This window comes from Lissotriton vulgaris, chromosome 2_1, assembly GCF_964263255.1.
Source record: "Lissotriton vulgaris chromosome 2_1, aLisVul1.2, whole genome shotgun sequence".
Lineage (NCBI taxonomy): Eukaryota > Metazoa > Chordata > Amphibia > Caudata > Salamandridae > Lissotriton > Lissotriton vulgaris.
In genome coordinates, this window is record NC_141687.1 from 2,814,482 (window position 1) to 2,886,570 (window position 72,089).

A 72,089-nucleotide genomic window follows, 5' to 3' on the forward strand; every position below is an offset into this window, starting at 1 on the left:
GTAAATCAGTGTCTTTTAAAAATCTAGTTAAAGCTGCAGATCATAATATGGTGTGTACCCAATGTAACTATCCAATGCTATCCACATTATTTATACAAAGTTATGGGCAGTATATCATTTTAGTTTTCCAACGATGTAGACCTGATGGAACTAAATTGACAACTTCTATCAAAAATTTTGTAGCTTCTCAGTTATCAATTTCAGGAAGAACCTTTACAACTGAAGCTATTATTTATCATGACGGTTCTTCGACAACCTCAGGACATTATACATGCTACTTAAAATCAGAAAATTGATGGAGTTACTGCAATGATTCTCATTTAACTTATAAACAACGTTTGCCTTATGACTCTTCAAATTCTTATCTAGTGTTTTTAAAACCAAAGTTTTAGTAAAGGGAATTGGCCTTTGAAGTTGGGAATAGATAATAAAAGTTAGTTAGTTAGTTAGTTAATCTAATATTTTAAATTATTTATCTCATGTAGATACTTTAAGTGGATCTCAAAGTAAAAAATACTGATATATCTGACACAAATTGGCCGCGAGGAAAGTGTAAGGTATGATGTTCTTAGAACTTTTTTCATAGGAAGTCGATGAAATGGAAGTTATAGAGTACAGCAGACTTTTTTTCCACCAAAAGGACCTTCACTATCTTCTATTTGGCCTCACGGAAAAGTAAGTGAATCAAACATTAGTGTACATTCACGAGATGTATGTTTGAATGGGTTTTTTTAAACACAATCTTTTAGATTGTGTTTTTTTTTCCCGCTGTTATATGATGAAGACTTTGAACTCACTAATTTAAGTGAAATTCAATATATTCTGAGAACAGCAAAAATAAATAATGTAACATATTGTAGAAGTTATTGTGTAGTTTGCATTGTGTAATTTATATTGTGTTCACATTGTCTCAAACTCATTTTCCTTTTTCACCCTTATTTACCTCTCTATACTAATTTACACTCTTTTTTCATCGCTGTTTCTTTACTGCACTTCATTCACAACTTCTCAATCTAATAGGAACTGTCTGCATTTCATCTGTTGCTTCCACCACTTTTTATCTTTTTCATATTGTCTCAGTACCACTGCTTTAGTTTCCTAACCCTCTCTTTCTTTTTCTCCATTTTTTTTTCTTTTGCACTCATTGTACTGTAGTTCACTTAGTTCTTCCTTTTGTTTTTCTGTGTACTTACTCTCTCACTCCTGTTTTTTCATCGTTCTATAATAACCTCATTCCTTTTATCCCTTCACTCTGTGACTTCACTTCACTTACTCTCAATCATCTTCTATTCCTCTTTTTTATTTATAGTTTCTCAATCAGACTTCTCTCCTTTTTACTCATTTTTCTTTTACTTTTTTATCTTTACTGATTTTGTTTTGATATCTTACATTCTTTTAGTATCTTACTTACCTTTAGGAATTTGTTCTCTGTATTTCTTTTTCCTTTTTTTTTCTCTTTCTACATTACTTTCTTTCTGTTTTTGTATCCTTCACTTTTGCTTCATTTCTTAGTAAACTTTGGTAGATTTTTAAACCTCATGAACTGTTTCTTCTATTTTATTATATATTTTTAAGTAATTATAACATGTTTTTTCTTTTATTTTTCACAGATACAAGTTTTTATTGATTATATGGTAAGTGTGTTTACAAAATATTTTTAGTTATCACCTTTTGTTTTATTTTCACTATTTTTCTCTCACCCTACCTCACCCCTGTTTCCTTACTTTGCTTCCCTCACTTATTCTTTTCTTGCATGTTTACTTCCTACCACATTCAACTTCTTTCAATACCTCTGCCTATGCACACTCCTTCACTTACCTTTTTTACTGGTTCACTTAGTCCCTTTGTGAAACTCCTTCTTTTACTCTCTCTCTTCTTTCTCTCTATTACTCCCTATGTCTTACCCTTATTCACTTACATGTACCCTCTTTCACCCCTCTTTACTTATACTCACTGCTATTTACTTTCCCTCCGTCACTGCTATTCCTTTCCTCTGATTCGGTCGCTACCTGTCATTCCCATACTTAACTGTCATTCCTTTTACTTTCATCATCCATTCACATTCTCCCAGAACCTCTGCTTTAGTCTTCTTCCTATTTCTTCTCTTCTTTTGCTCCCTTATTCATTTTCCTTTTCTCAGTTATTTCCTCTTATACCTTTTCTCTGTTTTACTATCTATTACACAGTCCCTCTGTGTTCCTCTCTCTAACTCTCTTTCTCTTAACACCACTCTCTCTATCCCCATTCCTCATAGTCACTCCTTCATACTTTTTTTTTCTTTTTTTTTTGAGTGCGCTAACGAAACGCGCACCGGTACGCGCACCGGGAGCGCTTCTGCGTCACATATAAAAAAAAGTAAAATACAATTCAAAAACAAAAAAATTATCTAAATATACATTATAGTGTTCATTTTCATAAAAACATACCTTTTCAGCTATAGACATTTTTGAAAAAATAAGCATATAAATTTACTAAAAAGTACATAGGTATGAAGCCCTATAAAAAGTTAAAAATTAGCATTTAAAAAACCTTTGAAATTCACTGAAAAAACCATAGGTTTCACACCAGTTATAGTTAGGAATTAGCATTTAAAAAACCTTTGAAATTCACTGAAAAAAACAGAGGTTTCACACCAGTTATAGTTAGGAATTAGCATTTAAAAAACCTTTGAAATTCACTGAAAAAAACAGAGGTTTCACACCAGTTATAGTTAGGAATTAGCATTTAAAAAACCTATGAAATGCACTGAAAAAAACATAGGTTTCACACCAGTTATAGTTAGGAATTAGCATTTAAAAAACCTATTAAATTCACTGAAAAAACCATAGGTTTCACACCAGTTATAGTTAGCTGGAAATTTTATTGACATAAAACCAATGAAATTCCCACGTTATAGTTAGTCGGACTCACTATAACTTGCGCGTGCAATGCACTGCTGATGACATCACATATTACATCACTCATGACATGGTCAGTGACATCACTCATGACATCACTGATGACACCATCCTTGTGACACAGTGACAGACCTCCTCTTAGTGTAAAGTAACCCTTGAAACACATATTGAAAAATAGAAACTAACATTTTAAAAAAAGTGGATATACCCATACCAGTTACAACAACCAATTCAGTAATTTCACCATCTATATACAAATTTACACATTCACCAACAGTTTTATATATTCACTCATACATATACTCACTCATCATATGTAGTGATACCTCTATTCATCCTGTTACACACTGACAGTCATCAAAAAGTTACTCACACATATACTCACACATGCAAATAAACTAATAAACATCCATTTATTTGCATATACAGATTTACACACACTACCACCTTAATTCTAAGGAAACTTACACATATGTACTCTTTTAAACAATCACTTATAGAAACGCATACTTATTTAAACAGGAACTCTTACAATCTTTTATTCTCACATAAACTGACTTATATAAATCAATACTCACATATACTAGATAAAAATGTATCTTGTTACTGATAAACACACTAGTGAGATAGGCATTCAATCACTAACACACACATATACACACTCATCCACCCATACAGTCCTGCACATATGCAGTTTTCAAAAAATATACAAACAGTGGGTCAATCATTGAAACATCTATGTGCTAAGTAACATCCCCACCAAACTATACACACACTCATACTGATAATAAAAAACATATAATAACCCATATACACACACATGTAGTTACTCACCAACCCATGCAGCCACTTATACACAAAGTGAAACACTGATACATATATTTAAATATTTAAATATTACTTGCCAATATATGTATTCACTAAGATACACTTAATAAGCCAGTTAACCAATCAATTTAAAAAAAAAAAATTAAGACAATAATTTAAACAAATATTCTTCCATCGACCTTAACATACATATATAAAACATATTTATTTATCTGAAGACACACATTCACTGGATGGTGTCATCAGTGATGTCATGAGTGATGTCACTCACCATGTCATGAGTGATGTAATATGTGATGTCATCAGCAGTGCATTGCACGCGCAAGTTATAGTGAGTCCGACTAACTAACGTGGGAATTTCAATGGTTTTATATCAGTAAAATTTCCAGCTAACTATAACTGGTGTGAAACCTATGGTTTTTTCAGTGAATTTAATAGGTTTTTTAAATGCTAATTCCTAACTATAACCGGTGTGAAACCTATGGTTTTTTCAGTGAATATATATATATATATATATATATATATATATATATATATATATATATATATATATATATATATATATATTACCTACTGGCGGTCGCCAGTAGGTAGTTATAGTTAGGATTTTTTTCAATGTTAAATCTCAAAATTCTATTTGGAATAACTTTTGCGCCGGTTGACGAATCTGCCTGAAAATTCCCTGAAAATGGCCTCGCGGCGTTCCGGTCCTTCCCTGAAAGTTTGGGGGGGATACGTCAAGCGGGGGCCGAGATAAAAGGGGGGTCCCAAAACGCGTTTTCCCCATGTTAATTTCCATAGGGCGGTCGATTTCACTTTTAGCCCGAACGGCTGAATGGATTTCCACCAAATTTGGCAAAATTGTAGGGACTGGTAGCCCGATGTGCCTTTGCTATGTCTCAAGATATGTGCTTCAGTGGATTTTGTGAAATTAACGTTCAAATAAATATATATATCTGTAGCCGCGCTCCGGTACGCGCACCGGGGAGCGCTCCAGGCGCGCCACGCGACTTGCGCGCAGAAAGCTGATTGGCTCTCAGTTGTCTGTAAACATTCTAAACAGTCCGGAGCGGCCGCCATCTTGTCTATCGGTAAAATCTAGTCATAGGAAGTGGCAAAAACAAAGGGTGGAATTGACCATAAGGGGCCAGGGTAGACCCCCCTTGACCCCCTAGGTTTGATATGGGGGCCATTAAAGGGCCCCGCGGGGCCTCAAAAAAAAATTTTTTTTTTGCGTTTTTCGCGGGGGAAGCGCCCGGTACGCGCACCGGAGAGCGCACCGGGGAGCGCTCCAATGAGGGTACTATGGAAAAATAATCACTTTAAAAAATTGTATGTTTATTAATTGTTTTTTTTTATTTTATGTAAGTACCTACATGTAGGTACCAATGCAGAGACTTTAATTTAATGTACACCATCTCCTCTGTAGATATCTTGCATGTTGTTATTGTATTTCTTGTGGTATATGGAAGTTATAACATAGTCTGTCTGGAAAGTAGAAACAGATCTTTTAAGCACTTCCTGAGAATTTCTAGGGGATCATGAGTAGTCTATCCTGCTCCCTTATGAAAAAGAGGTGTAAAATATACATAGGAGATAATATAGTGTGAGAAAGGTAGTAACTATGAGTAAACTTACTATGTAACAGAAAAATAGTTGAACAGTATACTATAAGTCTCACTTTATATTTTAAACATTTTTGGTAATACTTTATGAATTACATATAAAAATGATTATTGTCTCAAACAATTTGAAATTATTAAATATAAATTTATTCCTCTGATTCTTTTTCATAATTTAATAAAATTTCTAACATAATATTGTCCGGAATTTCCTCATAATTATTAGTACATGATTCCATTTCTTCCAAACATTCTATAAACTGTTCATCCAAAGAGTCATCCATGAAATCAACTTCTTTTTTTTGATCTTCTGGTTTTTCCACCTTTACTTTGATTGAAGTATCATTTGCCTGATTTTCTCCATCCATTTTCTTTCTGAAAATTGCATACAAATTAACTATATTAGTAGAGTTAGGGTACTGTATACCAGAGAAGTCTAACTCAATCCATAACTATTACAGAGAAGTCTATCTCTATCTCTAACTATTAAAGAGGGATAGCATATAACTAACAGAATATTTTTTCAGAAATTAACTTAAAGTGTACAATATACTTCCATAATTAGAACTTACCTTAGAGAAATCAGTTGCAGTTGTCAGTGATATTTGTTTTCAAATGTACTTCTGGAAGCAGTAGTCAAAATGGCTGTGTTTCCCTCTCTTCTTTTATATATATTCTTGTACTCAACCAATCAAATGTCAGGAAATAATCGTAGAAAATGAAAGAAACTTTTTAATTGGTTGTAAATTCTAACATTACAAGTGTGTTTTTGTCATGTAATTTACCTCAGGATATTTAGACAGGCCTGTAGCCTAAATGTCTCAATGGAATTTCACCGAATTTGGGCAAATGGTAGGGACTGCTATGTAGTAGGGCGTATTCTATATTTGATGAAAGTGTCTCCATTGGGTTTTCCGTAAATTACTTTCCCACCTTTTTTTATTTTGCGCTTACTGGTGCGCGCTCCGGGACGCGCACCGGCAGCGTAACGAGAGTCATCCATTTTGTGTTTCGGGACAATCGAGACACAAGATGGAGGGCAATCAATGTTCGGTATGGCTAGAAGGGGGCACAGTAGAGACTTCTTGACCCTCTAGGTTTTCTGAGGGGGGCTGAGGAGGCTCATAAACGTAAAAAAAAAAAAAATTCTTTAATTTTTCCACGGGGGGAGCGCTCGGTACGCGCACCGGTAAGCGTACCGGAAAGCGTAATTTGGTGAAAAATAGTGAAAAAAGTTAGAAAAAGATAAACGTTTTGAATGATCAGAGGTAGGGTAGCTCTGAAAAGAGCTTTTGGGTTTTGTGGTTGATTTAGGTACCTACAAGTAGGTTCCAATGCACATTTCTAAATTCAGGAGGAATATTCTATTCCCTTCATCTGAGAAGTGCACACCATCTCCTCTGTAGATGTCTTGCATGTTGTAACGCAAGTTATTATTGTATATTGAACCCATTCCATAGTCTCTCATGTAAGCAGAAACAGATTTATTCACATGTTTCCGTGCTTTCTCAAATTGTGGACAAAATTGGTTGGACCAGTTCCATTTCTGTCTTTGGCATATATTGGAATATACCAAGGCAGTGTGGGGAAAAAGTATCATCAATTGATGAAAGGTGTCCTTTAAAAGCATTTCCAGACCTACCCCAGTCAATGTGCCTAGATCGTTTCCACCACAGTGCACAATTATAAGGTCAGGTTCTGGCAGATGCAAAAAGGTTTTCACCAATGGTATCAATTGGTGACTTTTTAATCCTCTGTGGCCAATCCACTTGATTTCCACATTTGATAAATCAAGGTTATGAAAATTTCTGCTAGCTGCATACCTTTGAGCCCAGTGGATGTAGCTATGTCCAATAATCCAAACAGAGTACATGATGTGAGAAGGTTCTGGTCCAGTCAGATGAAGTGTGGGAATGAAATGGCAGTTGGAACAGTAGGAGTTTACAAAAAAATAATTGTGGAGTTTCTCTGCTCTTGAATCACAAGCAATGATTGGTGGATTCAGATAGTTGAAAACTGAAAGTTAGGGTGCATGGTTATGTTGTGTGAAAGAAGCAATTTGAATGGTTTAAAAAAAGTCACCAAAAGCAAAAATACCCTGTATAGGCTGCTGTATTGAGAGGTCAAACATCCTTGCTGAGTTAATTTGCAACATTGTAAGATAAACTTTTGAACCTTAGAGTTCAGTTAGGAGGGAGTTGCTATGGTAACAGATAGAAAGGTCTGAGAGGGGGATGGGTGTTGGTTTGAAAATAGTGAGGGAAGACTTTTGATTGGTTGAATTAAGGCATATGTGTACAAAGATAGAGATTTTCTATGCCAGTCTTGGTTTCAGTGTATTGAGAGCACACCTTTTGCTCTGCTAAAGAAAAATTGGTGTGTGTGTCTGACACTGTTCTCAATCTCCAAAAGCATTTGTAAAGGTAAGTAATGATTCATTTAATTTAGATAGAGACTTATTTGCTCTATGGAGAATATTTGGAAGCAAATAGTTATGTTTTAGAAGTGAAATTGTATGTTAGTATATAAGTTCTGCGCAGTGTTTCTTACATGTTATTCAAAAATCGATTTTGGGTGCAAATGAATGGTATTTTTATTTGGCCTTTTTTTATGATTGCCATGTGCAGTTGATGCATCACTTTAAATATGGGTAATAAGTGATGGAGTGGTGGCGTAAGGCTTTCATAAATAAGGCTCTGACTTTGTTTTATGATATTGAGTGGTTGTACATAGGTTCTGCGCAGTGTTTCTTACATGTTATTCAAAATTCGATTTTTGGGTGCAATTGATTGGTATTTGCATTTGGCCCTTATTTATGAATGCCATGTGCAGCTGATGCATCACTTTAAACATGGGTAATAAGTGATGCACTGGTGGCGCAAGGCCTTTATAAATCAGACCCTGACTTTGTTTGATGATATGGAGTGGTTGTACTTAGGTTCTGCGCAGTGTTTCTTACATGTTATTCAGAAATCGATTTTTGGGTGCAATTGATTGGTATATGTATTTGGCCCTTATTTATGATTGCCATGTGGAGCTGATGCATGACTTTAAACATGGGTAATAAGTGACGCACTGGTGGCGCAAGGCTTTCATAAATAAGGCCCTGACTTTGTTTCATGATATTGAGTGGTTGTACATAGGTTCTGCGCAGTGTTTCTTACATGTTATTCAAAAATCGATTTTTGGGTGCAATTGATTGGTATTTTCATTTGGCCCTTATTTATGATTGCCATGTGCAGCTGATGCATGACTTTAAACATGGGTAATAAGTGATGCACTGGTGGCGCAAGGCTTTCATAAATGAGGCCCTGACTTTGTTTGATGATATTGAGTGGTTGTACATAGGTTCTGCGCAGTGTTTCTTACATGATATTCAAAAATCGATTTTTGGGTGCAATTGATCGGTATTTGCATTTGGCCCTTATTTATGAATGCCATGTGCAGCTGATGCATCACTTTAAACATGGGTAATAAGTGACGCACTGGTGGCGCAAGGCCTTTATAAATCAGGCCCTGACTTTGTTTGATGATATTGAGTGGTTGTACATAGGTTCTGCGCAGTGTTTCTTACATGTTATTCAAAAATCGATTTTTGGGTGCAATTGATTGGTATTTGCATTTGGCCCTTATTTATGAATGCCATGTGCAGCTGATGCATCACTTTAAACATGGGTAATAAGTGATGCACTGGTGGCGCAAGGCCTTTATAAATCAGACCCTGACTTTGTTTGATGATATGGAGTGGTTGTACTTAGGTTCTGCGCAGTGTTTCTTACATGTTATTCAGAAATCGATTTTTGGGTGCAATTGATTGGTATATGTATTTGGCCCTTATTTATGATTGCCATGTGGAGCTGATGCATGACTTTAAACATGGGTAATAAGTGACGCACTGGTGGCTCAAGGCTTTCATAAATAAGGCCCTGACTTTGTTTCATGATATTGAGTGGTTGTACATAGGTTCTGCGCAGTGTTTCTTACATGTTATTCAAAAATCGATTTTTGGGTGCAATTGATTGGTATTTTCATTTGGCCCTTTTTTATGATTGCCTTGTGCAGCTGATGCATGACTTTAAACATGGGTAATAAGTGATGCACTGGTGGCGCAAGGCTTTCATAAATGAGGCCCTGACTTTGTTTGATGAAATTGAGTGGTTGTACATAGGTTCTGCGCAGTGTTTCTTACATGTTATTCAAAAATCGATTTTTGGGTGCAATTGATCGGTATTTGCATTTGGCCCTTATTTATGAATGCCATGTGCAGCTGATGCATCACTTTAAACATGGGTAATAAGTGACGCACTGGTGGCGCAAGGCCTTTATAAATGAGCCCCTGACTTTGTTTGATGATATTGAGTGGTTGTACATAGGTTCTGCGCAGTGTTTCTTACATGTTATTCAAAAATCTATTTTTGGGTGCAATTGATTGGTATTTTCATTTGGCCCTTTTTTATGATTGCCTTGTGCAGCTGATGCATGACTTTAAACATGGGTAATAAGTGATGCACTGGTGGCGCAAGGCTTTCATAAATGAGGCCCTGACTTTGTTTGATGATATTGAGTGGTTGTACATAGGTTCTGCGCAGTGTTTCTTACATGTTATTCAAAAATCGATTTTTGGGTGCAATTGATCGGTATTTGCATTTGGCCCTTATTTATGAATGCCATGTGCAGCTGATGCATCACTTTAAACATGGGTAATAAGTGACGCACTGGTGGCGCAAGGCCTTTATAAATGAGGCCCTGACTTTGTTTGATGATATTGAGTGGTTGTACATAGGTTCTGCGCAGTGTTTCTTACATGTTATTCAAAAATCTATTTTTGGGTGCAATTGATTGGTATTTGCATTTGGCCCTTATTTATGATTGCCATGTGCAGCTGATGCATGACTTTAAACATGGGTAATAAGTGACGCACTGGTGGCGCAAGGCTTTCACAAATAAGGCCCTGACTTTGTTTGATGATATTGAGTGGTTGTATATAGGTTCTGTGCAGTGTTTCTTACATGTTATTCAAAAATCGATTTTTGGGTGCAATTGATTGGTATTTGCATTTGGCCCTTATTTATGAATGCCATGTGCAGCTGATGCATCACTTTAAACATGGGTAATAAGTGATGCACTGGTGGCGCAAGGCCTTTATAAATCAGACCCTGACTTTGTTTGGTGATATGGAGTGGTTGTACCTAGGTTCTGCGCAGTGTTTCTTACATGTTATTCAGAAATCGATTTTTGGGTGCAATTGATTGGTATATGTATTTGGCCCTTATTTATGATTGCCATGTGCAGCTGATGCATGACTTTAAACATGGGTAATAAGTGACGCACTGGTGGCGCAAGGCTTTCATAAATAAGGCCCTGACTTTGTTTGATGATATTGAGTGGTTGTACATAGGTTATGCGCAGTGTTTCTTACATGTTATTGAAAAATCGATTTTTGGGTGCAATTGATTGGTATATGTATTTGGCCCTTTTTTATGATTGCCATGTGCAGCTGATGCATGACTTTAAACATGGGTAATAAGTGACGCACTGGTGGCGCAAGGCTTTCATAAATAAGGCCCTGACTTTGTTTGATGATATTGAGTGGTTGTACTTAGGTTCTGCGCAGTGTCTCTTACATGTTATTCAAAATTCGATTTTTGGGTGCAATTGATTGGTATATGTATTTGGCCCTTTTTTATGATTGCCATGTGCAGCTGATGCATCACTTTAAACATGGGTAATAAGTGATGCACTGGTGGTGCAAGGCCTTTATAAATCAGACCCTGACTTTGTTTGATGATATTGAGTGGTTGTACTTTCTTACATGTTATTCAAAAATCGATTTTTGGGTGCAATTAATTGGTATTTGCATTTGGCCCTTATTTATGAATGCCATGTGCAGCTGATGCATCACTTTAAACATGGGTAATAAGTGATGCACTGGTGGTGCAAGGCCTTTATAAATCAGACCCTGACTTTGTTTGATGATATTGAGTGGTTGTACTTAGGTTCTGCGCAGTGTTTCTTACATGTTATTCAAAAATCGATTTTTGGGTGCAATTGATTGGTATATGTATTTGGCAATAATTTATGATTGCCATGTGCAGCTGATGCATGACTTTAAACATGGGTAATAAGTGACGCACTGGTGGCGCAAGGCTTTCATAAATAAGGCCCTGACTTTGTTTGATGATATTGAGTGGTTGTACATAGGTTCTCTGCAGTGTTTCTTACATGTTATTCAAAAATCGATTTTTGGGTGCAATTGATTGGTATTTGCATTTGGCCCTTATTTATGAATGCCATGTGCAGCTGATGCATCAGTTTAAACATGGGTAATAAGTGACGCACTGGTGGCGCAAGGCCTTTATAAATGAGACCCTGACTTTGTTTGATGATATGGAGTGGTTGTACTTAGGTTCTGCGCAGTGTTTCTTACATGTTATTCAGAAATCGATTTTTGGGTGCAATTGATTGGTATATGTATTTGGCCCTTATTTATGATTGCCATGTGCAGCTGATGCATGACTTTAAACATGGGTAATAAGTGAAGCACTGGTGGCGCAAGGCTTTCATAAATAAGGCCCTGACTTTGTTTCATGATATTGAGTGGTTGTACATAGGTTCTGCGCAGTGTTTCTTACATGTTATTCAAAAATCGATTTTTGGGTGCAATTGATCGGTATTTCCATTTGGCCCTTAGTTATGAATGCCATGTGCAGCTGATGCATCACTTTAAACATGGGTAATAAGTGATGCACTGGTGGCGCAAGGCTTTCATAAATAAGGCCCTGACTTTGTTTGATGATATTGAGTGGTTGTACATAGGTTCTGTGCAGTGTTTCTTACATGTTATTCAAAAATCGATTTTTGGGTGCAATTGATTGGTATTTGCATTTGGCCCTTATTTATGAATGCCATGTGCAGCTGATGCATCACTTTAAACATGGGTAATAAGTGATGCACTGGTGGCGCAAGGCCTTTATAAATGAGGCCCTGTCTTTGTTTGATGATATTGAGTGGTTGTACTTAGGTTCTGCGCAGTGTTTCTTACATGTTATTCAAAAATTGATTTTTGGGTGCAATTGATTGGTATTTGCATATGGCCCTTATTTATGATTGCCATGTGCAGCTGATGCATGACTTTAAACATGGGTAATAACTGACGCACTGGTGGCGCAAGGCCTTTATAAATCAGACCCTGACTTTGTTTGATGATATTGAGTGATTGTACTTAGGTTCTACGTAGTGTTTCTTACATGTTATTCAAAAAATCGATTTGTGGGTGCAATTGATTGGTATTTGCATTTGGCCCTTATTTATGATTGCCATGTACAGCTGGTGCATCAGTTTAAACATGGGTAATAAGTGACGCACTGGTGGCGCAAGGCCTTTATAAATAAAGCCATGAGTTGCTATTGTATAAACTTAAATATGTTGCAATTTATTGTATATATTGTTTGCTTTTTAACATTACTTTGTTGTTTGCTAATAGTGGTCTTTCATGTGTTTTTTTAACAGAACAACAGATTCAAATCAACTTCTGAAAAGGAAGCAAAAATGCCTTCAAAGCAAAGAAATATCAAAAATAACATACGGAAAAGGAGAACATCAACAACAGAGTTTATGGAATCCTCTTCAACAAGTACTTCAAAAAACACCAGAAAAGCTTCTGGTAAGCCAATTAAGTCTTTTCTTCGCAACATATGTCGTAGAAAAAAAAATGATATTGCTAATGTGAATATACAGAAAAAGTCAACAAATCTAAAAAGGAAAGAGAAGCCCACAAAAAATGTTTCCATTGGAGCAGGAGAGAAGAGAATGGATAGCAATAGAAGGGTAAATGTTTTTAGGGACATTCGTAGGCGAATGTTTCGCAATAGGGTAGTTTTAAATTTGCTAAAAAATGATAAGAAAAGTAAACTAAAAGCTGCTTTTTACAAGAAAAAGAAAAGTGTAGAAAAGATTGTTGATCAGGCTTTTGAAGTTAAGAAAAAATTATTTATTTTAATAATCAATAGAATTAGGATACTTAATAAGGCAATTGATGTTTTCAAATCGAACAGTAGATGGAAAAGAATTATTAATCGGAGTAATTTTTGTGAAGTATTTTCTGGTGAATGGATGCATAGTTCAAGTTCTGAGCCTTTTTTCAATGAGGAGAGTTACTTTCAGGAAAATTATTTGGTGCATGCAGTTGACACCAGTGGTCGTGCATATGAGGTGAAAGATAGTTGTGTGATGGAAAAAGAGAAACTTGTATCTAGAGATGCAGAAGAGGTGTTAGCTGATGAAGTTTTAGGGAGACGTACTAAGGGTCCAGTGTACACATGGAAATGCAGTAGTATTTGTAGTGTGCGACAGGAATCAATCGATTTGCTTCGAAATTTCTTACGTACATATAGTAAAAAAAGTCTCAAACAAAAAATGAAGATCCTGCAAGAGTTAGATCCTTGCAGAGTGAGAGAAAGCACAGGTTTGCAAGGGCATTCACTAGCTTGTCTTTCTAGAAAAGTTTGTCGGAGTGTTTTTCATCATTTTAGGATGTTAGCAGTGCATCATAATAACGTAAGGAAATTAGTGAGGAAGTTGTATTATGCAAAAAGTCCTGCACTTAAGCTTAAACAGTTAAATAGTGCTCTTTTGCATGGATCTGAAGTGGATGTGAAGACTATTTGTGAAGAAATTGAGTTTTGTTATTTTGGGAACAAAGAGGACAGTGTAGAAATAGATATAGTAATGGATGGTAATGCAGAAGATAATGGACACATTTCAAGTATTGAAAAGTTTGATGAGGAAATTATCAAGTTTAAGGTGAAATCAAGTGAGAGGCCTAATTTAACTTGTGTGTGTTGTCGACGGACTCATTATAAAATTCAGACCACGTTAGTTGATTTATATGCAAAAAGTGAATTGGAAAATAATAGTCAATGGGAGGATTTTGTAAGTTATTTGTTGGTGGAGAATTCTTTTGATTTGAGTTTGGATCAGCGTATTTGTAATTATTGTTTGAAAAAATTAAATGAAAATAGAATGCCTGCTAGAGCAGTTTATAATAATCTTCAGTTGATAGATATTCCTTCTGAATTGATGGATCTAAATACTTATGAATCTATTTTGATTCAATGTGTCCATCCTTTTCAGGCTATTGTACGCATGGAGCCTAAGACAGGCAAATTGCCTCCATCAGATTTACTGAGAGGATTAAAGGGAAGAGTTGTTTATTTGCCTCTAGATGTAAAGAAAAATATTAATACAATTGGTGTAGAAACAGTAGAAGAAGATCCTTTAGTTATTCTAGTTAATGGGGTTCCAACAAAGAGTAAGAAAATTTGGCAAGATTTAGTGGATGTTAAAAAAGTCAAGAAGGCAACGTTGTATTTGGTCAAAAACAATGAGTACTACAAATATGTAAGTGTTGGAGCAGAGGAAACAGCTATAGAAGAAGATAGTGATTCTTCAGTTGGTCAAATTGAAAAAGTTGATGTGTCTAGAACTGAAGAAATATATGAACACTATACTGTTCATCCTTTGCATTCCAAAGAAGTAATGGGAAATGCAATTGACTTGTTTCAAATGAAATCAGCAAAAGGAAGTCCCATTAGTGTATGGGAAGAAAGTTTGGAAGCTCGTTGTTTTCCACAATTATTTCCAACAGGTTGTGGTGGACGATATGATGATCGACCAGTTCAAATTCCTGCAGCTGAATACCGGACTCTAAGATTATATGCAGAAGATCCAAGGTTTCGTCAATGCATTCCATATTTATTTCATCTACTATTTGAAAGTGATTTGTCTGGGCTTTCTTATGCAGTTAATCATATATTAAAAAGTGGACCTCATTTGCAGAATGTTTGTGCAAGGGACTTTATGGAGAAAGTTAATCTGCAAGACAGTATTTTGGAATCTCAGCTAATCAATCTCATGGCATGTCAACGTGGAACCAACGAGTATTGGTTTCGTCGTCATGGAGAATTGAAATGTATGCTAAGAAACTTAGGAACTCCTACATGGTTCCTCACTCTTAGCTGTGCTGAGTATGCATGGGACGATTTACTTCAATTTCTACGAGAGGCAAATGAAAACATACCAAATATAGAATTGAAAACACCAGGAGAACTGTGTTCTTTAGATCCAGTGAATGTTTGCAGATATTTTAATCATAGATTTGAAGCTATGATGTCTTTTATTACCAACAAAAAAAATCCTCCCCTTGGAGAGGTTTTGGATTTCTTTTGAAGGAAGGAATATCAAGCGAGAGGTGCTCCTCATATACATATGTTGTTGTGGATTAAAGATGCACCCAAATTTGGATCAGATTCAGATGAAACAGTGATGAGTTTCATTGAAGAGTATTCAACATGTGCTGTTCCAAAATCTAATGAAGAAAACAATTTAAGACAACAAGTTTTACGTTTTCAATCGCATCGTTGTGGAAAGTACTGTCGTCGAAAATTTAAAAACAAGGAAAAGTACTACACGAAATGTCGTTTTGCATTTCCTCGACCAGTGATTTCTAAGGGAAGAGTAAATAATTTGATGTCATCTCTACGACATACTGTGACTAGGAAATCTCCCAAAAATACATATAATTTGAAAAGAAATGAAGAATCTAAGTACATCAACGATTACAACCCAGTGATTTTGTCCATGTAGAATGCTAACATGGATATTCAGTTCGTTGCTGACAACTCTATTGCTGTGGCTCGATATGTGACATCTTACATTACCAAAAAAGAAAAGACAGAATTGAAGGAAATGTGGGAGGATATTTCACATGAAAAGAGTCTAAGCAAGAAATTATACAGTTTCAGTCTGAAGATGTTGTCGCATCGAGAAATTGGAGCATATGAATGTTCTGATCGGTTATCATCAGCAAGTCTCTATGCCAAATCAAGAACAATCATTTGGGTGAGTCTTGGTCTTGCTGCAACACGAAACCGAGTTTTGAAATCTGTACAAGAAATTGAATATTTGGCGGAAAAAGAACCAAACAGTACAGATATTTTGAAGACAAATATGTTGGATACATACTATCCAAATAGAAGTACTCACCTTGAGAACACATGTTTGTATGAAGTTCTTCAAAACTACAGTTATAAGAGGAACATCACAGAAGATATCAATAATGGAAAATATGCACTCATTGGCTATGAAGGATGTCTAGTGAAGCAGAAAAAAGGCCATTTGATTAATCATCGAAAATTGAGTTGTGAAGTTCCAGACAAAAGAGAATTTTACTATTTAGCTCTTTTGCAACTCTTTAAGCCATGGCGTACAGAAGAGGAACTACTTGGAGATTTTCTCTGTTATGAAGACTCTTTTAATGCAACTAAGGATACCATAGAATGTCCTATTTTTCTAAATTATCTGCAAATGTTGAATGAAGAAATGGAGCAAGAAACTACAATTGCTGAAGAGATAGCTAGAAACAGTTCTCAAGATAGTCAGAGTTCTACTTCATTGAGCCAGGATCCACTAGGAGGACCAATTATCCAAAATGAAGCTGCCACTGCCATGGATGAGGTGGAAAGAGCTATGGAACAAGCTCAAGAGGATGGAGTTAACTTAGAAGATTTAGTAAAGCAACTAAACCTTGAGCAGAAAAAGATATATGATGAAGTCACAGAGCAGATTGAACATGGATTCAGACATGAGAAAAAAGAGTGCTCATGTATATTATTTGACCCTGTCCGATTGTACGTAAGTGGACAAGCGGGGACAGGAAAAAGTTTTCTAATTAAAGCCGTTGCAAGTTATCTGCAGAAAAGGACTGATTCACCACTGTCTTGTGTTGTAACTGCTCCAACTGGTCTGGCAGCACATAACATTAAAGGGATTACTCTACATCGTTTATTGATGCTGCCAGTTGAACATGATAATAAATTGCATTACAACAAGCTATCTGGAGATGCGTGTTCTGAAGTTTCAAGAGTCTTGAAGAAAATGAAACTTCTTATCATAGATGAAGTAAGCATGGTCTCAAATCTAATGCTTGCTTTTGTGCATTTGAGAATGCAAGAAATTCTTAAAACAGACTATGATGTGTTATTTGGAGGAAAACACATTATTGTTTTTGGAGATCTATTGCAGTTGACTCCAGTAAAAGGACAACCAGTGTTTAAAATGCTCACGCATGAAGATACCAGGAAGTCCCTTGGAAGCATTGGAAATGTTAATATATGGCTAAATTTTAAATTTGCTGAACTGCTTCAAAATATGCGACAGGCCAAGGATGAAGATTATAAAAATATTCTACAAGATGTAAGAATTGGAAAAGTGACTGAGAAAGGGAAAAAAGCTTTGCATAGTCGATTAATTTCACATTTGTATCCAAATGAAAACATTCTTCCAGAGAATATTTTTAAAAAAATGACTGAGAAGAAATCTGGGATATGTTTGATGCCAACTCTGCAAGAATGTTCCATCTTCAACCAAAAAATGTTAGACTTAGAAAATGAAGAGATTGTGAAACTGGAAGCAATAGATAAAATAGAGCATATGGGTGCAACAATTGTTTTATCAGAAAATTTGAAAACTAAATTGCATTCATTGGAGAAAAGTATTTCAAAAACAGCTGGTTTTGAAAAGACTCTGAATGTGTGTTTAAATTGTCGTATCATTTTGAGAAGGAATTTAAATGTTGAAAGCGGTCTGGTAAATGGAGCAATGGGTTATGTTGTTGATTTTGTGAATTACAGAAATAGAGATGGAATTGAATTTTTAAAAATAAAATTTGATGGCATTGAAGAAGTACAACAAATAAGTCGTTGTTCTGCTAGATTTTTACTTGTAAAAGACTTATATGTTCGCCGAAAACAGTTTCCTGTTTGTTTGGCGTATGCGGTGACAATTCATAAATCTCAAGGTTTAAGTGTAGATAGTGCTTTGGTGAACATTGGAAGATCTGTGTTTAAAGAGGGTATGGCATATGTGGCATTATCTCGAGTCAGAACTTTATCAGGATTGTACTTGATTGCGTGTGATGAGACAAAGATTTCTGCAGATCTAGATTGTGTTAAAGAATACAATAGGTTAAGAAGAGAGTATGCTCCACATTTGCCTCAATATCCTCTGTTTGAAAAACGTGTGGTAGGCCGAAAAAGAAGAAATGAGGATAATTGTAGTGAGGTAGTTGCAAAAAGACAAAAAGTTGTGAAAACTGTAATTGAAAACAGGAAGAAAAATAATTGTGGAGAAAATGTTGTTGGATTTCAGTTTGAAAATAGTTCTGGTGTCAACTGCTATGCTAATGTAGTGGTTAATGTTGTTTTTTTTCTTAAAAGTTTACAAGAACAGATTGTTGAAAATCGGGATCAAAGATTGTGTGGTTTATTAAATTCTGTGATTAAGAAATATAGCAGTGGTACACCACAAATAGAAAGTGTAACAGAAATTCGAAATATTTTAGATTTGTGTTCTGGTCAAGATACATTTTCACAGGACATTCAGCAGGATTGTCAGGAATTTTTAATGTATATGTTTGGTGTTTTGGAAGATGAAGGTGTAGATGTAGATAATCTTTTCAGTCTTTCTTATCAATGGCAGCATGACTGCCACAATTGTAGTTTATCAAGTACTACTAGAATAGACACTGAAAGATTTATATATTTGACTTTACCAGACTGTAAATCAGTGTCTTTTAAAAATCTAGTTAAAGCAGCAGATCATAATATGGTGTGTACCCAATGTAAATGTACAATGCTGTCCACATTATTTATACAAAGGTATGGGCAGTATATCATTTTAGTTTTCCAACGATGTAGACCAGATAGAACTAAATTGACAACTTCTATCAAAAATTTTGTGGCTTCTCAGTTATCAATTTCTGGAAGGACCTTTACAACTGAAGCTATTATTTATCATGATGGATCTTCGACCACCTCAGGACATTATACATGCTACTTAAAATCTGAAAATGGATGGAGTTACTGCAATGATTCTCATTTAACTTATAAACAACGTTTGCCTTATGACTCTGCAAATTCTTATCTAGTGTTTTTAAAACCAAAGTTTTAGTAAAGGGAATTGGCCTTTGAAGACGGGAATAGTTAATAAAAGTTAGTTAGTTAGTTAGTTAATCTAATATTTTAAATTATTTATCTCATGTAGATACTTTAAGTGGATCTCAAAGTAAAAAATACTGATATATCAGACACAAATTGGCCGTGAGGATTGTGTATGGTATGATGTTTTTAGATCTTTTTTCATAGGAAGTTGATGAAATGGAACTTATAAGGCACAGCAGACTTTTTTCCACGAAAAGGACCTTCACTATCTTCTATTTGGCCTCATGGAAAAGTAAGTGAATCAAAGATTAGTGTACATATATGAGATGTATGTTTGAATGGGTTTTTTTAAACACAATCTTTTAGATTGTGTTTTTTTTCCCCGCTGTTATATGATGAAGACTTTGAACTCACTAATTTAAGTGAAATTTAATATATTCTGAGAACAGCAAAAATAAATAATGTAACATATTGTAGAAGTTATTGTGTAGTTTGCATTGTGTAATTTATATTGTGTTCACATTGTTATACACTCATTTTCTTTTTCACCCTTATTCACCTCTCTTTACTAATTTACACTCTTTTTTCATTGCTGTTTCTTTACTGCACTTCATTCACAACTTCTTCATCTAATAGGAACTATCTGCATTTCCTCTGTTCCTTCCACCACTTTTTATCTTTTTTGTATATGGCCGAGATACCCGCCACCCCCTCTCAACACACTCCCCAAGGATGGGAAACCGGAAACAGTTCTGAACTTTTGGAAGACGGGAGGGAGTGACCCTCCCGGCAGTATTTATTAAAATATGAAACAAAATTAAAAACATTAAAATAACAGTTTCATATTATGTACAATTTCATTACCACATTGCGATGTTTGGCTCACCTTAACATATTCTCTAATACAAAGGTTCTCCTAGCCGAACTAACATCCTACCAAACATTAACTTGACATTTTGAAATTGTACATCCTAACGTTTAAGGGCCAACGGCAAGGTCGTAACCGGTGTCAAGATCCCTAAACCAGAAATATCCCCCTCACTTGTGAGGGGCGACCGCACAGAGGTGTACCTCAAGTGCAACTACCAATTTCCCTTGACTTGACGGGGGCCCCAATAAACTCGACGCCACTTAAAGGTCGTCCGAGGACTCGTGTGAGGTATCTAGAAGGTAGCGTGGACCCCCTCCCAAACCCCACACAACTTACCACATCTGCCGTCGCAGATATCCTGGCCCCGGGAAATTCCCCAGGAGGGGGCTGTAGCCCCTCCTACCCAGGAAGGGGCCTTGACCGCCTTTCCTTTCCTTTCGGCGTCCCATCCTTAGAAGGGACCGCCTACCCGTTGAGGGGCCAATGGCCACCTCCCTCGAGCGCTCACATCCGTAATGGGTGACGCCCACTCATAGGGATCCTCAATTAGTGCTCACCGATCATGACCTTACCGCCTGACCAAAAATAAATACGACAATTTAGCTAAAATCACTCAAGTACAAAACACCATAACCATTTCATATGTGATTACTGTTCAAATATTACTGCAGAATAACTTTATTTGAAAAACATACTGTAGATGACCATTCTTTATTGCATATTCAAGATAACACGACCATCACCACAACCTGCAAAAATTAGAATTACCACATCAAAGCTTTATTCAAAACAACTGGCTGTCCTCAGGGGCCGGTGGGTGGGTCAAAATTGGCTCTTCGTTCCGTCTCGAGCTCACGTGCAGCGAGGGGGTGCAGCTTCAGAGCACAGGAACAAGAGGATGCGTTCTTGGCTTGTTGCTCCTTTTATCCGTCTTCAGGGCGGGCGTAAACCCGCCCTTGCCTGCCCCTAGGGCGTGGCCGTCCGCGTCAGTGTCTAGGCCAGCCCACTCTAGGGCGGGAAAAAACGCGCCCCGGCTACGCCGCTTCGCGCATACCAGCCGAGGCTCGCCTCCCGCCCATAAAATGGCTTCCCGGGGGGCTCGTGGTACTCAACCATACGTTCGGGGGGACCGAATGGTCGCCCCTTTCCATTCTCTTAGTACCACTGCTTTAGTTTCCTAACCCTCTTTCTCTTTCTCCATTTTTTTTTCTTTCACACTCATTGTACTGTAGTTCAGTTAGTTCTTCATTTTGTCTTTCTTTGTACTTACTCTCTCACTCCTGTTTTATCCATCGTTCTTTAATAACTTCATTTTTTTCATCCCTTCACTCTGTGACTTCACTTCACTCACTCATCTTCTATTCCTCTATTTTATTTATAGTTTATCAATCTGACTTCTCTCCTTTTTACTCATTTTTCTTTTACTTTCTTATCTTTACTCATTTTGTTTTGATATTTTACATTCTTTTAGTATCTTATTTACCTTTAGGAATTTGTTCTTTAACTATTTCTTTTTCCTTTTTTTTTTCTTTCTACATTACTTTCTTTATGTTTTTGTATCCTTCACTATTGCTTCATTTCTTAGTAAACTTTTGTAGATTTTTAAACCTCATGAACTGTTTCTTCTATTTTCTTATACATTTTTATGTAATTATAACATGTTTTTTCCTTTATCTTTCACAGATACAAATTTGCATAGATTATATGGTAAGTGTGTTTGTAAATTGTTTTTTGTTATCACCTTTTGTTTTATTTTCACTATTTTTCTGTCACCCTACCGCACACCTATTTCCTTACTTTGCTTTCCTCACTTATTCTTTTCTTCCATGTTTACTTCCTACCACATTCAATTTCTTTCAGTACTTCTGCCTATGCACACTCCTTCACTTACCTTTTTTACTGGTTCACTTAGTCTCTTTGTGACAGTCCTTCTTTTACTCTCTCTCTCTTCTTTCTCTCTATTACTCCCCATGTGTTACCCTTATTCACTTACATGTACCCTCTTTCACCCCTCTTTACTTATATTCACTGCTATTTACTTTCCCTCCATCACTGCTATTCTTTTACTCTGATTCCGTCACTACCTGTCATTCCAATATTTAACTGTCCTTCTTTTTACTTTCAACATCCATTTACATTCTTCCTTAACCTCTGCTTTAGTCTTCTTCCTATTTCTTCTTTTTATTTTTGTTCCCTTATTCATTTTTCTTTTTCTCAGTTACTTCCTCTTACATTTTTTCTCTGTCTTACTATCTATTACTCAGTCTCTCTGTGTTCCTCCCTTTAGCTCTCTTTCTCTTAACACCACTCTCTCTGTTACCATTCCTTATGGTTACTCCTTCATTCTTTTTTTTTTTCTTTTTTTTTTGTTAGTGCGCTGACGGTACGCGCACCGGTGCGCGCACCGGAAGCGCACCAGAGTGAAATATAAAAAAAAACTATTTTAAATTAAAAATATTATCTCAATATACATTATAGTGTTCATTTTTAGAAAAACATACTTTAGCAATTCACTAAAAAACACATAGGTATGAGTCTGTATAAAAAGTTAGGAATTAGCATTAAAAAAACCTATGAAATTCACTGAAAAAACCATAGGTTTCACTCCAGTTATAGGTAGGAATTAGCATTTAAAAAACCTATGAAATTCACTGAAAAAACCATAGGTTTCACACCGGTTATAGTTAGGAATTAGCATTTAAAAAACCTATTAAATTCACTGAAAAAACCATAGGTTTCACACCAGTTATAGTTAGCTGGAAATTTTACTGATATAAAACCATTGAAATTCCCACGTTATAGTTAGTCGGACTCACTATAACTTGCGCGTACAATGCACTGCTGATGACGTCACATATTACATCACTCATGACATGGTCAGTGACATCACTCATGACATCACTGATGACACCATCCTTGTAACACAGTGACAGACCTCCTCTCACTGTAAAGTAACCTTTGAAACACATATTCAAAAATAGAAACTAACATTAACAAAAAAGTGGATATACCCATACCAGTTACAACAACCAATTTAGTAATTTCACCATCTATATACAAATTCACACATTCACCAACAGTTTTATGTATTCACTCATACATATACTCACTCATCATATGTAGTGATACCCCTATTCATTCTGTTACACACTGACAGTCATCAAAAACTTACTCATACAGATACTCACACATGGAAATAAACTAATAAACATCCATTTATTTGCATATACAACTATACACACATTAGCACATTACTTCTAAGGAAACTTACACATACTTACTCTCTTAAACAATCACTTATAGAAACACATACTTATTTAAACAGGAACTCTTTCAATCTCTCAGTCTCACATATACTTACTTATATACATTAATTCTCATATATACAAGATTAAAACATATGTAGTTACTCATAAAGACACTAATGAGAGAGGCATTCACTCTCTAACACACACATATACACACTCATCCACCCATACAATCCTACACAAATGCTAAACACATACAAACAGTGAGTCAGTCATTGATGCATCTATGTGCTAAGTAACAGCCCCACCAAAACATACAGACACTCATACTGATACTAAAAAAAACATCTAATAACCCATATACACACATATGTAGCTACTCACCAACCCATGCAGCCACTTATACACAAAGTAAAACACTGATAAATATATTTAAATATTTAAACATTACTCGCTAATATATGTATTCACTAAGATACACTTAATAAGCCAGTTTACCAATCAATTTTTTTTAAAAAAACATCCATTTAGACACTTATTTAAACATTTATTCTTCCATCGACCTTAACATATACATATATAAAATATATTTATTTTTCAGAAAGACACACATTCACTGGACGATGTCATCAGTGATGTCATGAGTGATGTCACTGACCATGTCATGAGTGATGTAATATGTGACGTCATCAGCAGTGCATTGTACGCGCAAGTTATAGTGAGTCCGACTAACTATAACGTGGGAATTTCAATGGTTTTATATCAGTAAAATTTCCAGCTAACTATAACTGGTGTGAAACCTATGGTTTTTTCAGTGAATTTAATAGGTTTTTTAAATGCTAATTCCTAACTATAACCGGTGTGAAACCTATGGTTTTTTCAGTGAATTTATATATATATTACCTACTGGCTATCGCCAGTAGGTATATATAGTTAGGATTAATTCCCTATGGGATTTCTGAAAATTCTATGTCTAATAACTTTGGCGTTTGTGGACGGAATCGGCTGAAATTTTCAGGAAAATGGCACATTTTGTTTCTGAGCAGCCCCTGAAAATTTGGTGGGGTTTCGTCAAGGGGGGGCTGAGAAAAAAGGGGGTCCCAAAACGCGTTTTTTGCATTGAGTTTTCCATAGGGCGGTTGGACTCACTTTTAGCTCGAACGGCTGAATGGATTTGCACGAAACTTGGCAAAATTGTAGGGACTGTTAGCCCGATGTGCCTTTGCTAGGTCTCAATATATGTGCTTCAGTGGATTTTGAGAAATTAACGTTTAAATCAAGATATATATCTGTAACAGCGCTCCGGGCAGCGATCCGGTCCGCTTACTTTTCGCGTTTCGGAACTTTGCGTGCAGAAAGCTGATTGGCTCTCTGGTGTCTGTCAACATTCTAAACAGTCCGGAGCGGCCGCCATCTTGTCTCTCGGTAGGATCGAGAGAGAAGAAGAGGTGAAAAACGAAAGGGGAATTTAATGAAAGGGGGCAAGGTATCCCCCTCTTGACCCCCTAGGAATGTTGTTGGGGTTATTAAAGGGTCCCGTGGGGAAAAGAAAAAAAAAAGATTTTTCACGGTAGAAGCCTTTCTCGGGCCGCGAACTGGGCCGCAAACTGGTAGCGAAACGGGAATTCGCCATTTTGTGCTTCGTTTTAATTGTTTTGAGACAAAAATTATCGCCGCACATCGGCCACAATGCATGAATATCGTTGAAAAGTCAGCGATATTCATGCATTATCCAGCAAATGCTCTTAGCCATGTTATCCACCTTCCATTGGATAACATGGCTAAAAACTGCTCTGTGCGTGACGTTTGTTAACGTTCGATTCGATGGAAATCAGGAAGTGTTGAACACCATTTTGTCACTGCGAGTAAATATTTTGTTATAAATGAATCCTTATTGATAAACATTGTCTGCGCCATCTTGCGTTTTTGTCCAATGCCACAATTTTGTCGTGCACGGCAGCCATTTTAGATGCCTTGACCAGGGCCACTCTCTGCACGCCGCCGATTCTCAGCATGGCTCCCCACCCTCGCACGCATCTCCCCCACGCAATGGTCACCCCCGCTCTCTCTCTCATGCATGGGACATATACTTCCCCCATCTGCGCTGCTCTTCTCTGAGAATCACACCCTGTGCCCGCTCGACACCTCCCTTTCACCCTATTCACTACCGCACCCTCTGACACTCCTCTTCCTCTGTGTCCGATTGTCCAGGCCGGACCTAGGCTATCACCTAGCCCCGCTGAATATCGTTGAAAAGTCAGCGATATTCATGCATTATCCAGCAAATGCTCTTAGCCATGTTATCCACCTTCCATTGGATAACATGGCTAAAAACTGCTCTGTGCGTGACGTTTGTTATCGTTCGATTCGATGGAAATCAGGAAGTGTTGAACACCATTTTGTCACTGCGAGTAAATATTTTGTTATAAATGAATCCTTATTGATAAACATTGTCTGCGCCATCTTGCGTTTTTGTCCAATGCCACAATTTTGTCGTGCACGGCAGCCATTTTAGATGCCTTGACCAGGGCCACTCTCTGCACGCCGCCGATTCTCAGCATGGCTCCCCACCCTCGCACGCATCTCCCCCACGCAATGGTCACCCCGCTCTCTCTCTCATGCATGGGACATATACTTCCCCCATCTGCGCTGCTCTTCTCTGAGAATCACACCCTGTGCGCGCTCGACACCTCCCTTTCACCCTATTCACTACCGCACCCTCTGACACTCCTCTTCCTCTGTGTCCGATTGTCCAGGCCGGACCTAGGCTATCACCTAGCCCTGCGGATGTAGTTTATGGCCCCAGCTGTAGAGTATCCAGACATGCCAACCCTCCCGATTCAGGCGTGAGACTACTTATTTCAGTGGTAGTCTTTCGCTTCCCGTTTCCTGCAAGGAAAAACCCGGGGGCATATTACCAAAAACTAGCAGTAATTTTTGTCTCTAACTTGTTTAGAGACAAAAATTATCGCCGCACTTCGGCGAATTTTATCGCACATAAACCTTGCTATTAGCAAGGTTTATCGCAAATGCGATAAAAAACGATTATCGCCGCACTTCGGCGAATTTTATCGCACATAAACCTTGCTATTAGCAAGGTTTATCGCAAATGCGATAAAAAACGGCCGCAATGCATGAATATCGTTGAAAAGTCAGCGATATTCATGCATTATCCAGCAAATGCTCTTAGCCATGTTATCCACTTCCCATTGAACAAGCGCATGGTCTTTTAAAGATTTGTGAAGTACTCGGGGCGGCGGTGTGTGTGTGCCCTCTTTCAGGAGCGGGCGGGGGGGCACTGCCAGCAATTTGCAGGCCAGGCAGTGTTCAACACGTGCATCACCCTTTCTCTGCCTGCTATTGCGCTCCATGCTTCGGAAAGGTAAGAAAAAGAACGTGCATTTGAGTTTGAAATGTCCGATCTTGTAGCAGTACACTTGCAAAGCCCACACATGACAATAACCCGATTCAAGGCCCCATTCACCCGATTTTTTAAAAAAATATAGTACTCCAAGACAGTTACATTTTAAAATTTTATTAACATTTAAATATAACGAACGCAACAAAAACTGTAAATATATTTAACCATTTTTTGAAATTAACCAGAACTATAACGATAACAACAACAACAACAATAATATAACTTTTATGCCTAAATTACGCAAACATTTAGCTAATCTGCTAAAGGGGGGAGTCGCCATTTCTTTACAATAATCAATAATGAAAAATCCACATCAATAGGGTTGCCCGTTTTCTCGATGCAGCACTATAGTGCAATATACACAGCACCTGGGGTGTCAAGAGTGAACAGGTCTTTCTTTGTTCCTTAAGATGTTATCTCCGAGAATGCTGATGCATTGGTGTCTGTACACTTCTTTGTCAATTCTGTCAAGATGATAACTGCTTTATAAACAGACGATATCTTTGTTTAGTCATTATTGTTAAGTGTGTCTGAAACTACAGTGCCCTTCTGTTTTTTTTTCTTCAGGCTCTACAGAGTTTTGTGTGTTGTTCTTTTGAGCGACAATTATTCCAGAGGTTTCAGGTTCACTTGTTTTGTCCTGCAGTGAGTTAACAGCTTTAGAGAGTTCATGTTTATTTGCTATGTCCTGCTGTTCGTCAACTGCTTCAGAGACGTCAGCCTCATTTTTTATGTTTCAGTAGATCCTGGACCTGCCCGGCCGCGCCCAAAATGGCGCCGGTGTAAATGGGACTCGTAACTGCTTGTTCTGTACTGGTTGCCCAACCTTGATATCACGAGATACATATGCAGTTTTGAAGCACATGGCGGAGGCTTGTCTGCTGTAGTGGGGCGCCCCTTTATCGTTTCAGTCGCCATTCCGCCCGCTTTTGCTACACTGTGCCTTTTCCGCCATTCAGCTGTTTAGCGCCCGCTCTTACGGCTACAGCGTCTCGCTTACCATGTAGTTGAGTTGTTCCCACTGTTGCGGTGCAGCGATAGGCGGCTGCCACATGACTCTTAAAATGGCGGCCGGCTCTTCGGATTTGGGCCTGGTCCAGTAAAATGGCCCTGGGACACCTTGGAACTCGGACGCTTGTCTGCCAGGGCTTGGGTTCCATTCTCGAAAGCGTCCCCTCAGCCTTGAAGATTGTACAAAAGTCTTGGGGGCCCTCGACTCCCGCAGGCTTCCGGTGGGGAGCGGCTGCCATGATTGCTTGCGGAATGGCCACGACGGAGCTACGAGATGGTGGTGCTCTCATGGTGACGCCAGCTTCAGTCTGAAACATCCAGAAACAAGGTGGGGCTTTCATCGTTTGGGGAAAAAAAATGTTTTAATCCAATGAAAAGTGTTATTTTTAGGTCACATGACCTAGTCTTACATAATTAGGAAAAGAAAAGTAAAATGAACCAATGAAAAGTTTTATTAACAAGTCACATGACCTGTTATGCTTACCTTACGCGCTGCGCGGCGCGCTCTGGATCGTTTCCGGGAAGCTGCGCCTTGCGCACCGGAGCACTTCCGGGTGCGCTAACGCGTCGCGTCATATGACGCATTACGCGACAATGCAGGTGCAGAATATAGTCAAAATGTCTCCACCAACCAGCGGTCGGAATACAACCGCTTTCAGCAGTCCAAAAAGTTCGGTAAAATCTTAAGAGCGGGAGCAACTCAACTACATGGTGAGCGAGACGTTGTAGTCGCAAGAGCGAGCGGTAAACAGCTGAATGGCGGAAGAGGCACAGAGTACCAAAAGCGGGCGGAATGGCAACTAAAACGGTAAAGGGGCGCCCTACGACAGCGTGTCTTCAGGTGAAACGGATTGTGGGACAAGGTCCAGAATGAAAGATTCTTCAAAAGGGAAAAAATTCCGCTGGACCCCGGGAGCCGGCCGCCTATGCCGGGGGCGATCTCAGGCCTCACCAGGGCAACACGACTTGGGGGGGGGGCAGGAGCCAAGCGCCCCCTCTCAGTCCGCGCCATCTCACCGCCCCTTGGGGGCCTCCGTCAAGCGGTTTAGGGAGGCACCGTATCACATTATTTTCCAATGCAGTCAGGTCCACAAATGGACCCCACTTACTTTGAATAGTGAAGCTGCAGCAGGTGCAAATAAGGTTTAAACAGTGTTACAAGAGCTGCTTAGAACTCTGAAGTATGGCACTCAACAACCAGGACTTATGCCATTTATGTAAGGCAGTGACATGGAAGCAACTCAGGGACAAAAAGCATGAACGAACATTCACGTATGAAAATCTTATTTGGAGAAGGGGTAGAATCCAAACGCCCCCTGCCAGTTCGCGCCACTATACCGTATGTGGAAAATCTGAAGCCATCATTCTACAAACTCTCAACGCTTGTTATCAGTGCATGAGTTTCATGCTCGATCGATTGAGCTAGCCGGATCGGGCAATAAAAAGTATAAAATAGTTATGTAAATAGTTATTTAATAAAATTGTTTTAATCTGTTTCTTTGGTGGTGTGTTGTGTATATTTATAATATTTGCATAGGGTTTGCCGTTATTTTGGGCGGTGTGGGTGGCGGAGTCGAGCTGTTTTGCAGCCCTCATGGTGTGGAGCTCAGTTCATTTCACTATTTTCGTATTTCTCATGAAGGGTTATTCCTAATGTTTGTATTTTACCGAGGTCAAAAAGAGATCGAATTAGTGGTCTACTGATTTTGCTCGATTACTTTTATTTTTTTACACGATTTTTCACTATCTGCAAAGACTAAACAGAGTATTGCGACTTTGTGCTTGTTTGTAAATAGAGAATGATCCAAAGAGAACCAATTGTAAAATAGTAAATGCTTGGATAATAATCAATCAAATGGAGAGACAAGCAGGTACGACGGATTACAACAGGGGTAAAGGTCTGAGTTAACTACCGTTCACTATCTGCAAAGAGAGAGTACTACTAAGAGAAAAGAGGGGAGTGGGGGGGGGGCAGCGTTCAAAGCAGATCAGCGTGCATAAACACGAAAACGTTTTTACCTATCACGTACTTGACATTTGACAGCTTTTGATACTTGCTATTAAAAAACCATTGAAATTCACAGAAAAAACCATAGGTTATACTCCATATATAGTTAGGAATTTGCATTTACAAAACCTTGAAAATTCAATGAAAAAACCATTGGTTTTAGGCCATATATAGTTAGGGATTTGCATTTAGAAAACCTTATTTTACTCGCATAAAACCATTGACATTCCATATATAGTTATAAGCGCTAACTATATATCGCGCACCCGCAATCCACTGCTGATGATGTCACATATTACATCATTCATGACATGGTTAGTGACATCACTGATGACATCACTGATGACATCTCAAATGACATCACTGATGACATCCCTGATAACATCTCATTTGACATGACTGATCACATCACTGATGATATCATTCATGTGATAATACCATGAACCTCTTCAAACTCTAATATAACCTTAGATACAATCAGTGTAAACAGACAGTCACTCATCCATGGAGTTACTCACACACCTAGTCAGTTATGCCAAAAATCAATCACACCTCCATTTTCTGATCTATACAGTTATACACATTTTACTTATTCAAACATATACTAACACATATTTACTTTACTCTCTTATACAATCTCTGATACATGTTCACAATGATCCATACAGCCACTCACACATTCACTAGCTCTTATGCACAGTTATTTATAGATGTCAACTCTCACATGTACTGTGTTTTACATATGTACTTAATTTGACATGTAGCACTGAAATATCCATTCACTCACTAATACACTCATGCACAGTCAACCGCCCATACAGCTGTTTCCACATGCAGTTGTGAATCTATACATATAGTGAATCAACTACTCACACATCTATGTACAGAGTCACACACCTCCCAGCCACCCATACACACACACTCAGTTTCCCATACAAATACTTGGACAACCAATCAATAACCCATACAGTTACTCATATAGCTACTGAACAACATATGCAGCAGTTTGTAGAACAACAGATATAATGATGCACAAATTAAAACAGTTTAGTCACTAACCCATGCACTCAGTGAGACACATTTAATCACTCACTCAATCAGTCAGTCATGCACCTAGTAAATCCTTCATCCAGACACTTATACATCCACTCATTCTTCAATATGTAAGACATATTTTAACTTTACAGAAACATACAGTCACTGGATGTTGTAATCAGTGATGTCATCAGTGATGTCATTTGAGATGTCATCAGTGATGTCATCAGTGATGTCACTAACCATGTCATGAATGATGTAATATGTGACATCATCAGCAGTGGATTGCGGGTGCGCGATATATAGTTAGCGCTTATAACTATATATGGAATTTCAATGGTTTTATGCGAGTAAAATAAGGTTTTCTAAATGCAAATCCCTAACTATATATGGCCTAAAACCAATGGTTTTTTCATTGAATTTTCAAGGTTTTGTAAATGCAAATTCCTAACTATATATGGAGTATAACCTATGTTTTTTTCTGTGAATATATATATATATATATTAGCTTTTAAAAAACTAATGAAATTCAATGAAAAAAACATAGGTTATAGACTATATATAGTTAGGAATTCGCCTTTAAAAAAACTTGGAAATTCACTGAAAAAAAAACATAGGTTTTAGGCCTTATATAGTTAGGAATTAACATATAAAAAACCATTGAAATTCCTCCTATATAGTTAGCTGGACATTTTATTGATATAAAACCAATGAAATTCCACATATAGTTAGTTGCACTAACTATATATTTTGCGCATCCGCAATCCAATGCTGATGATGTCACATATTACATCATTCATGACATGGTCAGTGACATCACTGATGACATCACTGATGACAGCTCATTTAAAATCAATGATCACACCACTGATGATATACTTCATGTGATAATACAATGCACCTCTTTACACTCTAATATAACCTCTGTTACACCTAGTGTAAAATACAGAGTATCATTTTTGAAACTATTGACACACCAATACCATTTGCTACATACGCACTCACTGATTCCTACGTCTACATGCACATTCCTTCATTCACCCATAAGGTCACTCGTACATACAGTCACTCATCATTACAACACTATCATATGCACTCATACACCTATGCAGACACTCACACGTTTTTAAAGCTTTATTCGACATTTGTCATAAAAGCATTCACCTAACCCTAATACAATAAATACTACACATAAAATACTTTCTAAAATGCATATTAAACGTACATTGTCGAATAAATACATAGTAAAATACAAAGCATTGTCACAATTCATATAAAATGTAAATCTTAAAATTAGAGTATAATAATTCATGTGGCAAAGTGCAGAATTAATAGTGTACATAATTCATTGGGATGTAATTGCCATTAATGAACGAGTGCGAATTAATCATGCCCAGGCCAAAAATTTTGCTACACCAACCACAAACACAGTGGAACAATCAGATTCAAGTATCCTAAGGGCTACAGATTGGCTGCGAGTTCCCATATTTAGGCACACTGGTTTTAGCCATTTGCGTCTAGGGATCGAATACAGTGGCCAACAGAACAACAAATGGGAAATGTGCTCAGTTTGTTCATTGCAATGGTGACAGTGTTCGTCCCAAGCTGGGGACCAATGTTTCTTAAAGGCATTCACCGGAAGTGTACCTATGCGAAATTGGAAATATAATTTTCTATCATATGGTCGTTCAATAACGTCCCAGAAAGATTTGCATGAAGGGTACATTTTTATATCCAAGAAGCGAGTTGTTAAACTTGAACTTGAACCATCACAAGACATTGTAAGATACACCATTTCCCAATATAGTTCTTTCAGCTTTGCTTTCGTGAGGAAGCTGGCCACATCTTTAGTATCCCATAGATATTCCAATTTCAGTTTTACAAGGAGTCCCCGGAGTTCCTTTAGCCATGGGATACTATGGAAACGATCGAACTTAATGACGTCCATCAAGGCCGCCGCATAATGGCTTAGTTCTGGGGTCACCATGAGCCGTCTCCAGTATAGGAGAGGCCGCAGCCTAGCTATGTCCTCTATACTTTTTCTACCGAGGTCCAATTTTAGTGGAGTTGTGGGTGTGCTTTGTGGGACCATCACAAGCCCTCGCAGAAACCTGTTTTCTGCACGGCACAGTTCTCTCAGGTTTGAAACCCCCCATAATTCAGATCCATATAAACAAGCCCCCAGTACTTTCATGGAGTACATTTCCAGTGCACAGTTTACCGGCTTAGTTAGCGAGGTTCGATGTTTTAGGGCAATTGCACCTGCTAACTGCCTAAACTTTAGTATGGTTGTATTAATGTGCGATTTCCAGCTCATATTTTCCTGTAGGATGATGCCTAGGTAAGAAAAAGCATCCACCCTTTCTAGGGGAGTACCTTTATATTTTATTACACCTTTAAAGGTGGACTGCTGGTTAAGGCACATGAATTTGGTTTTAGTGGTATTCAGTTCAAGGCCCCTACCATCACAAAATACACAAAAGGCATCAACCACTTTTTGGAGACCGCTAGGGGTGCGAGAAAGTAAAAGCGCGTCGTCCGCGAACATGAGGACGGGGACACGGGAGCCTGCAATTACTGGGGCGTCACTAGCAATATTCTGTAAATGTTCGACAATACCATTTATATAAATTGAGAATAGAGTCGGCGCTAGGACGCACCCTTGACCCCACGTTCTATCGGAAAGGGATCAGTTACTTCTCCTTGCTTGCCCCATCTGATTCTTGCAAAATTATTTTCGTGGAGACGAACAAGGAGTGTAAGGAGTTCCTGGCTTAGGCCTGCATGCGCCAGAGTCTGCCAGAGTTTTTCTCTGGGGACCAGATCGAAAGCGGCTTTTAGGTCCACAAAAACTGCATACAATGTCCCCTTCTTTAGTGTAACGTTTCTCCAGTAGATGGTTAGAAAGTGGAGAACTTGATCAACGCTACTAGTTAAAGGGCGAAACCCTGCTTGGTGTGATGACAGAATATTCTTTTCATCTATCCATTGTTGCAGTTTATTCTGGACTAGGCGGCCCATTAGTTTTTGCGCTGTATCAATCAAACTAATGGGTCTGTAGTTTTTAGCCTGAGTTCTATCACCTTTTTTGAATATGGGAATAATTTCAGCTCCCTTCCATGAGGCAGGTACTTCCCCTCCCATTGCCACCGCATTGGCCAGCATTGTGAAATAACTACACCAGGAGTTCCGGTCCGATAGAAATATGTCAGCTGGAATTCCATCCATACCTGGTGCTTTGCCCCCTGCTACACAATCCAATACAATGCTTACATCCTTTTCAACAAATATTGGAGATTTGTAATAAACATGTGGAGGGGGACAATCATGGGTAAAGGCTGGATTTCGGGCATATTGTGGTTGGAAAAATTCTACCCAGTTGTTTTTCGGGACATGGTTCAGAGGCTGGGCAGCTATGCCCCCCTTTTCCCATTTTACTGTGGCCCAGAAACGTTTGGAGTCCTTGGAAGCACATGCCTCCTTAAGTTCGCGCCAGCAGTCCTCATCCCAACGCTTCTTGGCCAGTTTTTGGGTCTGCCTGTACTGATTTCTCGCCAGCCTAACTGTTATTGCATTTCCAGTTCTCAACTCCATACTAAGATTTTGTCGTGCTATCCTGCAACTCTTATCGTACCATCCTTGGCTCTCTTGAACCTTTTTCTTTTTATTAGAAACTACAGTTTTGACAAAAAAGCTTTGGATTTTAGAGAATAGCTTCTCATGGGCCTCCATCATGTAGTATTTAAAGTCAAACATCCCACAATGGGACTTAATCTTAGAGACTTCATCCACCACTAATTCTTTAAGAATCTCTAGTTTAGAAACATCTTCTAGAAGCATACTCCACTTCAGGTGGCGAAGGTTATTTGAGCTCACAAGGTCTTGCGTCACCATTTCATTTTTGCTTGGGTCCTCGGAGGCTTCTTGGTAGGAATGGAGTGTCAGGCATAAGGGATTATGGTCACTTTCTATTTCGTCTTTCACTTCCATATCTACCAATTTGCTCCAAGCCCTTACATCCAGTAGTATGTAATCTATTCTGCTGGCTGCTCGGCCATTGTCAAATGTGTTTTTACCCATTAAATCAGAGGGTGCCCGTCCATTAACTGCTCTAAGCCCTCTTGAGAGACAGAAACTCTTTAACTGGATTGCTACTGTGCTCCATTTTCTAATGGCTGGTACCTCTAAGTGAGGAATTCTCCACTTGGCATCCTCCTCTTCGGCCAGGATCCTATCCTCTTCACCCAAGGGTTCAAAGGTGGTATTGAAATCCCCGCCTACTATTACATGGGGTAGCAATGGTAACATTTCAATATGATGCTCTAGAGTTGTTATGGCCTCTGATGGTTTACCCCCACCAACTCCCCTGGAGTAGACATTAAACAGGGCAAGTTGTTGGCCATTTTGCCAACTAATATCAAGAGCTAAGATGTCATTAGAAGGTATAAACCTTTGCTTGATTGTGCAATTCAATGTCTGGCGTATCCAAATTAGCAGGCCCCCAGAGGGGCGGCCTACTCGACTTCTTACTGCTGGGACATAGAAATTCAGATACCCTTGCCGGAAAGTTGGGGTGAGCGACCAAGTTTCTTGCAGCATAATAATATCATAATGGTCAATGAAATCGACCCATTCTGGAATGTTTCGCTTATTTATAATGCCGGCTATGTTCCAAGAGACAAGTGACAATGGTAGCATATCCAGTTGGCGATGTAACTGGTCATTTTCGGGTGCGTTTACTACTTCTTCAGTTTCTAAGCTTAGTATTAGACCTTCCCTCGGTATTGGGAACTTCTCAATCACCTCTGGTGCTCTAATTTGTCCCTCTAAAACTATGTTTAGTTCTTCAGGAACAGGGGTATAGGATTCCTTAGGGGCCAAAGTCAAATTTCCTGATAAGTGCTCATGTAGGTTATCTGTCCTATCATACCCAAGGAGCAGCTGGCTTTTAGGGGGGGCAGAGAGAGAGCCCACGAGTCAGTCGCACTCATTTAGGTCGGATAGTGCAGAATAGTGGTTTTCCAAATTTAACCCCCACTCGCATAATGGGCCATTCCTAGCCCTTCTGTTTCCCACAACTGTCCACTTTGTTCTCAGTATGCTTGGTTTTGCTACAAGACCTCTTCTACTGTAGAAGAAGTCCAGTGTCAGTGGTATAATTTCTGCTGTTCTATGCTGTGGTGGAAAAATATTCCGCAAGACATCAGGTAATACTTCGGGGCCTTTGAAGTTTAAAACCACACAATCCCCTTGGAATTTCTTTGTTCTAGTCCCTATCCACTTTACCCTTCTCGCTGTAAGCAGATCGTCTGATAACTTTTCTTTGCCCCAAGGAGATATATGCATATTGTTACTTAGCCACTGTAGAGCCTTATTTCGTAAAGAATCTGGAGACTCAATCTGCCCTATTTTCAGTGGTGGTGTATTAGCAAGCACTAGAATCATAGGTGAAGCTTCAACAATTAATTCGACTGGGCTGGTTTCTATATTGAAATTATCAGGGGTGGTGTTGCCTGCTGTTTGCACTGATTCTATGATTGGAGGGTTATTAGGGATATCACTGGGTCTGGAGCTAGCTTGCTGAGTTTGGGCAAGTGTGTCTTCTGAGCCATCATTCGAGTTCCCCCCAAGCGTCTTCCCTGCGGCCTGTATGTCCTCAAGTTTATTTATTATTAGATTTGGTATTAACCCCACCCCATCGTTAGTTTTTCTCAGGAGGGTCTCTAATTTGTTGATTTTATTAGTTAGCTGGTCTATTTTGGATATAAGGGGTTTCATTAACCCTGATAGTTTGGACTCCAGTATACCCATAAGCTTGTTTGAAAACATGTCCTCCCAAGCTATACTTTCATTCTCTTCCTCCCTTATTCCTTCTTCCGCCCTTCTATTTGTTCTTCTAGGTGGGGTTGCGGATTTATTCTTACTGGAACGCAATTCACCTCTTTTAGGCGGGGCCTTGGTGATCCCTCTTTTAGCTCTTGGTGCGGGGACAGGGGTAGGAGGGGAAATGCTCACAGAGTCTAACTCTACGATTGTATTAGAATTATTTAACTCTTCTGCAGTTAAAAGGTCGGCAACAGGATCGGGTTGTTGAACAATGAATGCCATGGACACATTTGTTGTAGAACAATCATTAGGGTCCTCGATACGGTCAGTGATGTTTGTATCATCACCGGCAGAATGGGATACCCCTAGTGGATCAATTTGGGCACAAGGTGGAAAGTCCATAAGTCCCAAAGAAGACCTCCGATCATTATTGATTTTGGCCACCACCTGGACCAAATAGTTGTCCATTGTGTTGGCCGGGGTGACAGGTGTTTTTTGTCTCGACATAGCAATCGGTCAATGCTCTGAGCAACAGAGCCCTAGGTAGATTTTCAACAGTAATAGACAAGTTATGCGGAGTCCGCAGAGGTATATATCACCTTACCGCATGTAGACTTGAGGTTTAGAGCGAAGAGGGATGGCCCAGTCCAGTCTATCACAGCCTAGAACGGGCTAAAACGGGCCCGCCCTTGGCCCGGGCTTCGCCCGGCGTCCCGCTCGCGTCCCGCGAGACGGGGGTGACGCGCTTTTTCAGCGCCTCCAGGCGCGCAGGTGACGCGGCGAGCGCCGCTTGGGCTTGTGGGTAGTGTAGTTCCTACCCCCTCGACCGCACTCCTCCAGCCACCACCACACTCTTGGATGAAAGCCGAGTCAGGCAGCGGGAGGCGGGAGGGCAAGCGCCAAAGACCAGAAGACTTCAGGAAGGCAGAGGTTCGTCAGGGCAACAGGAGCTATGGTTTTCCGAAGGTTCCCCCCTCGACCGGGGTGACGCGCTTTTTCAGCGCCTCCAGGCGCGCAGGTGACGCGGCGAGCGCCGCTTGGGCTTGTGGGTAGTGTAGTTCCTACCCCCTCGACCGCACTCCTCCAGCCACCACCACACTCTTGGATGAAAGCCGAGTCAGGCAGCGGGAGGCGGGAGGGCAAGCGCCAAAGACCAGAAGACTTCAGGAAGGCAGAGGTTCGTCAGGGCAACAGGAGCTATGGTTTTCCGAAGGTTCCTCACACACTGCCACTCATCGATGGAGTTAGTCACACACCTACTCAGTCCTGTAAAGAATCAATCACACTTTGACTTCTTCATCTATACAGTTAAACACAGAACAGCTTACATTTTCACAGATATACTAACACATACTTACTCACTTATACAATCAAATCCTTCATCCATACTCTTATACATCCACTCATTCTTCAATATGTAAAACATATTTAAACTTTACAAAAACACACAGACACTGGATGATGTTATCAGTGATGTCATTTGAGATGTCATCAGTGATGTCATCAGTGATGTCACTGACCATGTCATGAATGATGTAATATGTGACATCATCAGCATTGGATTGCGGATGCGCAAAATTTATAGTTAGTGCAACTAACTATATGTGGAATTTCATTGGTTTTATATCAATAGAATGTCCAGCTAACTATATAGGAGGAATTTCAATGGTTTTTTATATGTTAATTCCTAACTATATAAGGCCTAAAACCTATGGTTTTTTCAGTGAATTTCCAAGGTTTTTTAAAGGCTAATTCCTAACTATATATAGTCTATGACCTATGGTTTTTTCAGTGAATATATATATATATGCAAAGACTCTCCATTCACGAAAGAAAGGGCGGAGGCCTGAGTGGATTCAAAGAAAAAGACAAGCTTTAAACGGCAGAGTATGTCAGGCAGATGCATTTCGGCTAGATGCCTTCTTCAGCGCCCTGCGTTGCGTGGTCAGCTTCAACAATTAGTCCCAGTGCTGCCCCCTTTGAGTATAGGTCCAGAGGCTCCTCCCCCAAGCTCATTGCTCTCACCTGTTGCCTGCCGCAGAATGAAGCGAACTACAACTCCCAGAATGCACGGGGTCAGTGCATCCGGGTCGGTGGTGTGGGGGATGCTGATCGAATGGCAGAGACAAAGTCTGGATGGTACAGGTGAGTAGTGAGACTGTATATATATATATCCAACATATTTGTTTTTACAATGTCTGTAATTTCAAGAATAAAATCTGCTAGGTCCTGAATTTCCTGGAAAGACTTCAACTCTCTATTTCACATGCGTGTATGATGTAGACTTACCAAAACAATTTCCCTTGACTTCGAGTACAAACTAGACTAGTTGAGCACAGCCTATCACATCAATCATAGGCATCTATCTCCCTACATGAAACATTTTCAAACTAAAGCTGCTCAATTTTTGAGTTAGAGCATTTTCACCAGAAATCTCCTCCCACATCTCCTTCATCTCTGTCTTCTCTGATTTTGTTACGTAGGAAGTCACATAACGATCAACAGTAAAAGAGTTGTCTTTTTCAGACAAAATATTATTCACATTGGCATTTAACATTTTGAGAATCACAGGATTATAGTCAATATTATATTTGGAGATGTATGTTCTTCTTAGGTTGTCTGTATTTTTGGGAGATTTGAAAGTAACTCTGTGTCCCACCTCAAATAAAAAACTGTTCACTCTTCCTTTGGAAATCACAGGTCTTGGAAATCCAAACCGGGACCTTGTTTAAAAGTTTCCTTTGGCGCTGTATTTTTTATGACAGAACTTGCCATATATATGTGCTTTTTTAAAGCTCAGAACTTGTAGCCCTGGCTCTTTAACACACCTCTGTAAAAAAATAGATCTCAAGAGATTTTTATTTTTGATTTGTGTTCTTGGATCATTAGAGAAGTAATTTAGCTCGGGTAGACATTGCTAATCTGACCCAAATTCTTCTGGATGACATTTAAAAAAATGGCGGATGTGTTGCAGTGATGATATAATATTTCAGGAGCCGTGAGACTTATATACTTCAATTTGGTATCGAAAGACAGGTTTTGGGGGTAAAGTACTCTTACAGAGACAGAAAAAAACTCCTCAGAGCAACTATTCTGCCATATTCTAAAATGGCAGCTCTATAATGATGTGTTTTAGCCATCATGAAGGTAATTTATTTGAATGGTGTTTATGTTGCAGGTTTCCCGTTGATTTAAATTCATAAACATGAGCAAGGCGGTTGTAGCAGAGGATCTTTACCTTCTTACAGAGGGTTTGGTTTCTAACTACAAAATCTGAGGACAAATAAATATGTGTCATATGCCAAACTTATCCAAATGAAAAGCTAACATCAGCTGCCGCTGGACAGAAGCAAGTTTGAGATGCTGCAGAAATACGGCAAGACACAATTCACAGAAGATTTAAACTGATGGGTAAATAGGCACAACTATTTTATCATTGTAACAGCAAGATCTATATACAGTGGAAATAGGTCTGGAAATAGGTCTGGAAAGAATTTAAAGGAAGAACACTGAGCAGAGAGTCCAGAGAACTCCTAGTTGGTCAGCAGAGGAAAACACAGATAATTTGAAAGCTGTTTTTCTGGTAGTGTGGGCGAGCAGCTAGGATTATCAGAGGGTACTGCTAAGCATTAAATGGGATGCACACTCAAGAATAAATATGATATCAATTTGTAAAAATAAAGATGACATTTTTATGTGTTTTTAGAAACCAGAACCTCAGTTCTAAGGTAAGTACTTTTTGAGTTACAATTTTTAAAGAGTTTGGAAAATGTATCAAATTTGTGCATAATTATGCTCCATAGTAATAAAGGGTAAGAACATATGAAGCTACATATCAAATCAGAGAATTCTTCCACGAAGTTCACCTTCTAGTTTTAGGTTGAAAGTGGGACCAGGGCCAAAGTTCGAGCAAGAGAAGCTTAGGAATTCCCTGGATTGGGTAGGAGCAGAGTTCTGAGTGTCTTGGAAACTGGCACACAAGGACAAAGGGGGTCCACATGAAAATACACTGCTCATGTGGACTTACAGGTAAGTGTAATGGGTCTCCTGAGAGGGGAGAGGTCATAAGGGACTGGGAACCACAGGAGAAGAGCTGGTTGGTCGATGCTGGGGATGGTGGGGCCGGGGGCACAATAAACACGGAAGCAGGGCATTGTGCGTCTTCAGCGTCCTCACTATCAGGAGCAGGAAATCGGAGAGGCGATCTCGAGACAACCGGGCAAGTCAGGTAGAGGGTCTTTGGCGTCTCAACGTCTCTCAACTGCTGCTTGCAACTGGTGCTTTTGGAGTCAGGAATGGACTTTTCTGGTTTGTTTTTACTGTTGGGTGGTCCTGTACCCCAGGTATCAGTATGCCACTGTTCAGGTAAATCCTGATGCCTCCAAACTTGGTGGAGAGGCAGTTCTGACTTTACGGAGCTGTTACACACTTTCTTGCTTTGGTGCTGACTTGAGGTCGTTGGGGGGGCAGAAAACTTTGCGGGATAGGTGCCTGAAGTGTGAAGTGGAGTGCTACCTTTATTCCAAGGGAGTTTTTCAGTGATTTCTCAAAGACTAGAGGTGATCTGGGGTTCTTGGAGACATTGCAATTAGCAGTGATCGTTCAGTTCTTCTTGCAGCTGGCAGTGCCTGTTGCCTTTTCTTTCTGCAGCAGGGCTCCTGTTCTTGCATAGCAGGTGTTATTTTGTCCTGATCTTCTTTGGTCCTACAGATCTGTGGTTCAGGTCTTGGGGGGCCACCTAAATACTTAATTTCAGGGTGTTAAAAAGGAAAACTGATAATAGTCAATGGGCTATCTACCTTTAGGTTGTCTACACCCTTTAGTGACCACTTCCTGTGGGAAGAGGTACTACTCTAGCCTTAATTGGAGGTTTTTTCACCATATTAGGATGGTGGAATTTCAGGAGAGAGTTTCCGCCCTGCCATAAGGGTTGTGCAGTCTGAATGGGTCCCTCCTCCTCATCTAATCTTCCTGCTTTTCTGTCCACCCTAAGTGGAGCAGGAAAGGGGGCTTGGCCTCCCCCACTATCTGGAGGTTCCTGGGTTGGATTCTATAGGCAGCATCGCCTTTGAAGCTTCTTTCCTGGGAAGATCAACCTGATCTGGAGGAGGTGTGAAACACCCATGCCCACAGCAGGTTATATTTCTGTCCTCTGAGAGTGCTGGCTCTGACCCCATTAAGTCAGACATATGTCTGTTTGGAGACCCCAATAGTGTTTGGTTAGGTTACAGGGAACACTATAAAAGGGTCTCCTGTTTGAATTTATCAATAAGTCTAACACTGGCATCAGTGAGGTTTATTAAGACTAGATGCTTGGTCCCAAACATCCTAGAAATCAGTGAAGCTGTCATGAAGCTAGGAAACTCGTGTTAACAAGTATTCAGCCCTTGTAATCTTTATGGGTTCCCTGTTCACTTACAAAAGAATGGACTGGACATTGTAGGGGCATATCTGCTCATGCTGATATGCCCGCACATTGGATAGAGAGCACCCTGCCTTAGGGCTAAATGCCTGCCTTAGGGGTGACTTGCCTTTTTTTTAGTGGAGAGGCAGATCTGACCCTCTAGAGCTGTTGTACTTCTTCTTGCTTTGTTGCTGCATCAAGGTCATCGGAGAGCAGCAAGCTGGCAAACAGGACTTCACGGGATCGGTGCCTGCGGTGTGCAAGGGAGTGATACTTTCGCTCCAAGGGAACTTCTCCGTGATTTCTTGAAGGCTAGAGGCGCTCCAGAGTTCTTGGAGTTCTTGTATATTTCTGGATGACACTCTTCCAGGGAGAGGTGTGATGCAGCAGTCAGAGTGTTCGACTCTGGGGCGCAGGGCTCACAGTTCAATCCCTGGCGGCAGCTCAGCTCAGTACCATGTGACTCCGGGCAATAGCTGACCAAATCTACCCAACGCCACCCAGCACCTTGAAACCCTTAAGGGTGACATGTGCGTACTTTACAAATATGAATTATAATTATACTTTATTATTATCTCATGCAGTGTATCGGAGCCATGTCACACAAGGTAGGGTGCCATGTTGAGTCTTCAGATTTTCCTGCACCAAGACATGCAGCCTGCAATGGCATAGTGCATAGCATTGGTAAGAGGGCCCTGGGGTGGCATAATCAGTGATGCTGCCCCAGAGGATCCTCTTTCGTACCCATGACCTAGGTACAAGGGGTACCACTTACAAGGGACTTTCAGGGGTAGCTGAAGTTTGTAATTTGTGGTTTATCCAGAACAAGGGTCAAGAGGTTAGATGAAAGAATAAAGTAGAGTATGTGAGTCTCAAAGGTCAAACAAAATTGTGTTATTTGCAGCTTATTTCTTCCAAGATGAAGTTTTCAGCTGGGTAGCTGATACAAACAGTGAGGTGATCTTATATGCAGCAGATTTGTATGCCCACCAAAAATGCATGCATGCATACATTCGAAAATGTGACTGTACAATGAGCTCCCAGCAGCAGCATAACCACCAGCCTTCAGTTTAAAAAAACAAATACAGTTTTAAAGCCACTCTGTGAAATAAGAGAAGTCATGGAAATAGTGATCAACATTGATGAAACTGTATCGCTCCTCCCCTTTGCAGCCAAAGCTGCAGAGAAAATAGTCAACAGGGAACTGACACGATTCATCGAAGAGAACGCCATCCTCAACCAGTCTCAATCCGGATTCCAAAGTAACCACAGCACCGAGACCGCCGTACTCACTCCCACAGATGACTTCGGTACCCTCCTGGACCAAGGCCACTCATCCTACTCGACCTATCAGTGACCTTTGACACCATATCCCACCGTACACTAGTCGCCAGACTACACAACGCCGACATACAAGGAACAGCCCTAGACTGGATCCAAACATTGCTCACTGGAAGAAGCCAAAGGATCACACTGCCACACTTCCTATCCAACCCCACGGATATCACCTGTGGAGACTCACAGGGGTCATCACTGAGCCTGTGTCAGGATTCAGCCCCTGTACGGCATTGGGCGGCACGGAACTACATTCCCCATAATGCCAAGGTGCTGACAGGAAGTGATAAAACCTGTCTTGGTGGGCAATTGGTTGCGTGTAATTCTTTCCTGTTTGGTTTCTCGCCGGGTTGGCGAGGAGTGTCCTGATGCCGGGGAGTGTTTGGAGCTGAAGAGGCTGAGGACTGTTTCTTCGGCAGAGTCCATGAGTAAAACAGAACGGTGCCTGCGGATGCACCGCCTCTCCCCTGTTGTGTTATTCCTGTAGCTGGCTCTTGCTGCTTGCGGAGCCTTTCTTGGTGGCACAGCGGGTTACTGCGAGCCTTCCGCCGCGTAACGCCGTCTGTTACTCACAATTTGGGAAGGTGTTATGTGGACATTACATTGGGTTACTGCATGCTGAGGAGGCAGCGTAACGCCGTCTGTTACTCACGATTTGGAAGGTGTTCTGAGGACTTTACAGCGGGTTAATGCGTGTGGCTGCAGCGTAACACCGTCTGTATATTGGGATCTTTTCGATCAGTGCTCTATGTGCGGAGCTTGGCGGTGGTCGCAATCGCAGGTTACCGTTACTAGTGGAATTTCCTTTGGAATCAAACTTCTTTACTTTGGCTGTGAGAATAACAGCGCATTTGGTTTCTTTGACATTACTGATATTATCATCCTAGGTAGGGGGTAACCAACGCTTATTCTAGGGAAGGCTTCTGTATGGTACTGTTGAGTAGCCTTCATTCAGGGTGTCTTTCAACGTTGTCTTGCTGCCTTCAAATTCAACTGTTCCTGTTGGTTCATAGGTCCTGCATGGTTCAAAGGATTTACAAGCAGGGTAGGGGTCTGCATAAAAGCATTTGTGTTGGGAGTATGTTAATGATTGGCAATCCATTGATACTTTATTTCGCTTTCCGCATCAGATGGTGTTACAGGGTGTCATATGGTGTTTTGTTATAAACATATGCAGAGGACGCTCAGGTATTATTGGTATCTGTGATCTAGCGAGAATTGATTAGAGTAGTTTGTGTACAAGTATCTTATTGTTGTCCCTGCTGACCCCTCCCCTACCTGGTGTCCCTCGCTTGATAACTCGAAGACCCTGGGGGGAAACCCCATGTCAGGGTACTTGTGATGTCAGAAGATGGTCCTTTATTCTACTGCAGCTGAATCCTGCGAAGCCATACCTGACAGCCTGACCCTTTACAAAATCTACTTGACCCCCATAACAGCCATCGTCTGACAACACGGCCTCAACATTCTATCCTAGGCAACGACACCCAGCTCAATCTCTCCCTCACCAAAGGCCCCACCACTGCCAAACTCAACGTCCAGAAAGCAATGCAAGACGTGGCAGTCTGGATGACCAACAGCTGCCTAAAGCTCAACTCTAATATTAGAGAAGTCCTCATCCTTGGAAGCACCACCTCACAATGGGACAACACCTGGTGGCCAACCACCCTTGGAAGCCCACCTACCCCCTCAGACAATGCCGAAAAACCTCAGCATCATACTCGACTCTTCATTTACCATGAACTGATAGGTCAACACCGTCACCTCCAGCTGCTTCAACACCCTCCACATCCTTTGCATCCTCCTTTAACACCTTCAAATAGATAACCCTTGAGTCAAGGAAAACAGTTACCCATGCACCAGCACACTTGACTACAGAAATGCACTCTACGCTGGCATAAAAAAGTCCCTATTCAGCAAACTCCATACAATAAAAACCACCGTTGCCATATCCTCGGCATCCCCCGGCATGAACATGTTAGCCAACACCTACAAAGACTCCACTGGCTCCCTGTGAAGAAAGGAATCACCTTCAAAATCCTCACTCATGCCTACTAATGCCTTCACAACATCGGACTCAAATACCTCAATGACAGAATCAATTTCCACTAAGTATGGGCAAAATTTGCGAATTTCCGGTATGCGAATTAGCACGAAAGTGAATTTGTGGTCAGCAAAATCTGTAAATTTGTGCGAATTTGCGGATTTTTTAATTTTTGCGTGTTCGCTGGGCGCTTTATGTGTTCGCTGTTTTTTTTCAGTGCGGCGACCGCAAAGTTTCCCATGCGGTTGTACATGGGTGCGGCCATCTTGTTTTAAGTGTTTGCGTTTGGGTAATTCCATTTACGGGCGCTAGTTACATGCTCGCGGTAGGCATTACCTACGTGCGGGGCGCAATTACGTGATCGCGTCTGTTTTTGCTTGATCGCAGGAAAAATATCATGCAAACTTACCCACGTGGTCACAATGGGCACGGCCATCTTGTTTTTCACTCATTGCCACGGTTCTGGGCATGCTTTTTATATCCTGCTTTAATCTTTGCAATCCTTTGTTTGTTTGAACTTTTTTTAATCTTTTTTACTCATTATCTATCCCTCTCTTTTTCTACATCTATATTTTGTGTTTTCAACTTTTTGTTACTTTAATAACTATTTTTTTTGTTTAGCTCTCTCTTTTTTTTTACTTACTTATTTTTCCCTATTCTTTTCTTCTTTCATCCAGGACCATGGCAAAGGGAGCCGGCAAATCTACGGGGAAGGGTCCCGCACCATGTAGCCGGCTCACTTGCGGGGCTTAAGGGGGGGATATAATTGCCCGGGAGATCTTTAGTGCGGTGGAGTTTGCTGCATTGGTTTTCTTCGCCCAGCGCCACCACCCCAAGACCATCGCGGCAGGCGCCAGGCCCGGTGCCGGGTACGGGTTCCGGGAGCATCGCCAGCTATGGGGGAAGGTATGCCGGGCCATGTATCGGGAGTCTGGGGTCCGGCGCACCTACAACCAGGCGACGCACCGGTGGTCCGACATCCTGGACCGGGAACACAACCTACTCGACCTGCTTGGCGTGGAGATCCCTGGACTTTGTGAGTAGTGGTAGCTATTTAATCACAACTTTGTTTTCTCCTGCTCTGTGTTATGTTACTGAAAATATTAGTTTTTTCCGAAGAGCAAGAATGCTGCTGATTACATTGCAGGTAAATTATGTTGGCCTGGGTGATTATGTATGAGTGTACCCTACAGAAGTGTGTATTGCTAGACACTAGAGATTACATTTCAGGTAAATTATGTTTCAAAGCTTCTGTGATTGCAGGTGCTCCCCCGCTCACTGGCGGTGCTACTGTGCTTACTTGTTTTCAATTTTGTGCCTATTTGGCCTGAGTGATTAAGTATGAGTGTACTTTACAGAACTGCATAATGCTAGACACTAGAGACTCAAGTTCAGTCCTTCCTTTGTCATCCTGCCACTAAGAAGAGATAGTGGAGGTGGATTGATAGGTTGAGTATATTATGACTGGTTATTTACTATTTAGTAAGAAACTTTTTAGTGGTCCGCAATCATCATAGACTGAGTCTGTCACTTCGCGTGCTGTGGAGTGCTGCCTGCCTATCCTAGTAGAACCTTTTTGTAGTTTGTTTAGTGAGTTACAAAACTTTCCAAGTAGACTGTCCACGAATCCAGCAATACTAATATCCTAGTAGACCACATCAGATAGGTCAATAAATGTAGTGCAATTTTTGTGTATTTCCCCAAAATAATTTGTATTGTTTTTTTGAAATGTTTGATTTGGCTGACAACAATCATCCATGTTTGTGTCTTTCTTTCATGTTGTACATCAGCTCCCCCCAGGGGCAAGAGGACAGAAGAGGAGGAAGCGGCGCTGGTGGGGCAGTAACAGCAAGACCAGGATAAGTCCTCCGAGGGCTTCTCTGCTGGCCCCAGTAAGTTTTCCTGTTAATATTATTAATTATACTTCCCTATCTTTTACAGCACCTATTTATTGCAAACGTTCCTCATAATTCTATTTTATCCTAAATCGTCTTTGATCTTCTTGTAGACTGTTTCTAAATTCTTATCCTGCCTCTACTATGACTCTCTGTGCTACTACTAGATTAATATTATTAGTCTGTCTGTGAAGCTAGCTAAACTTGCACAATTGGCAAAAGGTGTTAAACAAAACTCCTATTCAGCAATAGCTCTAGGCACTGAGTGAAATCCTCTGGGTTGTCCATAATGTCTATTGAAGTCTTCTTAATGTTTATGTTTTGACAATTCCCAACAATAAAATGCCAGTGGCCACCAAGAATAAGATACTAGTTTACTTTTTGATTTGCTATGAGGACAATCCATACTACTACTGTTGCAAGGACTATTCTGCACATACAGAACTATGGACAAGAAATAGGGCATTGGTGATAATAGGCGCAGTTAGACTTTCCAGTTTCCACATACCTCAGTCATAACAGAAGTTGAATCCCCAATTTCATTATACTGAGACTATCTAGAGTGTCAGAGTCTTTATTTAGCTCCCGAATGCAGAGATGATCCCCAATGATTATACAACCCAGAACATAAGACTACGGAGTCAGAGTCCACTCCCGACCTCTCAGAGTCACAGAATCATGCTTTCAAATTGCAAACCCTTTCGCTCACTCACTCATGACCAAAAAACCACAGAGTTTATGTACGTTTTAAAGCTTTATTAAAAGTAAAACAACTAGCTCTGTGTGTACACAATAGTTAGTACATTTCATTTCAATTGTGCATTATATAAAAACATGTATAACAATCAAATTCATTCATGTAAGGTAAACGGTGAAGTCTTTCAAACTGAACAGTGGCTGATTTATTTTACACATTAATTGTGGGAGACCCCTCACCTGGTTGGAACTTAACGTCTTGGTGGTGAATCTGACGTGTCGACTCTGAGTAACATCTTGCTCTTGTTCGTACTCGTAGAAGGGAAGCTTCTGTCTGTTATGAGAAAAATGGTGCGTGTTAAAAAGCAAGCATTCATCAGTTGTGCCAAAAAGTGTAGCTTCTTATCATGGCTAAGCATATAAAAAAATACCCTACCCTTCCGAAAGGGGAATTTTTAGTTTAGACTAGAGAGTCACAAATAATTTAATTTGTTTAGTAACATCTTTTTTAATTCCTAGACAAAATAGGGAGTGGTGTATGGCATGTAAAAATCTTGCATGTATTTTCTAGGCATAACACCATTGGCACAGCCAACCACCAGTGCCGAGGCTAGCGTGGATGCGGTCACTCCAGGACCGGTTGGTTTGCGTTCAGGAACTGCTGTGGGGATGCCACGGTGGAGGCGGGCAGTGGTAAGCTTAAGTTTTTATATTCCTTCCTTATTGAGATTGCAGAGTAGGCTCGCTGCAGAGGTATATATGTTGTACAGTACAAGTAAGTCCACTTTACTGTTAAGAAGACTTACAAATTTAGAAGTAAGTTTTTGTCAACCAGCTAGAACTTAGAACTGAAGACAGTCAACCTTGACTTCGCAATAGCAATAGCTTTAGCGGCAGGAGTTGACGAGTAACAATTGGCCTACTCTAAATTTGACTTCAACTCAGCTGTGAAAGTTTTATCGAGAAGCCAAGTCAGATCAGAGATGAACTTGATGGATGGGATGAACGAAAAGGGAAAGAAGGGTGTAAGGAAGGACGAACAAGTTAAATTAATGACTGGCAAAGAAATAGGCGTGGGCATAAAATACGTTTCGCGATCGAATTTGCGGATTATTGACGATTTCACGATTCGCGAATCACGCAAATTTACCCAATAATCCACAAATTCGCAAGCTGCAAATTATTTAGCTTAGTCGCGCTTGACCAGAGCCTGCAATGTTGTTTTTCTCCTTGTTTTGCGTGTGCTGCGCCATTTTCGATCTTGCTGCATGATCGTGCGAGAGTTTTTCGAACACAATTAGGTCATCGCGGCTTGCCACCTTGCACGGCGAGAGTTTGACAACGCGAGTACGTCATAAAGTTCGGGACGGCGCGCAGCTGTCTTCCGGCGGGAGGTTTGAACAGATCGCATTCCCAAAATTGCAAAAATTACAATTCTGCACAAGAAATCCACAGCAGGAATCATAAACCTTGTGAAAATGATGATTTTGATCAGAATAACTCCTGAGATTGACATTTGGCTGCACTTTTTGGTGCAGGAGTCCATTTTTGGGGGGGGGCTGGGAGGAAGGAAGTGCCTCAGAGTCTCCAACTTCCAGTTCCTGTCCAGCAGGCTCTTCCAAGTGCTTTGTCCATGTCCTGGTCACTTTTCATTTGGATCTGGAGCTGGAAGGATTACTCTTTGTGGCTGCTGCTGGATATTTGTATTTGAGGACTTTTTGGACTTTGGAGTTTGGATCACCTTTTGGACTTGAGGTTTTACAAGTAAGTTGCTGTTGTTTGTTTGGGGCATTGCAGTTGAGGCAACTCCAGTTCTAAAACTTTTTTCACAACTTTAGGAAAATATATATTGTGGTGGGTAGCTAGTAACAGTATCCAGTAGGCACTGGGTTAGTCATTGGTGCATGATACAACTGTTTCTGTGATTTTTTAACTTAATTCTTATTTATGTCATGGAATTTTAGCTCACTGTTATATGTTGCTTTTTGTTTTAATTTTGGGGTGCATGTAAAGCCTCACTAGCCAGTAGGCCCAGGGGTACTCAGTGGTGCATGGGCCTTGTCTTTCTCTGGGGTGTCTTGAATTTAAACATCATTGAGGGCATGGATGGCATGGGATTGTGGTGATTTGTGATTGTTTTTCGATTTTTTTGGGGTGTTGTGGGGCCTGGCCATGTGGGTGGGGGCCATCTTGAGACCTGGTACAGGCAGGGCCTGGCCATGTGGTGGGGGTCAAGGGGCAATTTTGAAGGCAGGCAGTGTGCTCAGGCCTGTACCCACTTTGCCTTGCTTTCAATCATTATGCCCAAGGGCTACTCAGTGGTGCATGGGCCTAGTCTTTCTCTGGGGTGTCTTGAATTTAAACATCATTGAGGGCATGGATGGCATGGGATTGTGGTGATTTTTGAGTGTTTTACGATTTTTGGGGGTGGTGTTGGGGCCTGGCCATGTGGGTTTGGGGCCATCTTGATGCCTGGTACAGGCAGGGCCTGGCCATGTGGTGGGGGTTAAGGGGCCATTACGAAGGCAGGCAGTGTGCTCAGGCCTGCACCCACTTTGCCTTGCTTTCAACCAATATGCCCAAGGGCTACTCAGTGGTGCATGGACCTAGTCTTTCTCTGGGGTGTCTTCAATTTAAACATCATTGACGGCATGGATGGCATGGAATTGTGGTGATTTTTGAGTGTTTTTCGATTTTTAGGGGTGTTGTTGGGGCCTGGCCATGTGGGTGGGGGCCATCTTGAGGCCTGGTACAGGCAGGGCCTGGCCATGTGGTGGGGGTCAAGGGGCCATTTTGAAGGCAGGCAGTGTGCTCAGGCCTGCACCCACTTTGCCTTGCTTTCAACTATTGTGCCCAAGGGCTACTCAGTGGTGCATGGGCCTAGTCTTTCTCTGGGGTGTCTTCAATTTAAACATCATTGACGGCATGGATGGCATGGAATTGTGGTGATTTTTGAGTGTTTTTCGATTTTTGGGGGTGTTGTTGGGCCCTGGCCATGTGGGTGGGGGCCATCTTGAGGCCTGGTACAGGCAGGGTCTGGCCATGTGGTGGGGGTCAAGGGGCCATTTTGAAGGCAGGCAGTGTGCTCAGACCATCACCCACTTTGTCTTGCTTTCAACCATTATGCCCAAGGGTTACTCAGTGGTGCATGGGCCTAGTCTTTCTCTGGGGTGTCTTGAATTTAAACATCATTGAGGGCATGGATGACATGGGATTGTGGTGATTTTTGAGTGTTTCTCGATTTTTGGGAGTGTTGTTGGGGCCTGGCCATGTGGGTGGGGGACATCTTGAGGCCTGGTACAGGTAGGCCTGGCCATGTGGTGGGGGTCAAGGGACCATTTTGAAGGCAGGCAGTGTGCTCAGGCCTGTAACCACTTTGCCTTGCTTTCAATCATTATGCCCAAGGGCTACTCAGTGGTGCATGGGACTAGTCTTTCTCTGGGTGCCTTGAATTTAAACATCATTGCGGGCATGGATGGCATGGGATTGTGGTCATTTTTGAGTGTTTTTTGACTTTTTGGGGTGTATAACAGATGTTCCTCTGGCTTCCATTGCTTTTAGGTTCACAAGAGAACCACCAGTGCCAGGAGGAAGTCCTGCAGTGGTGTGTGCAGCATAACTTCACAGGTGGCCACAGACAAGACAAATCTGCAACTCGTGCAACTGCGGCCTGCTGTTCTGACATCTCAAGAAGATGGCCCCAAAGAAAGTTGGCCGTAGCGCCTCAGTGAAAAAAGTCACCAGTGCCACTGCCAGTAAGAAGGAGCAGAAGAAGCAAGTGGCACCACCTACCAAGGAGACTGGTGTGCCCACCAACACCTTTTTTTGGAAAAAACTATGCCTGCAGAAGCAGCGGCACCGGGACCAAGCTGGAAGCAGCACCTCCGCTTCATTGGGCTCAGTGCCACTGGACCAAGTTAGGTCCAAGACCACCATGAGTGCTGCTGCGGCAGCCACTTTGGTTGTTGAATCACCATCGACCAGTGATCTTGGCTCATCACAAGAAAGTACCATCCAACCAACGCCGGGTGTAACTCAGCTGACGAGTGTTCAACAACAAATTTGTGAAGGCAGACGCACAGCTATATTGATCAATGTCTGTTGAACTTTGTTTCTAAGTTTAGGGTGCTTCATAAGAAACGTCCATCGTCCCTGGACGTCAGTGTATACTGAAAATTTGTGTTTCTAGCGAATCACTAGATCCATCCCTATGGGCACACCTTTTGTTTCCCCCAGCATGAAATGAGGGTTCCAACACAATTTCAGTTCATATACTTCCGTATTGTTTATTCATACTTGTTTTCCTTTTTACTCGTTATGTTTAGTTTTCATCTTCAATCATTTCATTTTGTATATACAACATTCAACATTGTTATATGATGTATTCAACGCATTTCGGGACTCATATTAAGCCCTTCATCAGGGAATAGCACGTCGCCTCCAGGGCTGCGGCCTTCCTTTTCTTCTCTCTCCACTTTTCTTGTCCTTCTACTGGGGGAAACAAAAGGTGTGCCCATAGGGATGGATCTAGTGATTCGCTAGTAACACGAATTTTGAGTGTTCTACAACCACAGCCACAAACACAGGGGCAAGTTGTACAAGCGCAAGTACATGGGCAAGGAGAGGCGCAAGTAGAGGCGCAAGTACAGCCGCAAGGAGAGCCGCAAGGAGAGGCGCATGGACAGGTGCATGGAGAGGTGCGACTAGAGGTTCATGGAGCGGCATAACTGCCTACAATGCTTGTTCCTCCAGAAGTAGGGGCACATCAGTTAATTGCTATTCAAGAGGAGGTATCCGACTAAGCCACTCTTCCTGATGATGATTATCCATTGTCTTCCAGATCCCCAGCAAGAAAAAGGTCGAGGAGGGATACTAGAAGTTCTTCTTCAAGCCCCCTTCCTTCTTATGATGCTGATGTTGATTGGAACCCACCAATGCAGTCTGAGAGTGAGGCACCCCATGATGAGCCTACAAAGGTAGCTAAGCCTAAAAGGAAGGCTCCCGCAAAGATTCCACTTATGGGTGATGACGACGAACAAGAAGTGGTATGTTCTGCTGCTGATGAACAGTCTGACGATGACCCAGTCATCACAGTTGTTACTCCAGACCCAGCAGGCATGCAGCAGACAGACATTTTAACCCTAGCCTGGATGGCTGCTGAGCGGGATATGGGTGGCGTGGCACTGGTACCACCAGTGTTAACTACAACACCAACACGACCTACAGCTTCCATCTTTTTTAGTCAGAAGGGGTGGCATGGACCTCCATCCAGCTCGACCTCCAGTAGTGGTGCTGTAAGTGAACAACAGAAACAAATTCAGCCACGATCATCCTCCACTTCATCTGGCATTGAAAGTCAAAGTAGCACCTCCACCACCAGCAGACATCACCAGTTCGCAGTTTGGGACTTCTTTACTGTTAGCGCCAAGGGGGAAAATTTGGTCATTTGTTTGATTTGTAAAACATCAGTTAGTCGAGGTAAGCTTGGTAACAACTATGGCACCGGAGGCCAGAGAGGTCATCTCAAGTTACACCACCCTATCCAGTGGGAAGCACACAGAGGAAGATCAAGGAAGCCAAAAGAAAAAAAATCCAAATGTATCCCTTGATATTGAATCTGATGATGATGAGAATCTGATTGTGCAAGGGGAAGTGAAGAAGCGACAGACATTTTTTTTGGTACACCCAGTACCCCTGGCAGCAGCACTGCAGTGGTATCGGCCACACCCTCTACCCCTGCAACATCTATGAGGTACACTAAGAGTGTTGGAGAGACACCAATGCAAAAAACTACATCAATGGGCCTAACTGGTTTGAAGAGGTCATCATCATCACCATCACATAAAATGATCCAGCCCACCATTAGCGGAATGTTCTGGTCGGAGGTGCCATTTGAACGCAACCACCCAATGGTACGTCTGTATAATGCGAAGCTGGCTAAAATGCTAGCGCTGGACCTTCTCCCTTTTTCTTTCGTGGAAGGGGTGGGGTTTCTAGAATTAGTGGCAACAGTCTGCCCTAAATGGAAGGTTCCTATCCGGTCCTATTTTGCCAGAGTTGCGGTTCCAGCACTACATCAAGATGTGCTGGAGGTGATTGGGGCAGCTTTGCAGAAGAGTGCTGTTCACACTATCAACTTGACAACAGACATGTGGACCAGTTGCCAAGCCCTTGATTACATGTGCATCACTGCACACTGGGTCTCTTTTGCAGGGTCTTTTGCAGTGGTTAGAGACAAGTCAAGTGCAATTGCTGACCTGGACACAGTTTTTCAATCTTCTCGGAAACATGCAACATTAGCCATGTTTGCCATGGCGAAAAGTCATACTGCAAAAAACATTTTGGATGAGTTTAAAAGTAAGGTCTCTGAATGGCTGGAACCAAGAAATGGCATAGTTGGTTATGTTTCCACGGATAATGGCAGTAATATAGTTAGGGCCATGCAGGACGGTGACTATTTCAGAGTGCCGTGTTTGGCGCACTGTATAAACCTGGTTGTTCAAGATTTCTTGAAAACTGAACACCAAGTCAAGAACTTACTGTCTATGTGCTGAAGAATCTGCACACATTTCAGCCATTCTTTTAAGGCCCAGAAGCAGCTGAGGAGGTTTTAACATGCACGTAAAGTACCAGTCAAAGTACTCATCCAGGAGGTGGGAACACGTTGGAAGTCAACCTTTTACATGCTTGAGCGTCTGCATGGGCAGTGCATGGTAATCAATGACTATATCTTTACAGTAGGTTCTATTGACCTGAGGCTAGAGTTGGAGGAATGGCAGCTAGTTAAAAGCCTGACAGACATGCTTCGTCCTTTTGAGGTCTTCACGCGTGAAGTCAGCAGGGAGGACTGTTGTTTCAGCAAAGCTATCCCAATGTTGCGCATGCTAGAGAACCAACTGAAGGTGGTGTCTTCAACGTTGAGAGATGATGGTGGAAAGCAAGCTACAAATCTGTTGGCGGATTACTTATTAATCCGCCTAGTTGCCAATGAAAGGCTTCAAAAGATATATACCGAACAACATTACATTTGTGCCACTATTCTGGAACCACAGTACAAAAAGGCAGTGGCCAGCAAAGCATTCATTCATTTTGATGAGGCAGATGTTTCAAAGTACAAACATTGGATAGCTGTGTCAGCCAGACATTTCAAAAAAGATCGGCAGAGAATTCAAGGAGCCGTCAGAAGTCCAACTGAATCAGCAGGCGATGCAGCGTCAAGTTCCACTTCTGAATCCTTGGCCGAAGGAAGTCACTATCCCTCACAGCCGTTAACGACACCAGCAGCAACCCTATCATCATCCTCACCTGCACCAGGCCCAGCCATAATATTGTCGGAAGCGGATTGGCTAGCTCATCAAGCGTATGTTCGTTCCAGTGCTGAGAAGGCCACAGATGGTACGCAAAGTGGAGAAACCGTGGAGAACCTTGAGTTGATGGCGCAGGCCTATCTGGATGAGCCAACACAGGTCTTTGTTCATATGAACCCTTTGCTGTATTGGTACAGGAAAATTGCTCAATGGCCATTGATCACCAACCTGGCTCTACATTATTTGTCTTGCCCACTCGCAAGCGTGTCTTCTGAACGTGTTTTCAGTGCTGCTGGTGCCATTGTAACTTCAAAAAGGTCCCGGCTCTCTGCCAAAAATGTGGAGACGTTAACACTGATCAAGATGAATCAGCACGTGATACCACCAGATTACAAAGTATGTGAATGCACGCAGGAAGAAGAGGACACCGACTTAGGTGACGGAAGTTCTTCTCTGTTACCTGACCTACTCCCGTCTCAAATCATGGAGTTGGAGGACGAGCTCTACTTCCCTGACACCGAGCCCTGAAAATGACTTCCTTTTTTTTGTCCTTATTCACTTTTAGTCCTGTGTGTCTTTCTTTGTTTTGCAACTTTTACCACAACAAAACTATAATCACCTAATCACAACAAGTCCATCAGCAGCACTGTCTTCATCTTATATTCCTTATTGATTTGAAGGTGCCTCAGTCTGCATTTCTGAGGTTCACAAGTTCACAACTCAATCATGCGCTTTTATAATCCTCCTCCAGACTCGCCCTATCCATTTCCCTCAGTGTTTAGGCCCTGCTCTGTCCCTGTCCTCAGCTGCCCAGCAAGTAGTGGCAAGCTGCTACGTTTAGGTTTTGGTGCAGTGGCGCAACCTGGACTTTGATGTAAGTTCTGTGCTAAGGTAATTTCTGTGAATTCTCCTTTGCTGCACCTCTGAATGTGTTGATTCAACATGTGTCTTGTTCTTACACCTCTGAATGTGTTGTTTATGCATCATGTGTTCTCCTGTGCTGCACCTCTGAATGAGTTGTATGCATCATGTTCCTTGTTCTTGCACTGCTGAATGTATGTTTATGCATCATGTGTTTTCGTTCCCAGGCCTATACCCCTAAATGTACGGTCATATTTAGTTGGTTGTTTTCTCCTACTACAGGTGTTCCCTGAGAGGTCCTTTTTCCATGCGTAATATTCTCCTAAGGATGGTTAGGGTTGCGTAGGTGGTACTTACTGGTTACCAGTAGTTACTGGTAGTATGCTAAAGTGATTTATACTCTATGTTCTAAGTGCTAATCCTAACAGTATTTCTAGTTATAAAAATGCTGAGTCCTGACAGTGGTACAGGTGGCCCTGTCTTGTACATATCCCCTGTAAATTCTGCCCGTGCTTGTTGGCACATTGTGAAGTGTGTGTTTTTATCTAATGTGTTTTGATGTAATACAAAGGCTATTTTTATACATAACCTTGTGTGGAGTTTCCTTTGTGGTGGGCCTTGGGTGTTGTTGCTGGGGGTGCATGAGCAAACACTTAACTCACATTGCCTCCGAGTTTAGCCTTACTGCTCGGGATACGTTACCTGGGGGTTAGCAGGGGTTATCTTGGCATGTAACTCCCTTGCCCTGCCCCTGACGTGGAAGTGGTGGTCTCTGACTGACTTTGGCGCAAGCCCTACCTGGCCAGGGATCCCATTTCTAACATTGTCTCGTTCATAATGATGTTGGCAATGTTTTAGGGGGGTTTGGTGTTCTTTGGTCCAGAATTGGCAGAATTTTGGCCTTTTTTGGTGTTTAGCGGGCGCGTGTGTTTGGGTGAAAAGTAAGTGAAAACTAGTTGTAGACCTTCCTTCTTCTTCTTCTTCTTCTTCTTCAAAGAGTGCAGAGGTTCGATTTTGTTCTGCCTCGCTGAGATTCTTGTGAATCGCTGGAACATTTGACTGTCCATGTGAGTTTCAAGACGATCGAAGTAGTGGAAGTGCTAAAAACAGCAATGTTTTGTAAACAGCGCAATTTGCTATGTTTTGAATATACCAGTATTGCATGTTTTTGGGGCTGTTTGGGGGGCTTCTAGGTTTCTGTGAGTGGGTTTTGGGGTCTGGGAGCACTGCCGGCAGTGCACGATCTAATGTTGATTGCATTAGCTTTTCATGCAATCCATGGTGAAAAAAGGGGAGTTAGGGCCTAGCTGCAGAGCGTATTTGGACTGAATTGAAGGTAGGCCCATTTTTGCTTTTTGCCTGTTTGGGAGTGTTCTGCTTTTGGTCGGGTGGCTGCAGGGGTCTGGAGTCATAGCTCGGAAGGTCTAATATCGGAATCAAGTGTTTTGGGCAAAATCGGAGGTGAAAACGTTTTTTCATTTTCAGGAATTTCGCTCGCTTTAGCGTTTTCGGGGGCCTGCTTGGGGGGGTTCCTGGTGTTTGGAGGGCTTGGGGGGTCTTGGAGCAATGCTTTGTATTTTTGCTTTTTGGCTGTTTGGGGGTCTTTTACTTGTTTTCGCCTGTGTTGACGGGTCTGGGGCATTGCTGAGAAGGTCTAATGCCGGATAAAATTGGTTTGGAGGAAATCGGAGGTGAAAAAGTTTTTCCATTTTCAGGAATTTTGCTCACTATAGCGTTTTCGGGGTGCTGTTTGGGGGGGTTCCTGGTTTTTGTGGGTGGGTTTTGGGGTATTGGAGCAACGCTGGGTATGGATACTTTTGATTGCAAGAGGTTTGAAGCAAATCCATAGTTGCAAAGGGGAGTTAGGGCCTAGCTGCAGAGCTCGCATGGAGAGATTTTGGAATGAGGGCAAAATAATCCCGTGCCCATTTTTGTATTTTTGCTTTTTGGCTGTTTGGGGGTCTTCTACTTGTTTTCGCCTGGGTTGACGGGTCTGGGGGCATTGCTGGGAAGGTCTAATACCGGATAAAATTGGTTTGGAGAAAATCGGAGGTGAAAATGTTTTTCCATTTTCAGGAATTTCGCTCACTTCAGCGTTTTTGGGGTGCTGTTTGGGAGGGTTCCTGGTTTTTGTGGGTGGGTTTTGGGGTCTTGGAGCAACGCTGGGTATGGATACTTTTGATTGCAAGAGGTTTTAAGCAAAACCCTTGTGGCAAAGGGGAGTTAGAGCCTAACTGCAGAGCTCGCATGGTGAGATTTTGGAATGAGGGCAAAATAATTCTAAGTGCCTATTTTTGTATTTTTGCTTTTTGGCTGTTTGGGGGTCTTCTACTTGTTTTCGCCTGGGTTGACGGGTCTGGGGGCATTGCTGGGAAGGTCTAATACCGGATAAAAGTGGATTGGAGAAAATCGGAGGTGAAAAAGTTTTTGCGTTTTTGCTCATTTGCTTGTCTTTGGGGTGCTGTTTGGGGGGGTCAATGGTGTTTGTGGGTGGGTTATGGGGTCTTGGAGCACTGCTGGCACAGTCTCATTTTGATTGCATTTGTTTTTCAGGAAATCCAGCGTGGAAAAGTGGAGTTATGACCTAGATGTACAGCGCATTTGGACAGAATTGAAAGAAGGCCCAAAATATTTTAAGTATGAGATTTTCCATTTTTGCTTTTTGCCTGTTTGGGGATGTTCTGCTTTTTGCGGGTGGGTTGGCGGGTCTTGGGCATTGCTGGGAAGGTCTAAAAACGGATAAAAGTGGTTTGGAGAAAATCCATGCTGAAAAGCGTTTTGGCACTTTTTTAAACTTATGGTTCGTGTGTTTGGGGGTGTAGATTTTTGCAACTGGGTTCTGGTGTCTTAGAGCACTCATGGGAATGTGTAATTTTGGTTGCAAGTGTTTTGAAGAAATCCGTGTTGGGAAAGGTGGGATTTGGCCTAGTTAAAGACAGCATTTGCCACTATTCTTAACTTTGGGCTCGTTAGGGTTAGCAGTATTGTATTGCATTTGTTTTGGCGGGGGTTCTAGATTTTTACGACTGGGTGGGGTCTTGGAACACTTGATGGTAGGTCTAATTTTGATTGCAAGTGGTTTGAAGAAAATCCATGGTGGGAAAAGGGGGGTTTGAGCATACTTTCTGAGTGTGTTTTGGCACGATTTGAAATTAGGCCTCTCCGGGGTAGCAGCAGTATTCTGCACGTTTTTTGGAGGGTAATGTGGGGTGTTCTAGATTTTGGGGATTGTCATGTCTGAAAGTGAAAGTATAGTTTTTGCACTATACAGCATGCCTTATATATTTTTTTTCTCTAAGGTGTCTTTAACACTTACTGTTGTGTTTTTCCATCATTAATTACAGGCGGGCTTTTACCCTGTGTCATTGATGTACTACTCAGGCTTACAATTAGCGATCCGCAAATCTGCATCAGGCAGGCAGTGGAAAGTGTGTCTGGTCACCAAGATTGACCGACGGAGCATCCGATGGAATGAAGGAGTACTGCGAATAAGAGGAATGGCTGGATGCATCAACATCACAAATTCAACGGGACAACTACAAAAACAGTGACAGTATCCACAATTCTCATCTTTGAAATGATATTCTTGTGAACTTGAACTTACTTCTACGTTTGTTTGATCTCTGCTTCAAATTCATCCCTCCAGCTATTTGATACGTCTTTGCTATGTTTAACACTAATTTAATGTTCTAAGTATTTATTCTCTCTGAGGGCAGCGAGGCAAGTGAAATTGCGTAATGACTGCAGCCCTGTACTGTCAACTTGTTTCTTCGTAGTTACTAGTAAGTTGCAGTAAGTAGTAGTACTACTTTTCAGTAACCTAACCATCCATTTAGTAAAGAACTTCTGGCATGCAGTAGTGCACTTCCTTTATGTCCCTTTAAAGATTTATCAATATCTTCTAATCCAAAGAATTGTTTCTCTTTATTTGTTGTTTGACTGTCCATGCTGTGTTTTTTTTCCCTCTCTACCAAACTTTCCAGAAAACACCCATTCCCATCCAATTTTCAAAACCTAACCCTCTTCCCCTGGGCTGTGTGGTATTTCATTGAGGTGTGACTGACAACAACAATAAATTCCACACACTTGCTGGGGAGGATAAGGTCAAAGCAACCAGAAGTTCATGTGCGCCATCGTGGATTGATAAGAACATCCTCCTCCTGCAGGACTTGAACAATCAAATGCTTAATGCTTACCATACGTTGGCACTACTTAGGCTACAATTTAGGGCACTGTTCTGTACCGTACTATCTATTGTACTGTTTCTAATGCTATGCTCAGGCCACTCAATGTTTAATTTCCTCTTTTTTTCATATGGAGATACTGCCAGTGTGTACCACTACTGCTACCACCACAACAATGATATTGCATCCATCCAGGATTCAAGTCAACAACCAACCTTAATCACCATTTGCAATGCAGCCAGCCCTGGGGCTACCCCGATTCTCAAACACAAATCACAGGTAAGATATGTATATTGGAGAGGTAGTAGAATAATGGGCTTGGAGGACTAAGTTGGGAGGAGAGGAGAGACTACAGTACTACTAGTAAAGTACAGTAGTAGGGCTACTAAATTTACTAACTCAGTTACTTGCATTTTGGTAGATTTCAGGACTAGATGTTTCATTCATGCTGGTAAATTTGAAGAAAACAAACGTCAAGTAACCACCCCCAACACCCAGACAAAATAATATATGAACGCGTATACTGTGTTTTTTTGTAAGAAAAATAATTTTTAAGAAATATAATTTCGTGTTGTTTTCAGCACAACAATGAAATAAATTACCCGAACTCAATCTCCCTCCTTAACCCAACCAATGTCAAAAAGTCCAAAAGTCCCCTTTCCCAAACACCCAATTCCCACCCCCCCCCAACAGTCTTTAAAAAAGGGGCAAGGGACAGTCACTTCCTCCAGTGGCGTAGTTTGGCAAGCTGTTGCTGCATGTCCCGCTGCTCTTTGAGGAGGTCCCGGAGCTGGCGCTGATGTTTTTCGCACATCTGCTCCAGGTAGTCCACTCACTTTCAAAGGCGGCGCACACAAGCCGTCCATGCTTTGGGGGGGGGGGCAGCTGTTGTTTTTGCTGCTGTGCGGCGGTGGCGGGAGGCTGTCGGGCAACGGCTCCGTTTGGCTGGAGGCTTGTGGCTGGTGGACTTGGGGGCAGTGGAGGAGGATGTACTGGTGGTTGTTGTAGTGTCCTCATGGTCCCGAGCCCACAACCGGTGATACTCTACACAAATAGCCTCTAGCTTACAGGCCTTGGCCCGGACAGCCATCTCCTTACGGGTGAGCTTTTTTGGAGTAGCATCTATGAAAAAAGAAAGAAAAATACTGTAGCCAATAGTCTTTAACATAAAGTCAAAATAATTCAACAGAAAGTTGACACTCAGTAACACCAGCATCAGTAACACCAGCAAGTAGCAAAGACAGTATAACATTTTGAAGATAACGGACCAGGTTTTTTTTGATTGTCGATCCACAACTGGTGCCTCCCGTGTGTGACGTTATTTATAATTTCTAACCACTATTTTGAGGTTGCCCCAGATAGGAGGAAGAACCTAATTCTCCAAATAGGACCAAGATCCAAACATAATTGATACAACAGGTATCTGTGCACACGTCGCCTTTTACAGAGTACAGCTAGGTCATAACTCCACTTTTCCACCATGGATTTCCTGAAAAACAAATGCAATCAACATTAGGCTGTGCCAGAAGTGCTCCCAGACCCCAAAGCCCACCCACAAAAACCTAGAAGCCCCCCAAACAGCACCCAAAAGACAGGCAAGTGAGCAAAAACTTTACCGGGTTCTGTGGAGGTTCTCGCTGATTCATCTCAGCCGTCTCAGCTTTTCAGCGTCTCCGCGTATAAATGACTTCCGCATTTACACGTGGAGACACAGGAAAGCAGTATGGCTTAACCTGCCGCTCATGCGGATACTCCTATGGTGTGTGGCATCTTTGGTATTAATCATCACACGGACGGCTGAGACGAATCAGGGAGAACCTCCACAGTACCCGGTAGCCGGGTCGGAATTAGAAGCGGCTGAGAGCACATAGCCATTGCGGCAATAGCTTTGGAACCGCTGCCCGCGGGAGCCCTGATGAAGTCGTGGGCTACTAGCCCTGACGAAACACGTGTTGGCTGGGCATGGTGGATAAAATCTGAATTGAAGAAAAACGTCTATCAAGACAGCTTCCACATTGTTTGTCTATTCTTTGTGTTGTTTGATTACCTACAGCATTTACTCTGTAAAAAGCAACGGGTGCACAGATACCTGTTGTAACAGTATAACATTTTGGCATGTATCTTTCCGCCGTCTTTGTAAGCCTGTGACATTACTGGGAGTTTCAGGAATTCCACTAGCAGCACTATGAGTGGACTCACTACTACATACATAGTCATAGAGTACTAAAAAAAGGCCTTTTTTACATTTTTTCTATTGTGCTGCAAAAGAAATTACCGGTACGTGAACTTGTGGTAGACGCCATAATGGCAGCTGATTCAGATTTCACCCAAGAAATACAGACACAGGCCATGATGATGCAGACTCACAGTACTTTAAGCAGTACATGCAAGTGGGGATCTGAATGTCTTACTTTTCTATAGGGGTGGCACTGCCACTGGCCATACTTCATCCACTCGCTGCTCTACTACATCATACACCTTTGCTATCGACGAGGAGGATAAAGAAGATAATATCCAGGCTTCCAAAGTATGTCTATGATTCTTCCTAATGTCTCAAATGTACCAAAATTACTTTTTGTCAAAAATGAACTAACACCCTTTTCATTATATTTTGTAAACCGCTGTCTTCTTATGTTGAATTGCATTCAACAAAACCATTCTTTACAGTCATAAATATTAAGACTCGCTCGTCCTTCATTTCACCCTTCTTTAACTTTTCATTCTTCACATCCCTAAACTTCCTCTGATATGACTTGGCTTCACAAATCACAATAAAAACTTTGCCAGCTGAGTTGAAGTAAAATAGAGGGGGCCATTGGTTACCAGAAAAGTACTGCTGCGAATGCTATTAAAAGTCAAGGTTGACTGTCTTCTCCGTGATAGCCCAAAAAGTAGTTCAAAATTAGTAAATGTTCTTGACAGTACAGTGTACTTATACTAGTGTACTGTGTACTACTGTACAGTACATCATACACTCCTTTGCGAGGCTACTCAAAAACATTTCAATGAGTAAGGAGTATAATAACTTACCACCGTCCGCCGCCGCTGAGTCTTCCCCCCCAGCTCTTCCTGTTGGCGCCACCGCATCCAGAGTGAACCCCTCCGCACTGCTGGCTCCGGCACTGGTGGTCATCTGTGCCGCATCAGATGTTGGGACATCTAGAAAAAACATGTCATATTTTCAGATGCCATACACAACCCCCTATTTTGTCTCGTAATGGAAGAAAATGTTACATAACACATTTTTTATTACTGGGATTGAAAAAAAGTAACGGTTTTGGGGAGGGTGTTAACCTTTTATATGCTTATTCCAATAAATGCTACACTTCTTTTTATGACAGCTGATGAATGCTTGCTTAACCTCTTAAGTGCTGCGTCAGGGCGTTGGCCGACGGCAGCACTACCTCCCCAGTGCTGCGCACGTCCATTGGACGTCCATTCAGCACTAGTTCCAATGGACAGCACAGCACTGGGGAGGGATATTTGCGCCGCATCTAAGGTGTTAACGTGCACCATTTTTCTCATTACAGAAAGAAGATTCCATTGCCCTTCGGCCAGACGATTCACCAACTACTACTAAGTCATAACCAGCAGTACTTTAAGTACTTTAAAGAAGGTGGGGGCTCCCACACAGTTATTCTAATAATTTCATGTGTCTGTTAACTATTATTAAGTTTGAGTCATACTAATTTCATTAATGGGAATGTTGTTTAAACTTTAACATCATCTTCATCCATCAGAATACTACGCTATTAAAAATAAAAAAATAATGTTTTCATTTCTTAATTGAAAATAAAAATTTAAAACTAACAAACACTGTGTGGTTTTTGTTTACGAGTGAGTGAGCGGAAAGGTTTGAACTACTGCACTTGGCAGTCATGTTTCAGTGACTCAGATAGGCCGGGACTCGGAGGTAGTCTTCCTCTGTTCTTCTGGGTTGTAAAATCATTGGTCAGACATTCTAGATAGTCGGTCAGGGGATTGGGGGTTCAACTTCTGTTTGGACTGAGGTATGTCGAAAGTCGAACTACACCTATCATCTTGTCTATACTTCTTTGTGTGCAGAATAGTCCCTCAAACACGAGCTCTAGCAGGAGCAACGGCATAGAAAGTCTTGATACAATGATGGTGCCTGCTTGCACAGGGTGGCCACTCCTTGACCACAAAGGAGATTCTTCAGTCTTCCACGTCGAGTGGGATGTCGAAGGGTCCAGAGTTTCATTTCAAAGTTTCAGTCAGGATGATCTGGTTTGCATTGGCACAGCTCCTACCTTTATTCCAAATCTAGGGGCTGAGTCTCCTGCTAGGTCCCTCCTATGGGTGGAACCCAGGAAGGGGGTGGTGACACCCCTTTCCCTTTGTCCAGTTTCGCACCAGAGCTGGGGCTGGAGAGCCCCAGCACCGGTTTGAACTGGACTTTGCATGGGTCACCTTGTGTGCCCCTGGCAGTGTCTAGTTTCATTCAGCCCTCCCTGCCCCAATCCACAGCCTTGAACCAGAGGGTGGCAGTGATGAACCAGAGGGTGGCACTAGTGAAGCAGAAGGTGGCAGTGATGATCCAGAGGGTGGCAGTGGTAAACCAGAGGGTGGCAGAGATGAACTGGAGGGTGGCAGGGATGAACCAGAGGATGGCAGTGATCAACCAGAGGGTGGCAGTGATGAACTAGAGGGTGCTGTGATAAACCAGAGGGGGGCAGTGTTGATCCAGAGGGTGGCAGTGGCAAACCAGAGGGTGGCAGTGATGAACCAGAGGGTGACAGGGATGAACCAGAGGATGGCAGTGATCAACCAGAGAGTGGCAGTGATGATCCAGAGGGTGGCAGTGGCGAACTAGAGGGTGGCAGTAATGAACCAGAGGGTGGCAGTGAAAAACCAGAGGGTGGCAGTGATGAACCAGAGGGTGGCAGGGATGAACCAGAGGATGGCAGTGATCAACTAGAGGGTGGAAGTGATGATCCAGAGGGTGGCAGTGGCAAACCAGAGGGTGGCATTGGTGAACCAGAGGGTGGCAATGATGACCTTGAGGGTGGCCGCGATGAACCACAGGGTCGCAAACAGGCTGGACATGTAGAAACAACATGGTCGCGACCGTTGCGACCACACAAGTAAGTTCGCGTTCCCGAACTTGTACAAAACCTTCGCAAACTGGCAAAAACAGCAAATTCGCAAATTCACATGAATTCGCAAATTTTGCAAATTACGAGTTCCCTTTCGCACCAATTCGCGGATCGCGAATTCGCAAATTTTGCCCATACTTAGAATGATATGTGTTTTTGAATGCTGCCCGAGGTGGCTGGGAATATGATGCATGGCCGGTTGAAGGCTGAAGCAAGGATGGGTGGAAGGAGAAAGGGAAGAGGACTGCCTGGGTGGGTAAAACAGAAAATATATGTGTGCGCAATATATCCTTTGTTGCAAATTAAAATGCAAGTAAAGCACGGATGCATGGCTGGCGGCTTTCAAAAAACAAATAAAATGGTGTTTTTTGGTGAGAAAAAGTAAGGGTTGTCCATTAAGAAGAATGATTGACATTTACTTTGAATGAATGGATGCCTGGATGGTATCTTCCTCATAGATGGCATAGGTGTATGTAGAGTAGATAGAGTACACGGTCACTTGATGAAGACTAGGAGTGTTACTTGGAAGAGCATGTAACACTGCACGTCCGTGCCAGAGACGCAAAGCTGAGGAAAGTAGAAGTTGTAATATTTCAGAATACTCCCTTGACTAACAGTAGTTTGCACGCACCGCATATATTGTGTATCTATATTGTATAGTTCACAATATGTATTTATGTGTGTTCTTATACAGCGCTTGACTCACCCTAGGGCATCTCGGCGCTTGCATTGGGAACCCGTCCTCGCTTTTCCCTGTGAAATAACCCGTACTGGGTATCCCCAAGGTGAAAGCCAGGCATCCCGCCGCAGGGGGGCCTTTGTGGAGATTAAGCAAGCTATTGCCCGGAGTTGCAGAGTGTGAGCCCGTAATTCGAGCAGGCACCGAAGCGAGAATTTTCGAGTCCTCTGGACAAATGGGCTCAGGACCCTGCCGCGTCGGGAATTGAACCCTGGTCCCGGGTCTGACCTCTGCTTCAGGGCATGCCTCCTCTAACCAGTGAGCCACACTTCTCCACACACATTATCAAGTCAAGTCACAAGTGCCTTGCTCCGGCGATTACAGGGACCACTCACTACCTCTGCTAATTATTTTTTTCAACTATGACATTCATCTGTGGCCTATTGTTCACTCAATCAATAAAAACAAAGCACGTAAAGTCATCCCTTATATAAGAAAATATCCTGTGAAGGGATAGATGAACATATTATCTTCTTAATTTTCCATTTGTAGTAGTCAGGGTCAGGGCAGGGTGAAAGTTAAATTAATTGAGCAGTAGCCCTTGTAACAGAGTATGGCCAGTGCCACCCGTAATAGAAATGTAAGAGCTTCACCACCTGCATGTACTGGACTGGTAACAGTAACGTAAGTCTGTGTCATCATCGCTTGCGCCTGTTTTTTTCTGCGATGGCATTATGCCGGCTTCCACAAGTTTACATACCAGACTGGTGTACTGTCTGAGTCTAATGTAGTGAGTCCATATAGTGAGAGTAGAATTCCTGAAACTCCCACTAATGTTAGAGCAGAGGCCGACGAAGTTGGAGGTTCCATAGATGTATGCCACACAAATGTTATGTACTGTGCTTGCAAGTTGCTAGTGCTACTGTGACACAACTTTCTGTTGAATTAATTTATGTTAATCTGAAAGAATATTGGACTTGATTACAGTATTTTTCTTTTTCTTCATCTAGATACTCCTTCTTCTAAACTATCTCGGAAGGAGTTGGCTATCCGGGCCAGGCGCCGGAAGCAGGAGGCAATTGTCGCTGAATATCAGTGGCTGGTGGCTCAGGAGGAGGAGGAATCACAGTCGACATCAACAACAGCTGCATCCTCTTCCGCTCTCCCTGGGTCATCCAGTCAGCGCAATCCTCCAGCGGTACGGCGCAGTGGTCTGGCAGCCACCTGCCGCCATGGAGCAGCGACAACAACAGCTGCCCCCCACAGTGCCTGCACGGCACGGAAGCATGTTTGTCTCAGAGAGTGGCCTACCTTGAGCAGCTGGTGGCCCAACTGTCAAGGCAGAAAGCCCAGCTCAAGGCCCTCCGCATAGAGCTCCGCGACCACCTGATCACAGGACACCGCCAGCGTAAGTAGATGGAGAGAGACTGTCCCTTACCCCCGGAAATTGGGCGTTAGGGTTTTTGGACTTTTGGGACATTTGATTTCATGAACATTGGTTGGGGGGTGGAGATGGGGGTGGGCTGGGTCTTGCGGGATAGTTTATTTTTTAATTTTGGTAGGGACAAAATAATTATTTATTTTCTACTGAAACATAGCATACACTTTTTATGTTTTGTGGGGGAGGCAGGGTGGGGTTAACTCAACTGTACGTTTGTTTTCCTGAAACTTAACTGTCTGTTTGATTTTAATTGTCTAAGTAATCACCCACATTTCTACAAAAGTGCCACTGACAGAGTTAGTGAATTCAATTGTCCTACTACTTTACTAGTACTACCGTCGGTCTCTGCTCTCCTACTCCATTATTCTTCCTCGCACAAAATGCTTATCTTACCTGTCATTAGTGTTTGAGAATAGGGTTAGACACAGGGCTGGCTGCATAACAAATGGCAATTAAGGTTGGCAATGGCATCCTGGACGGATGAAATGGCATTGTTGTGGTGGTAGTAGTAGTGGTATACACTGGCAGTAGCAGCATATGAAAAAAAAGAAAATGAGACATTGAGTGGCCTGAGAGGAGCGTTAAAACAGTACGATAGTACAGTACACAAGAACAGTGTCATAAATTAAATTGTAGTTTAGTTTAGTTTAGTTTGTTTAGTTTGTATAGCGCAAACAGCTACCCAACAAAGGGTTTCCCGGCGCTTATGATTCAGAGGAGGAAGTTTGGACAACTGACTAGATGTTAAACAGCCAAGTTTTAATGGCTTTTCTGAAACTGATATGATTGACCTCTGAGCGCAAAGCCTGTGGCATAGAGTTCCACAGGGAGGGGCCAAGGTAGGCAACGGATCTACCTCCCATACGTGATAGTCTTATTTTAGGCACAGCAAATTTGTTTGCTGTTGCGGATCTCAGCGTCCTGGATGGGTGGTAGTGTTGTACCAGATTTAACAGGTATTTAGGGGCTTTATTTGCTGAGATTTTATGCATAAAGCATAGTGATTTAAATTTGATTCTGTTCTCAATTTTCAACCAGTGTAATTCTCGTATGAGTTTGGTAGTAGGTGCATGGATGGGAATTTTACCTAGCAATCTAGCCGCAGCATTTTGTACGGTTTGTAGTTTGCGGACAGTGGCTTTTTTGGCTCCCAAATATAGTATATTGGCATAATCCAATCTGGATGTTATGAGGGCATTAATGACAGTTCTTTTGGTGTGATCTGGTAGCATCCAGCAGATTTTCTTTAGCCACTTCAGAATGACAAAGCAGGTGGCTGATGTTTTGATGGCCTGCTGGTGCATACTCAGAGTGTCATCTACCACAAAGCCAAGATTACGGGCCTGGTTAGTTGGTATAGGAGGAGAGCCCATTTCTGGGGGCCAGTGTTGGGGTCCCCAGAGTTCTTTATTTTTTCCTAGGATTATGAGTTCGGTTTTTTCACCGTTTAATTTTAAAAAATTATTTTTCATCCATCCAGCAATTTTTGTAAGCCCAGTTCTCAAGATAGAGGGATCATTATTGTCTGTAGGCGGAAGGGAAAAGAGAAGCTGAGAGTCATCAGCATAGGAGAACATTATCAGTCCAGTATCCTTAGCTATTTTAGCAAGAGGGCTCATGTATAAATTAAAAAGTAATGGGCTTAAAATTGAACCCTGGGGGACGCCATGTTTCAAGATATAGGTATCTGAGTACGTAGAGTTTGAAAAAATTTGGAATGTTCTGTTTTCAAGTAGGGATGTGATCCAATTTAAAGCAGGGCCACAGATGTCCATTGAGCAAAGGGTTTTTATTAGTACCGCATGTGAGACAGTGTCAAAAGTGGCACTGAGGTCTAAAAGCACCAGTGCCACTGTTTCACCCCTGTCTATCATTTGACGAATATTTTCGGTTACACCTAAGAGAGTGGTTTCGGTTGAAAAACCTGCTCGGAAGCCAGATTGAAAGGGAGGTAACAAGTCATGTGTTGTTATATAATTTGAGAGACAGCGGTGGACATGTTTCTCTAGAATTTTTGCAAATATAGGTAGGAGAGCAATTGGTCGAAAGTTTGCGGGTACCTTCGGGTCAGCATTAGCTTTTTTTAGGAGCGGATGGATCATGGCATGTTTCCACTCCGATGGAACACATTCTTCTTGCAAGGATTTATTTAGAAGCTCTGTGACAGTGGATAGGGCTTTTCTGCTAAGTAGTTTTAAGATGGAGCATGGTAGCGGGTCTTTTGGCGAACCTGATTTGATCGTGCTTAGAAGTTCGGTGACAGTGTCAACGTTGAGTGTAGGCCAAACACTCAGAGAAGGGGTAGTGATTATATCTGAAAGAATGGCAGAATTGGTCTCTTCACTATCTGATCTATTAGCATCACTACCGTCAAAATGACTTTCCTCATGATTGTTCTGATTAAGTTGGATGGTCTGATAAATTTTATCAACTTTGTCGACAAAAAATGCGGCCAGTTGATTGCATTGGGTTTTATTTAAATCAGGTGGGGTTGGTGAAGTGTTAGAGCCAGCTAGCTCTTTAACTGTTTGGAAAAGTGTTTTAGCTTGGTTTAAAGCAGCAGTAATTTTAGAGCAGACAAAGTTGGTTTTTGCTCTACTGCACAGCTTTTGGTATTGATTTAGTTGATTTTTGTATTCATTCTTAGCTTCAACGGAGTAGGACTTTCTCCATTGACGCTCAGCATTCTTACATTTAGTTTTTTCCTGCTTTAAAGAGTCATTAAACCACGGAGCAGGTGGACGTTGGTTAATGCCTTTTAGCTTAGTCAGAGGAAGACAGGAGTCAATGGCTGTTAAGAGCCATGATTGAATAGAGATGGATACATTTTGAACTCCTGAAGTAGTATATGGTATCGTATTTTCTAACAAGGTGTTAAGAATATTAATATCTAGTTTTTTCCATTTCCTCACCATGGCGGGCAGTGCCATATGTGGGATATTAGATGTTGGTATTTGAAAGGAAAATTTAATGGGAAAGTGGTCGGACCAAGGAATAGGTAATGCTGGGAAGGTGTTTAAATTTTGAATATTCGAAAAGATTGGGTCCAATAAGTGACCTGCAGTGTGGGTTGGGCCACTATTCTTAAGACTTAGATTGAGGGATAGGAAGTCATCAATGAGTTCCGTGGCCTTAGAGCAATGCTCATTATCCAAATGAAGATTTAGATCGCCGATGACTGTAAAATTGGTGGTTTTCATAATGAACGGGCCTAAAATATCCGAAATATTATTTAGCCAATTTGAAGCAGCACCAGGTGGACGGTAGATAAGCGCACCGGAAAAGGTAAAATTGGATGAGAGTATGATTTTGAAAGTGGCGCCTTCACATCCTGGACATGGAAGGTTGATAAACTCACAAGTATATACTTTTTTAAAGATAAAATAAATTGTAGCTTAAGCAATGCCAAAGTATTCATTCAAAAGTGTGGTTAACTAGTAGTTGTGTGGATTATGGTTACTACAAGAACTAGTACTGAAGGACACAGCAGTGTAAACTTTCATCAAATATAGGAGGAGGTTGTTGTTGATGAATCTACCCAATGACGGACATGAAATTCTGAAATAGTTTGCATATGCAAATTATCATGGGTGTGTGTCAAGCAGAATAGGAATATATCCTTGGATTCCTTCACTGACCTGCCTTTAAATTGATTTTCTGTTGCTTTGACCTTATCCTCCCCAGCAAGCGTGTGGAATTATTGCTGTCATTTACTCACACACCTCAATGAAAACCACACAGCCCGGGAGAAGAGGGTTAGGGTTTGAAAAATGGATCGGAATGGGGGTTTTGGGAAAGTTTTGTGGAGAGAGGAAAAAAAAACACAGCATGGACAAACAACAAATGAAGAAAAACAAATCTTTGGGTACGAAGATATCCATAAATCTTTTAAGGGACATAAAGGAAGTGCACTACTGCATGCATGAAGTTGCTAAATGGATGGTTAGGTTACTGAAAAGTAGTACTTACTACAACTTACTAACTATGAAGAAACAATTTGACAGTACAGGGCTGCAGTATGCATATCTGCCCTCGTAGAGAATAAACACTTATTAGTACATTAAATTAGTTTTAAAAATAGCAAACAAACTTATCAAATAGCTGGAGGGATGAATTTGAAGCAGAGAGCAAACAAACGCACAGAGTCACACTCATAGAAGTTCACAACAATAACATTATTTAAAAGATAAGGAGAAGTGAAGAGGATACTGTAACTGTATGTTGTAGTTGTCCTGTTCAACTTGGGAAGTTGCATGCACCAGCCATTCCTCTTATTCGCGGTACTCCTCCCTTTCATCTGACGCTCCGTCGATCAATCTTGGTGAGGACTATACACACTATCCACTGCCTGCCTGGCGGATG